We start from the raw sequence: 72,089 nt of genomic DNA, 5'->3' as shown, positions 1-72,089 counted from the left end.
AGAAGCCATCCCGATTTCTGATTTGATCCCAGAATCAACAGCTTTTCCTTTGTTGTTTAGTTGTTCAGTTATGTCCGACTCTTCGTGACCCCATGGACCAGAGCACGCCAGGCCCTCCTGTCTTCCACTGCCTCCCGCAGCTTGGTCAAACTCATGTTTGTAGCTTCGAGAACACTGCCCAAGCATCTCGTCCTCTGTCGTCCCCTTAGGATGTCCCTATTTTCATCGGAGAAATGTTGGAGGGTATTCTGCTGGACCCTTACGAGTGTGAAAAAGATGAACAATCATAACAAGATTCGGCCTGGGGCTAGTTATTAGGAAATACATTTTTAATCCGTTTTGCCATAAAACGTTCAAAAGTTCTTAAAGAACTTCTGTGTGTGCACTTGTCAATATGTTAAGTTGTCAGGAAGTTAACTGGCCATGCTGTTATCCACAGGAGTTATCCTCAGATTCCCTATTCCTGATTACAAGAAAGGTAGAATGTCCCTATTTTAAAATTAGGGGAGATTAATTGCCCACCCCCACCCCCCACCCAGTAAATACAGTAAAGATGACTTGAGGGGGAACAAGAGTTGGAGAAAAACAACTCTTTTCTCCAACTCTTGCTCCCCCTCAATTTGTTTTACTTTCAGCTATTTTGGCCTTTTAGAAAGATTAATTATAAAGCAGCTGGATACTGGAGGATATCCATACAACACTGTAAGATATGAGAGCCTTCTTGGATGGGTATCAGATATTGAACCGTTATGACATAAAAGCTCAGATGAGGCAGCTTGAGCTAGCACATTAGTTCTGTGCCTCCAGCACACTAATCAGCATGAAGCTATTAACATATTAATTTTTCTACATTACAACCATGCTGATGTTTGGATCCATTCAACTGGAAGCAAGTTAACTTGTTTCTGAATGTCTGCAGGCCTACAGAGTGATTACGTGTCTTTTGTAAAAAGCTTATCGGCAAAGTTGAAGAGGAACGGGAATGTTAATCCTAAATGGGAAGCTCAGATCTTATGTACAAAGATACTTTTTTTCATTTAAAAGCACCGAGACCTTGTTTCATGTAATTTAATGTTGTTGTTGTTGTGGTGGTGGTGGTGGTGGTGTGTTTTAGATGGTCTCACACCTTACATACCCCATTTGGTTATTGTGATCAGCAAGATAGTGCAGAACCTCCAAGTGTCCCTATTTTCCAGAGACAGTCCTGAATTTGCAGAAACCGTCTCAGTTTCTGATTTTATCCCAGAATGTCCCGCTTTTCCTTAGGACGGCCCTATTTTCATCAGAGAAGTGTTGGAGGGTATGGAATCGGACATCCTCAGGGCTTTTGCCATACTAAGAGAATGAGGGAGGTGTTCATGGCACTGAGTCACATCTCTGTTTTCATCAGAGAAATGTTGGAGGGTATAGAGTAAGATGTCCCTATTTTTATCGGAGAAATATTGGAGGGTATGTTGGTGTGGTGGAACTCCCTCATGGCAGGGCCAGCCCAAGGCATTTTGGCACCTGAGGCAAACCATAAAATGGTGCTGCCCTCTTCACCAGGGAAAAAAGAGGTGAGTGAAGCTCTACATCAAAGGGGGAAATAAATATCTACGTTGGGATATGCGGCCCCTGTGACTTCTGCTGTTTGAGGCGGTTGCCTCACCTTATCTCATGAGTGGGCTGGTACCTCCTGGTACATATCTATTGCCCTTTTAGCTCTTGTTGAAGATTTTCCTTTTTTCAACAAGCTTTTTGAAGTGAAGACTCTTGGCTAAGTCTGTCTAAAAATAAAAGTCCAGCGCTCTAATTTATCACACTGGCAAAAGATCAAAGGTGTAGCAGTTGGGTAGAATTGCTGTTGCCACAGTCCTGGCCCAGTGGCCGAAAGGCAGTACTAGGCATATTCACTGGCATCTTCCACTCTTGAAAGCTGTTGGTGGCAAGGGAGCCCCCAGGTATTGGCAACCCTGATCAAGCTTACCACAGTAGCAGAAGTTTTCTAAAAAAATTATGCCAGTTCTCCTGGACAGCACGTGGGAGAGACGTGTGTTCTGTTTGTAAATTGGTCCCTGGGAATCATAATGAAATAGGGATTATGAATAATAGATAATGGTGAATAACAGATAATGATGGAGTGTGTGTGTGTGTGTGTGACTTCGGGGCTAGAAGATTGCAGGATACCAAGTGCAAAGAAAGTGTCAAAGAGAGACTGCCTCTAAAAGCAATTGCAGAACCCCACTAAGTACAACGTCTGCCTTTATCGCAGTAGCCACTTATTTCATTTCATTTTACATTTCTTGCTAAATGCTGTGCTCAGCAGCAGTCCCCAGAAGGCCTAGAAGCAGAAGAGCAAACTGTAAGCTTTCATATTGTAAAAAGAAACCCAAGGGAGTGAACAAAATTGTACCATGCAGGGAGAGAAAATGCTCCCCCAAAAAGCTGTTGCCCACAGAATAAGCAGACAGCACCATCCACCACTACGGGGGGGGGGGGGGATTGTTATAAAAGCATTCCCCCCCCCCAGACTTACAAGGGCTACAAACAAATTAACACTCAAATTCTGCACAAGGTTAAGAGACAGTTAACCCACTGGACTCAGTAGTCAATCCTCCACAAAGAATTAGGCTGCAAAAATTACGGGGGTTGAACTAGACTCGGAGGGATTTACTTCCAAGAACTCATTTTCATGATTGAATGGTGTGTCTTCTAAAACCTTGTAAAATACCCCAAGGGTGTTCCATCGCCAAGGTTAAAAATGAGCTGGAAATGTCAATTTAAGCTCTACAATTCTATGGTTTCTACTATGATTCTGTTATTTCAATGCTCATATCGGAAATGAATTGAGCTGTGGTCAGTGACCTTATATTCAGCTATGAAAAACAAGCAGAACTGAACTGCCCTAGAGACAGCGTGGAAGTAAGGCGGAACGGAATCCCAGAGACGGCCAACATTACAGCTCTGTTCTCTTTTGGCAAAGGAGAGCAGCAGGTCCCTGACCGGTTTGTGGCTGGTGTTAAGGGCACAGAGACTTCTACTGCTGCAAAGCGTGAGGCTCTTGTGAACTGCAAGTGTGTGCCGTGTGAGAAGTCACTTGCTGCACTGAGAAAGGCAAGGAGGGATGCCCAGCAAATTTCCAGATAGTGTGCCAATAACTATCGGCTAAAGCTGGAGCAGAGCATTCAACTCGCTCCCGACATGGGCAACACTAGCAAAATGTACAAAGGCGTGAAGACAGTCTTTGGACCAACAGATTGCAGTCACTCATTGACAGGGTCTATCCTGAGTCATAATGTGGCTTCAGAGGTCAACAGTCAACATGATTTTCCAACTGCACCAGCTGCAGGAGAAATGCCGAGAGCAGAGGCACCCTTTGCGCATCGCCTTCATAGACCTGACGGAGGCCTTTGACCTAGTCAACTAAAAATGACTCTTCACACTACTCAGCTAGCTAGGATGCCGCGCTAAGCTCCTCAATATGGCCGTGTCCTTCCACGAGAACATATGTGGCACTGTGCCAGGATGCTGTCAGCGGTTCCCGGCTGGTTGTCCAGCAATGTATAAAGACACCTATTTCAATATTTACAGCGAGAGGCTATAGAACCCAGCCTCTTGGATAATGGCATTGTCCTGAGTGAATCTCCAGCCCACCCTCTGTCCCTCCCACTTCCTCATTCGTCACTTCTGCTATGTACCCTCTGTCTTTGAGCTCTTTGCTCTCCTACTTTTAAGGCTCTCTGGGTTCTGGGAGATGGAGGGTCTGGAATGCTTTCTAATGACGTGTCAGCCAGCTGCTGTTCCTGTTCTGCCTGCTCCTCCTCTCCCACTGTTCCCCAACTTTTCCTCTCATCTGTCTCTGAGCTGTGACTTCCCGCCGGCCCCTGTTGTAAATCTATACTGTCTTTCTCTGGAAGACACAAGATCTACCCACCCGGGAAGAATGGCAGATGAAGCTAATGGACTACATGGAATTGGCGGAAATGACTGGCAGAATCTGAGACCAGGGAGAAGAGCTGGTGGAAGAAGATTGGAAAAAAATTAAAGTATATTTACAGAAATACTGCAAAATTAATGAATGTTAGAAGAATGCTGGAATGAAGTTATACGGTTTTAGCAGAAATGTTATAAAGAATTAAGTAAAAACTGATTGTTAATGGGCTAAAGTGGAAAATTTAAAGTTAGATTGTGTTAAGATAAATTATAGAACAAAAAATTGAGAAAGATGGAAAGGATTTGCTGAAATAGCTAAATTGAACTAGAATACAAAAAAGGGAGGTGTGAGGAGGTCGATGAAACAAGTAAATGAAAGGTTGAGACATGGAAATATTGGATGTGTTTTTAAATGGTTTTTTTCCTTGTTGTTTCGATGTACTGGTTTTTTTCCTTTCTATTTCTGATGTATTGTTTGTTACATTTTTTATTGTTTCTTTTTCCTTTGTTCTGTAAGTATTAAACTCTAATAAATTATATTATAATATATATATATATATATATATATATATATATATATATATATACACTCTCTCTCTCTCTCTCTCTCTCTCTCTCTCTCTCACACACACACACACACACACACACACACATACTGTCTTTCTCTTCCTCCTCCCGGGAAGGTTCAGGATGGGGAGGCAGTCTCCACCTTTCCTCCTCTGCCCAGTCCCTGACGGTTCATCCTGGGACACCTTCCCTATAAAGAACAATGTGGAACGGGTGTGTTCTTGCCCCAGCTCTCTTTGGCATGTTCTTCTCCCTGTTGTTCTCAGATGTTTCCAGTTTGACTGAAGATGGTGGGTGCTTTCATTCAAGGAGCAACGGGGGGGGGTCTGTTCAACCTAGCATGTCTCCATGCCAAGACAAAAGTCTGTTGGGTTCTTATCCACAAGATGTTGTTTGGGAACGACGCAACTTTGACAGTGCACTCCGAGAAAGCTCTACAGAGACTCGCCAGCCATTTTGCCCAAGCCTACATGGAGTTTGGGGACGCGGGTGGCGCTGTGGGTAAAACCTCAGCGCCTAGGGCTTGCCGATGGCATGGTCGGCAGTTCGAATCCCCACCGCGGGGTGAGCTCCCGTCTTTCGGTCCCAGCTCCTGCCCACCTAGCAGTTCGAAAGCACCCCTAAGTGCAAGTAGATAAATAGGTATCGCTTTATAGCGGGAAGGTAAACGGCGTTTCCGTGTGCTGTGCTGGTGCTGGCTCGCCAGAGCAGCTTCGTCACGCTGGCCACGTGACCCGGAAGTGTCTGTGGACAGCGCTGGCTCCCGGCCTCTTAAGTGAGATGAGCAAGCAACCCTAGAGTCGGACACGACTGGCCCATACGGGCAGGGGTACCTTTACCTTTACATGGAGTTCGGCCTCACTATCAGCCAGACAAAGGTCAACATATTGGGCCAGGATATCGCCAGCACTCCATGCATCAGCATTGGTGACCACATGCTTGAGGTGGAAGACAATTTTGTTTACCTGGGCACCACCATAACCTTTCCATTGATGCTGAGCTGGACAAGCTTATTGGTGAGGCAGCTATGGCAGTGGCTCACCTCTCCAAAAAGATTGGGGAGAATGTGATGCTAGCAACCAATACCAAGAGGAAGTGCTCCCAGGCTTGTGTATTGAAGTGAGTCCTTATGGAAGTTGTGGGCAACTTACACCTGCCAGGTGGAATGTGTAATGCCTTCTGGGTGTGTTGCGTCAGAAATATTTTCACTGAATATCCTTTTTAAAAATATATCTATTTGACAAATTATATTCATTTTAATTATTATCAAAGCAAATAGTGGGTTAAAATCAACTGCCCAGATTATAAAATAAAATAAAAATCAAAGTTGTATCTTTTGCCAGTGTTGCTTTGTATGAATGGACAAATAAATGAATATACACAATGGAGTTATTTTAGTTCTAAGTGCCCTTTAAAGCATTCCAGATGGATGGGTTGAGAAGCCACCCCCTAGCTGTGAATTCTGTTGCGAGCTGAAATCTTGGCCTGGATCCTGTTGCACATTGTCCGTGATAATATGGAACGGCATAATGCAAACCCTACTGTCACAGATGGCGCAGCTGCCGAATGCACGGATACTCTTTAGCGCATGCTGATTTGATGCAAGTCCTCATTGCCTAAAGGGACTTGGAAGTTCACGCAGAGATAAAGCAGACACTTCTCAGTCAAATCCCTTCCATCGATCCAAATCTTCCAAGTTCTTCTGAAGACTTTTCCCTTTCATCCAGACAAATTGAAGCTTAGACCAGTCAGCAGGCAAAATAGCCTCCTGTGCGTGCTTATGATTTAACTATCAGTGGGGATGCATTTGTGACTCTTCAATCTCAGCATTCCCACTTACCCAGAGCTTTCGTTTTCAAGGGCAAGTCTTCAATGCTAAAGGTGTTTTAAATTTTACTCCGGTTTGACCACTGCTTTCCTTCGGCTGCCTAGGTTTGGTCGTAATTTTGGGTTGCAGTCAACGTGTTCCACCAGCCTCCTTGCACAGCAGAACACCCGTCTCTTCCCCACACAGGCCTCCTAAATGCACTGGAACAGATTTGGGGACAACAAAGGACACACATGGGAGTGGGGAGTTTTCTCTTCATTAGCTAGTGAGCATGAGCCGAACACTCCACCCCTCACACATTCATTGCCCACAGAGGTGGTTGTCCGTATGTGTCAGCATGCTTATGTGCAGGACTTTTCCCCTCCAGCCAGAACTCTTTTCCGGCACCTTTCAGCTGGGCGCCATTGCCCTTCTAAGAGAACAAGGGTGTTGTTCATGGTGATGTTCACCTCTTTTTTTTTCTAGAAAAAGAGCACTGTCTACTAGAATGGTATCGTTTTGGATTTCCTACTTTAAAATGTTCTGGAAAACAACATCAAGGCTAGTTCCCCTGCAGCAGCAGAAACTAAATCAGAGAAATATGTAAACAAGAAAACAGTTCCCAACAGATATTTATCTCAGTGCTTTAGACCCAATGGGCTTTTCTATCCGCTGTGGGGCTTGTCACGCTTCATCATATTATGTCAAGGCACAACCTAATGAGAGACTTTCTGTTTATCCTAACATGGTCAAAATAAATTTACCTTAATGTGAATTGATGGTTCAGATTTTAAAGTCTGATTTTGATTTTAGCATAGGACTATTGACTTTCAAGGGGACGCGGGTGGTGCTGTGGGTTAAACCACAGAGCCTAGGACTTGTCGATCAGAAGGTCGGTGGTTTGAATCCCTGCGACGGGGTGAGCTCCTGTTGCTCGGTCCCTGCTCCTGCCAATCTAGCAGTTCAAAAGCACGTCAAAGTGCAAGTAGATAAATAGGTCTACTCCGGCGGGAAGGTAAACGGCGTTTCCGTGCGCTGCTCTGGTTCGCCAGAAGCAGCTTAGTCATGCTGGCCACATGACCCGGAAGCTGTACGCCGGCTCTCTCGGCCAATAAAACGAGATGAGCTCCGCAACCCCAGAGTCGGTCACGACTGGACCTAGTGGTCAGGGGTCCCTCTACCTTTATTGACTTTCAAGTTGAACTCTGTTAACTAAGACAAAAATAAGAACATGGATTCAGTTACTCATCCTTTTGTAGTTCTAATGTTGGGTCTGTATCAGAGCTTCTAATAATTTTTCCAACTTCTTGCATCTGTATTAGACTTCCAGTGCATGCTACTGGTTAGCAACATTCATGCATCCCCCTTTCAGAAGAAAAATAAGTGTGGTGTTTAACTCAGACCATTGGTTTCTCCCACTCACCAGAGACTCACCAGGGTTTTAGCCAGGTTTCCCAACCATACCTGAAGTTGGCAGGAAATTGAACCTGAGATGTGTTTCACACAGCATGTGCTCTCTTAAATCAAACTATGGCTTAATGTGAATGAGCAGCATGCCGGTGCACCCTCCTCAAAATTCCTAGCACACTCCTCCCTCACTACTGCCGTGCTGCAGATGAAGCAAGTCAAAGCTTAGCTTGCCATGTTGTCTCAGACCGGGCTCATGGTTTGTTTTCTCCATCCAAAATGGCAAAGCAAGAACAAAACTTGGTTTCTGCTCATGGTTTGAGTGGGGGAAACAACTACAAGCCTAGGTTTGGACAACATAACAAGCCAGACTCTGGTTTGTATTATCTGTGGCACGACAGCAAAAGCAAAAGAGGAAAGCCATGGGAGCTTTTGAGCTGCGCTGCACCAGTACATTAAACCATAGTTTGTTTTAAACTATGGTTTAATGTGATGCACAAATCAGGCCACCATCTTCTGTTTGGCAGAGAAAATTTAGTAGGTCAGGGTGTGTGTGCGGGGGGATATGTATATCTAACTCATCTCTTTGATCAATGAGACCACATGACAAGTACAGGAAAGAACTGCAGCTGATTAGTGCCATGTGACATCTGTTTTGCCTACACAAACGAAATAAAAAATAAAAACACCTAACTATGTAATACTTCATTTTTGTGTCTGAGCTGCATGGAGCAAGGCTTTGCATTAAATCATGCCAACATTATCCTTTTGTGTTTGCGTTTTATGCCGTTGCCATGCTTACAGCAGATGTTAGGGCATTTGGGGTTGGTTAGCTCTACTAGGTCAGTAAAATAAGAAACAAAAGAGCATGTTTGGTTGGTTTATAAGAGCTGGAGGTTTTTTAAAACAATGTGGAGCTCATCTCTTCTAAGAGTTTTGTTATTAGGAGTTAAGTAGGTAGAATGACACGCCAATGAACTTCCTAGGAGATTGCAAGAGGCACTTTAATTAGTTGCAAACCTTTATGCTCCTTGAAAGACAATTTAAAAAAATAAATAAATCTGAAAGCCTGTGGGATCTAAAGTAATTCCAGGCTGTGTTCTGTAGTTTCAGATAATCAGACTTGGCCAAAGCTCTGAACTATCCTTCTCCGTGGGGACTCATGCACTGCTAGATATTAAAAAGGCTGATATCAGCTTTGCCGGGCATTTTCTAGCAGTAAGCATAGGCTTATATAAGGCGACAGAGCCAGGGAAAATTTGATGCTGGTGGCATTCGGGTGTGTGTGTGATTGAAATCAAATTGGAATATGATTTTTGTTTCCAAGAACAAATGCACACTAGGAAAATCTTGGTTATGCAATTATAGATCGCCATATCTTGGCTTGTTGTGAGACAACAGTATAACTTACCATAAAACTAGAAATTGATGCCCTGCAAAATGATTCCATCAAGAGCATCAAAAAGGGTTATCACAGCTCAAGAATAATTTGCTGCTATAAGACATAGTGATGGACACTAGTTTAGACGGCTTTAAAGGAAGATTAGGTGCATTCAGGGAGGAGAGCTTTGTATTAATGGCTTTTACCATGATAACTAAATTTTACACATTCAGAGGCCACAAACCTCTGAAATGGAGATTACAGGACCAATAACAGCCTCCCTATCTTCAGCCTTTCCTGGAGGCATCTAGCTGGTAAAGGTGATGGACCCCTGGATGGTTAAGTCCAGTCAAACTTAAATATGGGGTGCTACGCTCATCTCCCTTTTCAGGCCAAGGGAGCTGGCGTTTGTCCACAGACAGATTTCCAGGTCATGTGGCCAGTATGACTAAACCACTTCGGGTGCAACGGAACACCATGACGAGTGCCAGAGCGCACGGAAACATCATTTATCTTCCCGCCACAGCTGTACCTATTTATCTACTTGCACTGGTGTGCTTTCAAACTGCTAGGTTGGCAGGAGCTGGGACAGAGCAACGGGAGCTCATCCCGTTGCAGGAATTCGAACTGCTGACCTTGTGATCGGCAAGCCCAAGAGGCTCAGCAGTTTAGACCACAGCGCCACCAGCTCCCATCTCGCTTGACATTATATAGGCAGTAGAGAAGTGAGATGGCGGTAAGGTTAGTGCAGTGCAGTTGCATCAGCAGAGCCAACCCAGCACTGCTGCTAGTGCAGTAGCACCACGTCAACCTCAATGCCTTATCACCTCTCCTGCTCTACTTCCCAGTAAGCAGCAAAGATGCAACTAACTAGAACTGAAATGGACACCTTCATCTATCCCTAGCCTCCACTGACACAGCTTTTTAATATATATATATATAACACTAAAGTAAAAGTTTGCCACACTGAGCATGATCCAGATTACATGCGTTAATCCAACCCTGTATTTTCTGAGAATCCTCTGGAAAAATAATCTCTCAAAGGACCTGTTGATGGCATTTTACCATTGTACTGTTGAGAGTGTATTAACTTATGGTCTCTGTGTGTGTGGTTTGGGAGCTGCGTGGTCAGGGAAAAACCAATGCTGTCCAGGGTTGTAAAGACTGTGAAGAGAATAATTGGGTGCACTCTTCCCACCTAGGATCAAATCTACGCTTCCAGGTGTCATAAGAAAGCTGCAGAGATAGTGCAGGATAGTGCGCACCCCGGAAATGATCTCTTTTAGCTTCTGCCTTCTGGAAGAAGGTACAGGGTTATAAGGACTAGGACTAGCCGCCTGAGAAACAGTCTCTATCCAAATGTGATTTTGGTTGTATACGCAGTGTAAGTAGCCAGCTTTGTCTAATCGCTCTGCAAACAAATCAGGTCATCAGGGAACACAAGGAGCTGAATTTGGGCCCTGAGAACAGCCTAGACTACTCGGCTGTCTGTCTACCTTTTGGGGGAGCAGTGGATTTCAGCCATCCATTTGATTGCTCGAGGTATAACCTCAGCCCATACTCAACCAGGATAGTTGTAAATAAATGCGAATTTTCCATACATGCCAATAAACCTCCAGTGACTTCCTTCCAAAAGAAAACAAGTGTTGCAACCCTGGAACTTCTCGCTGCTCAGAAAAGTGGGGAGGGTGTAACAGTATCTATATTTCATCTAAAATGCAGGAAATTGTTACATGGCATTTTTGAACTAATGTGTCATTACAGTTCAGGTTTGTGACCCATGTTGGAACTTTCTCTTATTCATATCTGTTTCTTTGTTTGAAGATTTCTACCCTGCCTTTTAGGACAGATATCCTTTGAAGGCAGTATACAGAAATAAATAAACAAAGAAAAACACTCTCTGCTATCCACGTAACTTTTCTGGAGTTAAATCCATTAGCGCTGTGAATTTGAGCTTCAGGGAAGAGGCCTTGTGGCGATCAAACGTTAACACTAGTACTGGCCCAAGGTAATATAAAACGTAGTAGAGTAGTAAAAGTTCTATGTCTTTGTAAGCTGAATGCCATCACGACGATATAAACTCCAGGCTTGCCTCTAATTACTTTTTTTTATAAATAATAATAATAATAATAATATTTATTAGAGGTTTAATAGTTACAGAAAAAAGAAGAAAGAAACAATAAAAGATTTAACAGAACAAAACAATACCCTACAATACATCAAAAATGAAAAGAAAAACAAAAAACAATGCAGCAAAACAACAAGAAAAACAAAAACATTTAAAAACACATCCAATATTTCCATATCTTTACCTTTCATTTACTTGTTTCATCGACCTCCTCACACCTCCCTTTTTTGTATTCTAGTTCAATTAGCTATTTCAGCAAATCCTTTCCATCTTTCTCAATTTTTTGTTCTATAATTTAACAAAATCTGACCTTAATCTGACCTTAAATTTTCCACTTCGGCCCATTGACAATCAGTTTTTGCTTAATTCTTTATAACATTTCTGCTAAAACCATATAACTTCATTCCAGCATTCTTGTAACATTCATCAGGCTTGCCTCTAATTTCAAGCACGCTAAACAGCAGGGATATCCTCTGGGACAAAGGGATGTTTACAGACAAATAAAGAATTCCCTCAGGTGTGGTAAGCATTGACAATCTGTTAAAACCAGAGATGAAATGACAAAGCTTTTGAAGGTCATCAAAGGCTGCAGACTACTGTGCCCTAAAAGGCATAGAAATGTTTTTGGGAACTCGGGATGAAGGTATTTTTTTTAAAACAGCAACAACAAAGGTATTGATCCATGTATTATTTTATGCACTGTGACTTGCCGTTGTTTTATTGATTACAGTTTAGAAATTATTATAATTGTTAAGAGTGGATTTCTGTTTAATTTTTTATATGCTGATGTTCTATACGATTCTAATGGATAGTTGAATATTACTTTATTTGGTATAAATTGCTTATTTTAAATTTATGTTTTATTATCACATTTTTGCATTGGATGGGATTGTCATAAGGTGTACATTCTTTGCCTCTTCAGCTTGTAAACCACCTTGGGGACTGTGAAATAGAAAGACGATATACAAATTAAAAGTGATGATGATGATACAAGATAACATCAAGACCATACGTTTAAAGTTCATGGGTCCTTCCCCCCCCCCACCCCCCACCCCAAAAAAACCTTGGAAACTGTTGTTTACACCTCACATGGGTAAAATTCTGCTCACTCTAAACCAGGGGTTGTCCACCTGGTCCCTACTGCCCACTAGTGGGCTTTTCAGGATTCTAGGTGGGCGGCAGAGGGTTCTATGGCACAAGTTGAATTGTCCTTCCATCAAGCGGTAAGGAAATTTTATCATTGAGAAAGATGCACTAGTGGGCAGTAGATATAAAAAGGTTGACTACCCCTGCTCTAAACAAACTACAGTGGTACCTCTGGTTAAGAACTGAATTTGTTCTTAACCTGAAACTGTTCTTAACCTGAGGTACCACTTTAGCTAATGGGGCCTCCTGCCGCTGCTGCGCTGTCGTCATGCAATTTCTGTTCTCATCCTGAAGCAAAGTTCTTAACCCGAGGTACTATTTCTGAGTTAGCGGAGTCTGTAACCTGAAGCGTCTGCAACCTGAAGCCTTTGTAACCCGAGGTACCACTGTACAGTCCCCCTTATTATTTGGGTGAGGTTTAAATGTACGGTATATTGAGGATGTAACTACGAAGAGTCCTGGGACCTGCAGTTAGATAACAGATCTGGGAATTATAGTTATGTGAGCTCAGCACCCTTAGCAAACTGCATTCACCAAGATGCAAATACTCACTCTAATTAAAAAATACTAGATGAGTCAAGAGGTTTTAATTCGTGCAGTGCTTGGCATTACAAAAATCAGGAGTGTGCAGTGTCAAATGCACATTTCTGGAAATGCCTGGAAGAAGGCAGTTCAGTCACACAAATAAGCAGGCCCAGCTGTCTTCATTTAGTTTTTTAGAGGGTGGTTCTCCTCCTAACCCCAGTGACCCTATTACTAGACCTTGTTTGATCCTGTGAACAGCTGCATTTAAACTTTCAAATGTATGAATAACAAGGCAACCCTGGTCATGGCATGACCCCTGCAGGTAAGATGCAGTAGTAACTTGTACCAGTTAAAGGCAAGAAAAAGTCTTCTGGCACCTTAAATTTGTTACGACATAAGCTTTCTTGGGCCAGAACCGACTTCATGAGATAAGTGAAGTGCTATTGTAAGTTGCAGGTGTATACCAGTTAATGCTTTTTGAGCTGGGGTTGGGGAATTCGTTCATTTGGAACTCATAGGAACATTCGGCGTCTTGAATTGGAGACACGAGTTTACAGGAAAGTCAGGCTAACTCACATGTGTTCTCAGCCTGAGCACTCAACAATAAAACTTGGTCTTTCTATTGTATAATCAACAAACACATTTAGTAATGCTGCTTTGATCCGCCTTCCTCTCTGCAGCAAAAGCAGGAAGAGAAGGAGCCGGCTATTGAAGCCAAGCCACTCTCGGCTTTGTGCTTCACCTCTGTGCTTTTGGGACATTCGGTGGGGGGTGCGGCCCCTACCCCAAAAATATTGGGGAGGGGGCAAAAAGGCTCGGCCCCCAGGATCCAACGCTCCAACGTGGAAAATGCATAGCCAAGATAAACAAAACGAGAATTTCTCTGCTTTGTGCACCTCTCTCGTAGGAATCATTATATCAGCAAATTTAAACAAAAGTGTAACCTTACGTAGACCTTAGTCAAGCTCTTTTTGCAGAGTCTGATTGCACAATTCTCATTATTTCTGAAGGGTTGTAGACAAGCTTTCAACAAACACTCTGCTAGACCCTTCAGGAGGCCATAGAATAGTCTACGTGCACATTTTAATTGCAGTCTTTGCGCCGTTACTCAGCAGATCTGAAATGACCTTGGCTGATACTGAGGCTTCAAACAAGCATCTCCCAACCCAAATCAGTGTTTTCGAAAGCAGCCCACACGCCAAACAGGGCTCTTTTTGAAGCTTCAGAAATGATTCTGTACACTCATGACTGGCTTAAAAGCCAGCTGTTTCAATTTGGTTCAAAGCAAGTTTTTTTTTGGGGGGGGGGGGAATGCATCAAAGAGCAGTAATTCATAAGAAACAACAGGATAGGTGGACAGCTAATGTCATTTGTACACTACTTGCCCAATCAGTAGTAGGAGCCCACTGGGCACAGAACAAAAGGGAGTGTGCACACAGTTTGTTGTGTCTGAGAAAACTGAAACATCCCAGTGCTCTCTCTTATAAGTACAATGTCAGGTGACGGAAGGAAGAAGACAGCTTGCATTTTGTGATTGACAGTTCTAGATTCTAACCAGTGAATAACTTCGACTTTAACTCTCCTTTGTTACTCCAGTCACAGTGTTTTTGGGAGGGATGTAGAAGGAATTTATCAAGCACTGTCAAATGAGCAGGAAACGAAAACAAAACTTCAGACCTGTTTTCCGCTCATTGCAACATTATGGGCACCATTTTCATTCCAAAAAATGTGAGAGCCCCCCAAAATATGATGTTATTAACAACTCCTTTTTGAAAACTCAAAATGTTAAGGCTGTTTGTATGAAAACACCTGTTTGTAGGTATGAAATTGGCATCGACCCAGAAAGGCCTACTACACTTGCAAATTTTCTGTCAAAGTGTACAAAAAACAACAATGGTATAATCATTTGTGCATTTCCCCATATAGGTCAGCTTCCTGAAGCACTTAAGTGGGATTCAAACTAAATCTTGTTTTCAGTGCACATTCCCCAATAAATATAATTTAAACATGCACACACAGATGTTGCAGTTACGATAAAGTAGACTAATTTGGGGATTGTTTTCTTCTAGGAGTGTGATTGGTTTTTATTCTTAAAGCTATAATTTTGGTTTGCTCTGTTATTTGCATACCACTGCCTTTGTTTGTTTCCTCTGAGAATTAATGGTATATTCCAGACAGTGTTGCTGAATACGAAAATAGGATAAAGCAGTTTCCCAGTTCTGGTATGGATCCAGCACAGCAGAGGCAAATAAACAGATTTTTATTTTGTTTTTAACAACGTGTGTGTGTGTTCATCTAATTGAGTAGGAAAGTCTCCTACCAATTGCAGCATGACATGCCTGCTATATGAACGTTTACAGTCTACAAGCCTAATTAAATTCACTTCTGTCCTAAATAATGTTCGATGATGATGATGATGATGATGATGATAATAATAATAATAATAATAATAATAATAATAATAATTTTATATCCCGCCCATATCCCGTGGATCAGGACCTTAGAAGCTACATTACCTAGAAGAGGTGGTCATTCTTTTACAGCTATGGATTTGCTAAGAATTGAGAGAAATTAATTAAGTTGATTTGCTCTTCTGTGCAAAATACAGTGGTACCTCGGGTTACATACGCTTCAGGTTACAGACACTTCAGGTTACAGACTCCGCTAACCCAAAAATAGTACCTCGGGTTAAGAACTTTGCTTCAGGATAAGAACAGAAATCGTGCTCCAGCAGCAGCGGGAGGCCCCATTAGCTAAAGTGGTGCTTCAGGTTAAGAACAGTTTCAGGTTAAGAACGGACCTCCGGAACGAATTAAGTACTTAACCCGAGGTACCACTGTAACTGAGTTGGGTGGTGATTGGTTCCGAATGGGAAGGGTATCTTTGCTTATTCCTTTTTAAAACAACAATAGCAACACTCCGCAGAGATTATAAGGAAAGCTTGCGAGGAAATGTTTCTGTCACTAACTATTCAGGGATTGAATCCAGCAACAGCAAGCATATGGAGCATCCTATGTGAACAAATAAATGGCCAAAATGGACCTTGCTATATACATTAAGGCCATACAGCTTTGTATATTGTAAGATGGCACAGGCATTCCATGTTCTCCACTAATACTGAAAGCAGATACCTTTATGATAATAAAATACTCAGGATTAATTGTCATGTGTGCTGGCTGAAAAAAATTACCAGCTCAGTGATAGTGCACCTGCTTTTCTTATAGAAAGTCCCAGGTTCAATCCTTGGCATCTTCTGGTAGGATTGGGAATGTCTGGGAATGTCTCAAACCCTGTATAATCACTGCCAGCCAGCCAGTAGTGGCTTAGAGAAACACATTCTGTCCCCAAGGCCTGAGATTTCCACCCCTGACTACACATAGCCCTGAATTTCCTACTGGTTAGTATAGGGGAGATATACAAAATCACACTTTGCACTGGAAAATTCAAAGCCTTGGTTTTTTAAAAAAATACCTTGCTTCACTTTGTCTACCCGCTCCATCTGGTACGCAGGCTGAGACCCTATCTGTCTCGCCAGAGTGGTACATGCTCTGGTTATCTCCCACTTGGACCACTGCAAAGAGCTCTATGTGGGGCTACCTTTGAAGGTGACCCGGAAACTACAACTAATCCAGAATGCGGCAGCTAGACTGGTGACTGGGGGCAGCCACCAAGACCATATAACACTGGTCCTGAAAGACCTACATGGGCTCCCAGTACATTTCCAAGTGCATTTCAAAGTGTTGGTGCTAACCTTTAAAACCCTAAATGGCCTCAGCCCAGTATACCTGAAGGAGCGTCTCCACCCCCATCATTCAGCCCAGACACTGAGGTCCAGCTCTGAGGGTCTTCTGGCAGTTCCCATCCTGTGAAAAATGAGGTTACAGGGAACCAGACAGAGGGCCTTCTCGGTAGTGGCACCCGCCCTGTGGAAGGCCCTCCCATCAGATGTTAAGGAAATAAACAACTATGACTTTTAGAAGACATCTGAAGGCAGCCCTGTATGGGAAGTTTTTAATGTTTGATGTTTTACTGTGTTTTTAATATTCTGTTGGGAACCGCCCAGAGTGGCCAGGAAAACCCAGCCAGATGGGCAGCGTATAAATAATATATTATTATTATTATTATTATTATTATTATTATTATTACTATTACTATTACTATTACTATTACTATTACTATTACTATATTTTTTATTTATTTATTTATTTGCAAGTGAAATTAGGTTTGGTGCTTTGTTAAGGATTCCTCTATAGTTAAATTTTGTGGGGGTTTTTTGCCATGTACAGAATTCCCCCCCATCCCCCCCACTCTGCGTGAAATGAGCCTTCAAGATTTATGTGCTCCTTGAACCAATTGTCAATTGCTGTTTCCAGGAAAGGTTTTGAAAATGTCTAATAAATATTTTTGGTGACACAATATGGATTCCGAGAATTGCTTTGCAAGGCTTAGGAATGCTGTCCAAACAAGTCACGATAACTTAAAAGGGCAAAGTGGATGTGAATAAACAAAATCGTTGTACGCGTGCCCTTAAAATGGTGATCCAATCTATCAGAATAGAAAATATACAAACAAAATTGAGCATTTAATGAGAACTCTGGCAAACTCATTTCAAAGGCAAACAGTGCCCACTTGGACCAACAGACGAACTTCCATTATTAAATAGTAAGCTGTCAGAGCCGACTGGAATAAATGCTTGGTTTTCTAGATCTGCTTGCTGACATATCACAGAAAGAAAGACGCAGACACACCACTTTGGCTTTTTACCAGATTGCAAACTTAATTTCTTTCCCCACTCCATTTTGTTGTTTCTTTCATTTATACTGTAGCTTTTAAAGTTCTAAAGAAAAATAAATAAATATCTACACGATACTAAAACATAAAACAGCACTTCTGAAATGTCTTGAATAATCATGTCAACATGTCCAGACAAAACTAACCAGTGCATAACTAAAGGCCTTTACAACATATAAAATGTATAATTTACAGAATTGCACATTAATTAAAATCACGGAGAATCACAGAACGGCCATTAGCAACCATGTGTACCATTCTCCAGGTGGTAATGAAACATTGGATTAAAATGTATAATAAATTATAATTCTTGGTATTAGTAGAACAGAACTTCTTAGCTGGCAGTGCAAATTTAGCTATCCGTTGGAAGTTCAATTACCACTTTCTGAGGCGATAGGTCCAGATACGGTGGTAGAATAAATGACAATTCTGCTGCCAGCCCTAGGCTCCAAATACAAAGGACAGAACATGAGATGGTGCATAAAATCTGGTTACAACCAAGTATTACATTTCCCTTCTTTAACTGAGATTCCGAGGTATCTTCCATCCAGCTATGCTCAGGGCATTTATAAATTCGCCATGAAGTTGTGAAAAGATCAGTGTCTCGAAATAAGGGGGCCTTGAATGATTGGTCTTGATTTTGGTGGGAACCAGGTGAAAAAACTAACATCAACAATGGATGCTTTGTCTTGGTTCGAGCAGGCATAGGCAACCTCGAGCCTCCAGATATGTTTTTGGGACTACAACTCCCATGATCCCTAGCTAGCAGGACCAGTGGTCAGGGATGATGGGAATTGTAGTCCCAAAAACATCTGGAGGGCCGAGGTTGCCTATGCCTGGGTTAGAGCATTGTGATTGAAAATCCAGTTCCTAAAAGCATATGGTCTAAAACTAGCCCTTAGAAATTAAGCATTTTTCAAAACCCACTTAAGCACATAGGCCTGTAGCAGAAACGTTTGGAGTGAAAATGAAATTTAGAAAGCAGAAGAGAACCAAGGCCAATAGACCACTTAAGCACTGTGATGCCACTTCAACAAAATCATGGGAACTGTAGCTTTTTAAGCTTGCTGAGAGTTCTCAGGAGACCCCTCTTTGCTTCACAGAGCTACCATTCCAAGAATTTCCTGCGAAGAAGGATTCATTGCTAAACCACTCTGAGAACTGTGGCTCTGTGAGGGGATTAGAACTCAACACCTATAACAAACCACAGTTCCTGGGATTCTTTGCAGGAAGCCATGAATGCTATGGTGCTTTAAATGTATAGTGCGGCTGTCCCCTCTGTGACACTATGACAGCAATTCTACTCAAATGAACCACCTGTGGACAAGGAATCCCTGTTTACATGAGGTGAGGATACTGCTCGATCCAAAATGGAGACAAACAGCAGCAGGAGTACTGACACAGAGCTCTGTGTGCACACAAACAGGAGGAAGAGGCCCTCAAACTCAAAGGAAGAGAGATGAGATTGGGGAATGCAATAACAACAAAACTTGTAAATTTGTCCTTGAACATTGTTTGCAGGGGAAATGTATCAGACCCTCCAAATTGTCCAGGGACCAGTGGCATAGCGTGGGGGGTGCAGGGGGGGCCGGCCGCACTGGGCGCAACATCGGGGGGGGGGCGTGCTCGCACTCGCAGCTCTCTGCCCCTACCTGGCTCACTCACTCTCTCTCACTGCAGTGCTGGCTGTGCGAATCCGATCCGAGCCGCCGGGTGGCCGCCCACTGTGGAGGGGAGGATGCCAGGCGTGCGGTGCGGTGCGGAGAGAGAGCGAGGGACTATCTGGGGGAGGGACAGTGCAGCGGGGGGCGCAAATTACTTGCCTTGCCCCGGGTGCTGACAACCCACGCTACGCCACTGCCAGGGACATCCCTGATTTAGAGAAGCCATCCTGGTTTCTGATTTGATCCTGGAATGTCCCGCTTTTCCTTAGGATGTCCCTATTTTCATTGGAGAAATGTTGGAGGGTATGGAGTTATCCGACCCCTGAGCCGTCTGAAGGCAATCCTGTATAGGTAAGGGTTTTTTTAGGTTTAATGTTTTATTATGTTATTTATATATGTTGGATGCTGCCCAGAGTGGCTGGAGCAACCAAGTAAGATGTGTGGGGTGTAAATAGTAAAATTACCCTTATGGAATGGGATGTTCCCTTTTTTCATCAGAGAAATGTTGGAGGGTATGGCATATTAGAAACATAAAGGGCAGGCTATTTCTGAAGTCTTTCTTGACTTTGCCTTGAGAAAAACCATAATATTCTGGGGGAGGGAAACCAAATATTCTAAGTCACTGAACATTTAAAGTTTATATCATATGAAAATAGGGATGGAAAATAATTTCACCTAAACTTGAAATATGTCTGATTTTTTTGCTGTCACATATACCCAGATTCCTTTTCCATCTTTGGGTGATGCTGGATTTCCTTTTTGGCCAGGCCAGTCAGGGGAAAAAAGTAATAGTTTTGTAACTTTCGCATTTGTTTTACAATATCCTGTTTTTCACAGACTGTTTACATACAGTATTTCCTTTTATTGATGGTTTTATTGAAATCATTGGTGCATTTTCCAAAAGCAACACTTGGTGGTGCTGTTTTCGACCGCCGGATGTGCTCTCCCATACAAGCAGCCTTGTAAGTACACCAAGAAAGATCAGAACACCAGGAAGCAACTAAACTTTCCAGCTTCCAGCTGGGGGAATTCTCTACCTGGAAGGAAACTTGAATGACTACCAGAAGAATCATTATTTTATTCTGCATTAGGATGGGGAGCAGCTGATGGGGGGAGGGGAGCATATTGTCTGCCACCATTCCGCTCATGCATGGATGCAAATTATAAAATATAAAAATAAATCAAGAAAAACTTTCACATCTCTGATCATGTGCCGAGTTTTGAGTGCTTTTGCAAAGCAATAGCCTAAGAACTTCAAAACATGGAAATTACACCACCCACAACATTTGGGACCAATAAAACCGTGCAATGATGGAATAGAATAAAAGGCACTAGATGTTCGCCTTCCTGTGCACTTGCAGTGCAGCTGAGATCCAAGCAAGATTTCTACTCCCCCCCCCCAAGACAACACCCCTGCCATTGTGATTGGACTATTGGAACAGTAAAGTCATTGAAATGTTCCCCATTAGCTAGTGGTGTTGCCTGTGGTTGGACTACTCTGCCAGACAGGTTGTAATGGTCATCATCAATGCTCAGTGGTTTCAGAGGTTTCAGAAAGGCATGATGAGTGCTCTGGTCTGCCATAGCATCTGGAGGGCACACGTTGGCTACCCCTTAGCATACTATAGTATCGTGTAAAAACAGGAATCAGGCAGGTGGACAGGGACGTGGGTGGCGCTGTGGGTTAAACCACAGAGCCTAGGACTTGCCAATCAGAAGGTCAGCGGTTCGAATCCCCGCAACTGAGTGAGCTCCCGTTGCTCGGTCCCTGCTCCTGCCAACCTAGCAGTTCCAAAGCACGTCAACATGCAAGTAGATAAATAGGTTCCGCTCCGGTGGGAAGGTAAACGGCATTTCCGTGTGCTGCTCTGGTTTGCCAGAAGCGGCTTAGTCATGCTGGCCACATGACCCGGAAGCTGTACGCCGGCTCCCTCGGCCAATAAAGCGAGATGAGCGCCGCAACTCCAGAGTCGGCCACGACTGGACCTAATGGTCAGGGGTCCCTTTACCTTTTGCCAGGAACAGTCATTATTATCTAATTGCAGATGGAGCTTTCTGAGACTACTGCAAGTCTCTATGAAAACAAACTAGGGGTGGCAATGGCTGGAACCCCCTCATGGTGGTTTCCATACATGGCACATTACAACAACAATTAAGCTAAACTAACAAAATAAAATATTGGACACAGAACAAAGCAGCGGCAACAAAATAATGATGACAAGAATGTACTGGCTTTATGCAGCATAATCTGTCGAATAAGGGGGTGGATGTCTCTCATTTGGGGACTGTTTCAGCTACTGGTAACTTATTTTATGGCCATCTGGAACACAACCCATACTCATCCCAGAAGGCACTGTACACTCGGACAAGCAGCCCCTTTTAAGTTCTCACCTCTGTCTGTTTTGTTGGTTCTTATACAGATATGACTGGATTTTTCAACATCTGGAGAGATGTGCAGTGCATTGCATGCCACACCCAGCACAAAACGGGTGATGAAAAACAGCTGCTGAATTCAAGATGGAGCTGAATTAAACATCCCTACATGCAAGTGTTTGGTTCTTGCACAAATGCAACACCTTTCTGGGAGAAGCCATCAGCTATGGGCATCCAGCTGTTTACCTCTCCTGTACCAAAGTGCTTCCAGACCATTGCTATTCGGTCACGTCCCAGGAAATTCAGGTTGCGCCATTAAAGTTGATTTGCCTCCCCTCCAAAACTAGCCTTTTTCCCCATAAGGAAAGTGATGAGAAAATGCACTGGTAAGTGTGGGCTAACATTTGCTTGATACCCCAGAAACAAATCAGGATGTATTCTCTATGGACAGGTCACCTGGAAGTGAACCTAATCACTATAAGCAAAGCAAAACAAAGAAAGACTTACTGTACTACCGAAAGCTGTTCATCCTTGGACTTTGGTTAAGTTTCCAAAGTGAAGGAATTCCATTATCTCATCCAGAATGAACAATGTATGCACTGTTCATGACATGATGCCTTTCAAGTGCAAAAGCAAAAAAACCAACCCAGACTTACTGGGTTTTGATGTGCCTTGGCCGGAATATATGGCTTACAGCTCAATCCTAAACGCAAGCAGGAGGAATGAAACTACAATTCATAGAACCATAGAATTCTAGAGTTGGGGCACTGAGGGTCATCTAGTCCAGCCCCCTGAAATGCAGGACTCACAGCCAAAGAATCCCTTGCAGATGAACATCCAACATCGGTTTAAAAGCCTCCAATGAAGGAGAGTCCACTACCTTCTGATGTAGTCCGTTCGACTATCAAACAGCTCTTACCATCAGAAAGTTCTTCCTAATGTTTCCTATCTGAATCCATTGGTTCAGGTCCCACTCTCTGGAGCAACAGAAAACAAGCTTGCTCCGTCATCCATGTGACAGCCCTTCAGAGTTGTAAAAATGTCTATCGTATCACCGCTCAGAATTCTGGCTCACCGTTAAGCGTGACCCATCGCTCATGGTTTCTTTCTCTGCAAACCATGGGAAGAATTCAAACACCAATTTTCAGGATTTGGAAATGTCTTTGGAAATGTCCTCAGTAATAAACATAGTTAGACAGTTAAAAAGGATGATCACCAATAATTTATGGTGGAAGTTGCATAGCAATATTAACACTCGACAATCAGAAGAGCGAAATCGTATGCGATGCTAAAAGGAAGCACTGCTCAAGTGTAATTAAGAAAGCCAATAACAAAGGTGTGAAATAAATGACTGATTACATTAAATATTATATAATCATAGGAACATGCCATTTGATGTGTCTGCTCATAGATCCAAGTAGTTCATTTTTGTCTTCACCGACTAGAGTAGAGATTTTCCTAGCCTTGGAGAAACTGGGGATTGAACTAGAATCCTCCACATTCAAACCTTTGCTTTGCCAAACCTACCTGATGGCTGCATTTTACTTAATAAATAGTACAGGAGTTTCTGATTATGAATTTCCCATGTCACATCCAGTTTGACTCTTAAGGGTGGCATGCCAATAATTTTTTTACTCAGAGGGGCACCAAATTAATGGGCCTAATTTACCCATTAATGTTAATGGGTCTACTCTGGGTAAAATGTAGTTGAATGCCACCCTCAAAAAAAAATATCAACTTTGTATAACTTACATATCTATTGCAGAAAAATGTAGTAAGCAGTAATGGGAAAGCTCCTGCACAGTCTGCCAGAAGATCACTGGATGATTGCTTATTCTTTAATCCATGTTATCATTTGTTACGCAGTCTGTCTGCCTCCATTGCCCACATTCTTGTCTGTGCATATACTCTGGAACAACAGAAAAAGATTTGCAGCAAGGACAAGAGCTTTGCATTGATGCAAAACACCCACGCCACACAAATATCAAATATAGCCCAGTTTTTGCAATTACCACAAACACTTCCACTTAGCCACGATGTCAGTGTCAGGAAATATCACATTATTAGACAGTCCTGTTCCCCATCTCTCTTGCTCTCTTATTCATTGTTAATATGCACAGATTTTCTGTGGTGGCACCACGATTATAGAACACAGTCATAGCTGTCAACCTTCCCTTTTTTGGCGGGAAATTCCCTTATTCCAGCGCCGCTTCCCGCTCCTGTCCCAGATTGTTAGATATCCCATAGACTGTCCCTGGGACAGGTGAGGCTGCTGGTCCATTTTTTTTCGAGGTTGCTGATCCCTTATTTTCAAATCTGAAAGTTGACAGCTATGGTCCTTACAGCCAGGAACTTTGATTACGAGGATCATGCGTCAGGTACATTTTATTTTCCCAGGCATTTTTATTCAGTGTTTCATTGTCTGCTGTTTTTTAGATTTCAATCTTATACACACTTAGATGGAAGTGAGACCCTTTCAGTTCAATGAGACTTATTTCTGAGTCTTAGCAGATTTTTTTTTGGTGGGGAGGGGGTGGAATTCAACACAGCACTCAGTGCCCAATGGAACAACGCCCCCCTGTTCCTTCCTTCATGCTGTCCTGGCATTTGGGGAGCTGTGGGGGTGTATAGATGGAAGTGAGAGCTGGACCATAAAGAAGGCTGATCGCCGAAGAATTGACGCTTTTGAATTATGGTGCTGGAGGAAACTCTTGAGAGTCCCATGGACTGCAAGAAGATCAAATGCATCCATTCTTAAGGAAATCAGCCCTGAGGGCTCACTGGAAGGACAGATCGTGAAGCTGAGACTCCAATACTTTGGCCACCTCATGAGAAGAGAAGACTCCCTGGAAATGACCCTGATGTTGGGAAAGATGGAGGGCACAAGGAGAAGGGGACGACAGAGGACAAGATGGTTAGACAGTGTTCTCGAAGCTACAAACATGAATCTGACCAAACTGCGGGTGGCAGTGGAAGACAGGAGTGCCTGGCGTGCTCTGGTCCATGGGGTCACGAAGAGTCGGACACGACTGAACGACTAAACAACAACAAACAACAACGGGGGTGTATAGAGGTGGAAGGAGGAAGCCCCTGTTGTGCTAGCAAGAGTCCAATAACAGAACCAGGTTGTTGAATCTGGACCTTTATTTGCTGTTCAGCACTGTTTTTCAGATTTGTGTGGATATTAATTATTGTCTTACATCCTGCTTCTATCTATCAAGCTACCTCAAAATTCCTCAGCTGAGGCAGGGCAGAATAATATCTTAATCATGCAAAGTAATTGTATATAGCAAATAGCCTCCACTTTTACAGCCTCTGCATTTATCCCTTGGCCCTATCCCTCCCTCTTAAGGCAAAAACTTCCGACTGAAAACCTGAGAGCCCCAAAGATGAAAACAAAGGGGAAAATTGTGGGTGGTAGAAGATGACTTTCAGACTTGATGCTGAATTGAAAATTAAAAGGAGAAAGCATCCTTTTACAGTGGTACCTCGGGTTAAGTACTTAATTAGTTCCGGAGGTCCGTACTTAACCTGAAACTGTTCTTAACCTGAAGCACCACTTTAGCTAATGGGGCCTCCCGCTGCTGCCGCGCCACTGGAGCACGATTTCTGTTCTCATCCTGAAGCAAAGTTCTTAACCTGAAGCACTATTTCTGGGTTAGTGGAGTCTGTAACCTGAAGCGTATGTAACCCGAGGTACCACTGTACATGGGGGTTAAAATGAGGTGCCAGGACTCATATATTGATAGAAATGTAATAGGCAGCAAAAAGAGAGAGGCAATGGTACTCCACCACTGAATACTGTCACAAAGAAGCATTACTTTTACCCATTCTTGCAATACATCCACATTCTTTGTCTCATGTTCTGCAGTGCATTTGCAATTTCTGAATTAGCCCACTGATAAGCAAAGGAACACTTTGAAAACAGGACAGAGTTACAGAGTTGGAAACAAGAGAAGAGACAGTTGGGAATTTCTAACTAAAGTCCTTCAGATTGCTGTTATCATGCTTTCACGACACAAATGCCCCTACACACACACACACACCAGTTACGTCAGGGAATATGCCCTTCAGGAATAGAAATGACTGGGAAGAATATAGCTCAAACATACGGAGGGTTTCCCACTGCAGCCTCTGCTCTTTTTTGCCAGAGGGCAGGCTGTTGTCTGTCTGGTGCAGCTGGCTCAGAAACTAGCACTGCTCCGAATATACACAGGAGCACAGCGTAATTATGCATTGTGACGTGAGAATGCACATTGCTTGCGAGAGCAAGCGATGAGACAAGAACTTTTCAACAGTTGGTTTTTATTAAGAAAATATAACGACACGGCAATTTAATAATTAACTGCAAAGGCGACCCCCCCCCCCAACAGCAGAGAAAGGGATTAAAAGTTATGCTGCAACAAAGTTGCACGGTGTGAATTGCTTTGTGCATAAGAGCGAGTTTTACTGTTTCTTCTTTACGCAGAATTATTAGCAATGGGAAAAATCCAACATGAAGTTAAGTATAAGAGCCTCTCATGAGTGACATAGGGGGCGCCACCCCCTAGATACCAAACTGCCTGCTGGCCATATACACAAACACACCATCAGTTTCATTCTGAAGGCAGCGCTGCAAAGGTGTAAAACTTACAGCGGTCATTCAGTGAAAGGTTGCATTATAGGGACCTGTCCTAAGTACCTGTCCTTCCAGGGGAGCGGGTGGCACTGTGGTCTAAACCACCGAGCCTCTTGGGCTTGCTGATTGGAAGGTCGGCAGTCTGAATCCCTGGGAAGCTGTGAGCTCCCATTGTTCTGTCCCAGCTCCTGTCAACCTAGCTGTTTGAAAGCATACCAGTGCAAGTAGATCAATAGGTACCACTGTGACTGTAAGGTCAACGGCGTTTCTGTGCGCTCTGGCTTCCATCACGGTGTCCCGTTGTGCCAGTAGCAGTTTAGTCATGCTGGCCACATGATCCAGAAAGCTGTCTGTGGACAAACGCCAGCTCTCTTGGCCTGAAAGCTAGAGGAGCGCCGCAACCCCATAGTCGCCTTTGACTGGACTTAACCGTCCAGGGGTCTTTGGCCTTTTACTTGTGCTCCCAGAAGGGCAGCTGCTAGTAAATCAGAAGCAAATGAAGTAACTGATGTTGAAGTCAGGAAGGAAGGATTGCACAAAAGCTTTACCAGGAAAGACAGAATGTGTGTAATTTCAAACAAGGTAGTGTTTTTCAAACTGGTGTGGGAAATCACGGATTCTTGCAAGCTGAAAACCTGTAATAGTAAACAAATCTCCCGAAAGGACAACTTCCCGTCACTACTGGTCTTCTTCCGCAACACAAAGCTGCAGGGTGAGTGTTTGAGGGCGTATTATCAGCCCACCACTGGTTTGGCTGGTGTCCCATGTGAACTATTGCCTACAACCATACCCAGAACCTGGTGCAATGCTCAGGGGTTTGCAGCAGATATGAGATTCCCCTGCAGGGAAGAATGATGTAGAAAGGACTTCATGGAATCAGAGTTTTGCAAAGCACTGTCTTAAGACAGCAAATGCCTGAAGTGGTCAAGACGACCTTGAGTTGATGATACCATCATCTTTTTGTGATTTGGCATCTAGGAATCGTTACTGAAATAAGTATGTTGTCCTACCTCCCATCATATTAACTCAAGCAATTCCTGCTAATTTAACATACTGGATGTAGAGAGGTGCCAGTCTGGTACAGTGGTTAGAGCAAGGTGGTCCATCCCAAGGGCCACATGTGGCCCTTGAGGCCATTTGTGGTGGCCCTCAACAACATTCCTCATGCTTCCTTTCCCAAGCTGGGTAAGCAAGGCCCTGGGCTTTGGGAAGGAGACACAAAGACTCTGTCAGGGTCTTGGGATCCTAGAGTCCTCTCTCCTTCTTCACAAAGCTTAGTCAACACCACCCTAGCATTGGGAAGGAGGTGGGAGGGCTGTAGGACCCTAGTGACCAGATCCTCATCTATACAACTATACCATACCCTCCAACATATTTCCGATGAGAATAGGGACATCCCAGCATTTCTCCGATGAAAAGAGGGATGTCTTACCATACTCCCCAACATTTCTCCAATAATAGGGACATCCTTAGGAAAAGCGGGACATTCCAGGATCAAATCAGAAACTGGGACACCTTCTGAAAATCTGGGAACACCCCTGGAAAATAGGGACACGTGGAGGATCTGCTATACAACCTTTAGAAGACATTTGAAAGCAGCCCTGTATAAGGAAGTTTTTTGGGGGGGTTTAAATGTTTAATCATAGAATTGTTGAGTTGGAAGGGACCCTGAGGGTCATCTAGTCCAACGTCCCTACAATGCAGGAATCTCAGCCAAAGAATCCATGACAGATGGCCACCCAACCTGTTTAAAAACCTCCACCAACTTTTCTAAGGCACCCTGCTCTGCTGTCAAAACAGCTCTTCCTTTTATTATGTTTTTTATGTATGCTGGAAGCTGCCCAGTGGCAGGGGCAACACAGTCTGATAGGCAGGGTATTAAAACAAAACAAAACAAAACAAAACAAAAATGGAATAGGACATCCCTATTTTCATCAGAGAAATGCTGGAGGGTATGGAGTTATATAACCCCCAAGCCATCTGAAGGCAGAAAATTTGCATAACGAAACCAACTGCCTCTATCCACTCCTTTTATATATATGTGTTGTGTGTGTGTGTATTATTAATTTTCAGCAATCATTTAACACATTTTCGTATCTTATACAATTTTTGACTTCCATCAATCACATCTGAAAATTTCCCAATCTTTTTCACTTAATTTACATTTCTTAATTTCACTATATTAATTTTCTTAACTAATAACTCTCTTCATAATCTCCCTTGCAATATTTAATATATCCCTCCTTACTAAACTTCTTGTAATCCTACAACTGTTGATTACAATTGCTTTTCAGATAGTTCACATATTTATTCCAGTCCTCTGAGAATCTCTGGTCCTGCAGGTTTCGAATCCTTCCTGTCATCTTATCTAATTCTGCATAGCCCAGCCTCTATCCACTCCTAATACTGAAATAAGTATGTTGTCAGCGAACCCTCGAGGCAGGGGAAAAAAATCACAATATCTCCCCTCTTCCCACGCATGCGCAGTGAGCCAGCGTGACCTCACGCCCTCCCACCTGCGCGTCATCTCCTTCCCCTTCCGTCGCCTGGAAATAGCGGGCCGAGCCCGGCGAGGAAGGAAAGGAAGAGCCGCTTTGCCCGTGTGCGCATGCGCGTCGTCGTCGCGGCCGGGAATTGGCTCTCCTCCGTCGTCAGCGGCTGCTGCTGCCGCCGCTGCTGGTGGCGCGGCGCTCTGGGGACGCCGGCGTCGTGTTTTTGGCATATGCTCGGCGGCGCCTGAGCTACGTCCGCTGCGCCCCGGGCCTCCCTGTGCCGCCGCCGCCGCCCGCCCCGCCCGCCCCGCCGGGGATGCTGAGCAAAGGGGCGCTGCAGCGCGTGCTCTCCGCCGTCAACAGGAGGAGGAGGATGAAGCTGCTCATGGGGCTCGCCCTGGTCGCCTACGTCGCCTGTAAGTGCCCGGGCAGGGTGGGTGGGGGCTCCCATTCATTCGCCTCTTCCCAAAATGGAGGGGGGTCACCGCGCGCTTTCCCTCGGTTTTTCATTTTTGCAAATTGCCTGCAGCCGAGGGTTTGCACCAAACGCTGGAAGGGAGGGAAGGAGGGAGGAGAGCGACGTGGTGGGGAGACAGATGTGACATAGCAATTCCTCCTCCCTCTTCTTTTGCAAAAGGTTCTGGGGGGAGTCAAGAGTTTCTGGTGGAAGTTTGCAAAGTCCCCGTCGCTTCTTGACGTATTTGTTTTTCAGCGGCAGCCGGCAGGAGGGAAACCTCTTGATGGAGCTTTCTGCCCCTTTGGGTGACTGGGGGGGGGAGGGGGGTGTCGTCCAAACTTTGTTGTTTAGTCGTGTCCGACTCTTCGTGACCCCATGGACCAGAGCACGCCAGGCACTCCTGTCTTCCACTGCCTCCTGCCTTCCACTGCCTCCTGCAGTTTGGTCAAACTCATGCTGGTAGCTTTGAGAACACTATACAACCATCTTGTCCTCTGTCGTCCCCTTCTCCTTGTGCCCTCCATCTTTCCCAACATCAGGGTCTTGTCCAGGGAGTCTTCTCTTCTCTTGAGGTGGCCAAAGTATTGGCGGCTCAGCTTCAGGATCTGTCCTTCCAGTGAGCACTCAGGGCTGATTTCCTTCAGAATCGATAGGTTTGATCTTCTTGCAGTCCATGGGACTCTCAAGAGTCTTCTCCAGCACCATAATTCAAAAGCGTCCAAACTTAAGCAAAGTCTAAAAGCAAAATGCTCCAAACCTCCGACCGTGAATGTGCCTCCAGGTTAGGCCCCAAGTCCGTATTTGAACACTGACCAGAGTATGCTTTGAGATTTTGTGGCATGTATTTGGCAGTGGAGGAGAGAAGCTTCTCTGTGTTCTCAGGTGATGGCAGTGTAATAGTTATGTCTACACAGGAGTAAGCCCTGCTAAATTAAAAAAAGGTAAGTGGAATCAGCATCGCAGGCTGAATCAAACAGAAGGATAGTTGTGTCCTGTGCTTACGATTTGTATTTACCACAGCTGTGTCTCTTTTTGGTTGGGAAACCTAATAAAAACATTCGGCAGCTGGGTCTCTGAATTAAACTAATGGCTTGTTCACAGGACCTGTTTCCAGTGTCCAGGCTTATATTCTCTCTCTTTCTCTTTTCACCTGCCCCCCTCCCCCCTGCCAGGGTTGCATTGTGGCAAATGTCCATCTCACCACCATAAGCAGGGTTAGCCTTTTCACATCCATTAGAAGGTATCGGTCAGTTTGAGGATATTTCCGGAAACATGCTGGAAACTGAATTGCGCGCATAAGGAGGCTCCTTCTAGACTAAGGCCTGCTTGTGGGCTTTTCCCACAGGGTGTCTGTGTGCACAAATGTCACGACAGTAGATCCTGATGTTTTGTACCATTGCAAATATCGGGTTTGACTGGTAGTGAAGTATTTGGCATTGTATGTGCAAAAGAAGAATCAGATGACCTGTCAGCAGTAAGCACAGTACAACCTGTAAGCACAGTGCCAATCTGTAGAAAAAGTTGTCCGTGTTTGTCTTGGCGTCACATAGGCTGAGGAGAACCCTGTATGCCATCCTGACGCCATAGAGGCAGGGCACTATAAAAAGTGTAATAAAGAGAAATGGCAATTTCTCGCATCCCACAAATAGTTCACAGCCTGAACTAATTAAGTAATAACTTGTACTTTAATTGACCTTGCTGTGGCTAACCTCTTCAACTCTGCTACTGCCTGAAGAGGTTTTCCACAGAGGTTTGCGCAGAACAAACGCACAGAGGTTTTGCGCATTGGAAACATACTGGACAGGCGGATATTCCACACGTTTTGTAACATGAAGGCTGCAGCAGCGAGGAAGTTGAACATATATCCTGGGAGAACCCTCTTGTCCAGCGTTCCCCAACCAAGCCCCCTTCAGGTGTCGTTGGACTAGAACTCCCATCATCCCTCACCATTCACCACAGTGGCTGGGGCTGATGGGAATTATAGTCAAAAATATTGGAGGAACAACAGATTGGAGAAGATGGATATAACCAGGGCTTTTTTCCCCAGCAGGAACTCAGTTCTGGTACCTCTCAGGTGGGTGCCATTGTCTTTATAAGACAACAAGGGAGGCATTCATGGTGGGCACCTCTTTCTAGAAAGACAGCACAGGGCTAGATCAGGCAGGTGCCTTCCCCATGGTCTGCTACTGAAGTGATCAAAGATCAAACCTAAGACTTTCTGTATGCAGATCATCTGCTTTCCCACTCAGCTGTAGTTTAACGTGGGCCTTGCTTTAGAGTCTGCACACTGACATGGCTCTGTTGTTTTTGCTGCAGAAGGAAGGCAAGAGTCCATTTCTGCTTTAGGTAACAGTGGTCAAATCCCTGAATGTGGTGGCAGTGGAAGGAAGTAGTACAATAAAATACAATATAGTATTTAAAAGCAACAAAAATACAATTAAAAATTAATATAAATATTTAATTTGATGTGCTGTTCTTTTTTTCTTCGACCATTAATCCACAGACACCATGCGGACCACCTGAATGACGCTTGTGGAATAATGATGGTCCAAACCATGGGCCACAGTTCGGAAACCTATGGTTTAGGGCTTTTTGTACATTCAGGCGTACACATTTCAGGGTTGCAATACAGGCACGTCTGATGCACTATCTTGTTGCACTGATAAGGAGCGAGGAGAAAATCCCCAGAATTTTCCTGGTGGCTCATAGCAGGTTTCCACTCCGCTTAAAAGGAGAAACAAACAACAGTCCAGATAGAGCAGTAGGCAAACTAAGGGCACGCTCTTCCTTGCGTAATACAATGTCTCCAGGGTTTCCTTATTTAGGGGCATTGTAGTCATTTAATGTAAGGACAAGCCCTAGGGCTTCAGCTTATTGCTTTAACCGGTGAAGTAATGCTTACATTCTAAAGTATGTTGTAGACATAGCCTCTTGTCTTGGGTGGTCCAGAAAGGGCTAGAAATACTTGAGTAAGTAAGTGGGCAATGAAAGAAAGTATTTGAGTGTGTTTGTTGAAAGTGTGCCTCAGGTTTATTTCAGCTACTTAACTGGCTTAGCCTATGTGTGTAGCGGAATAGGCTTGTAATCTTCAGCAAGGTGTGTGAGTTGTTACAGTTGCTGCACATTCGAAAACTCCTAGTATTATTATTACTAATAATAGTAATTAAGAATAGAAATGTTTCACAAACTAGTACATATAAGCAAGAGGGGGGAGATGTGGAGGAGGGACTTGTATTTCTTGTCCCTAGTTATGGTGCAAACAATATCCACTTGGGTGCCTAAGATGCTGACTAGCTTTGTGACACCACTCCCATCCAGCCCGCCACACAAGTGTTCAATTTTAACAGTGGGGGGTTTTTTTGATGGACATTCTATAATTTGTGTAAATTGCTTAGAGGTTGCGGGTGGTTAAGCAGTATGTAAATTCCCATGTGTAAATAATATTCCCCATAGCAGTCACAATAGTATGCTAGCTAGGCAAAAAGCGTTGCACTTTCAAAGGCACAAAATATTTCACTTCTGAGTGCTCAGAAATTGCTAATCGGCAATAAAAGCATTTATTTTACAGAAATAACGCAACAAATTTCTGTTGGTAGCACAGAATCCGAAAGGCCATTGAGGTGAACTTTTAAGTTCCTCTGGAATGGTAGCAGTCTCAGTAGCTTAACTCGAGGTAGTAAATTATGTGTTACTAAGCGGGTGGCGCTGTGGTATAAACCGCCGAGCCTTGGGCTTGCTGATCGGAAGGTCGGCGGTTCGAATCCCTGCAACGGGGTGAGCTCCCGTTGCTTGGTCCCTGCTCCTGCCAACCTAGCAGTTCGGAAGCATGTCAAAGTGCAAGTAGATAAATAGGTACCGCTCCAGCGGGAAGGTAAACGGTGTTTCCGTGAGATGCTCTGGTTCGCCAGAAGCGGCTTAGTCATGCTGGCCACATGACCCGGAAAACTGTCTGCGGACAAACAGCTCCCTTAGCCAGTAAAGCAAGATAAGTGCCGCAACCCCAGAGTCGTTCGTGACTGGAGTTAAATGTCAGGCGTCCTTTACCTTTTTAAGGGAGGTATGATCATCGCTGACTGATGTTCTATATATTGTGGTGTTTTTCTTTGTATGTTTGCTTGTGAGAGATTGGCCCCGGAGCAACAAATGAAGTATTTTATGAAAGGGTGATACGTTTTGTTGTTGCTGATTTTCTTCAGTTCCCTGTAGAAGTCAGATAACGCTTAAGTGCAGTAGCTTTTAATAGCTGAGAAGATCGATCCAATTCTGCAGGTCGATGCGCTGGCAATAGCTGTCTTGGTGCTTCCTTGAAAAATGATTAAGTGGTTTTGTGGCAATGGCCTATCTCCACCCCCTTATTTCAGCATTGCCATTACAGGAGTAGTTCTGTGGGTGATTCATATTTGGAATATGGTGAAACATTAGCAGTGACATACTGAAACAAAAAACTAGGTGCAGTTCATCCAAAACAAAGGCATTATTTAGATTCTAAGGAACATGTACTTGTGGCTGAATGTTTTTCAGAGCCACCAAGGTAGCTTCTGTACCAGAGCAAGGCTGAAATCCAGGTTCAGAAGTGTCCAGTTAATACGATAAAAAGGTAAAGGTACCCCTGCCAGTACGGGCCAGTCTTGACAGACTCTAGGGTTGTGCGCCCATCTCACTCAAGAGGCTGGGGGCCAGCGCTGTCCGGAGACACTTCTGGGTCACGTGGCCAGCGTGACATCGCTGCTCTGGCGAGCCAGAGCCGCACACGGAAACGCCGTTTACCTTCCCGCTAGTAAGCGGTCCCTATTTATCTACTTGCACCCGGGAGTGCTTTTGAACTGCTAGGTTGGCAGGCGCTGGGACCGAACAGCGGGAGCGCACCCCGCCACGGGGATTCGAACCGCCGACCTTTCGATCGGCAAGCCCTAGGCGCTGAGGCTTTTACCCACAGCGCCACCCGCGTCCAAGTTAATACGATACAGTGGGTGAAATAATGCCTGCCAAGTCAAAGAGACAGAGGGTGGGATTCAACTAAATGCGTCCCATCAGCTCAAGGATTTCTGATTGTGCAGTGGGACTTTTACCTTTCTCCCCTGACTGCATGTCCCCACACCTGCCCCAAATGTGCTCCAGGGGGGTTGGAGTGAATCCCTAGAACAGATTTTGGGGGGTCTGGATTGGGGAAGAGAGAGATAATGTTCCGAGGTGCAAGCAGAAATCATCGCACTGACAGAACAATCACCCAGCGCTAAGGTGGATGCAACCCACTGTCATCAACTTTAAAGCGAATTCTTGCTTGCTGAACCTTGGAGCATAAAATCAAACTTAATCTTGGCCTTCATGGAAAGTATATCATTTTTTGACACGTCTGCTCTCAAAGATAGGTGCACCATGACTTAGTCTGGTGTGGGTAAAGGGCCTAAAATTGTAATGTGTCTAATTAACTCTTATGGTTCTGTAATTAAATCGCGACAGGAACAATTGGCTCATTGTCCGCTGTAGTTAATGGTAAAATGCAGCTAATGGATTCACAAGCAGGGCTTTTAGGGCGGGTTGGTGGCTTTGAAGTTTCTTGAAGTTAATAAAAGAATTGCCTTTCTGTTTATGCAACCCGATAGGGTCTTGTGACTAAATATCAGCTCGATCAGAGGAACTGTTGCCACAGCATTTGTTTGAGCTTTTGTTTCCAGTGTTTTCCGTCAAACAATGCACACCCGTTTGGCCAGAATGGAGTCGCTTAGAACTATGCAGCAAGGCAGTTTCTAAAGTAGAAAAAATAAATAAATAAATAACTACCTCTCCCCACCCACCTCCAATACATGGTATGCTTTCCTGCTTTCCCAGTTATTGCCCATTAAAGGTAAAGGTAAAGGGACCCCTGACCATTAGGTCCAGTCATGGCCAACTCTGGGGTTGCGGCGCTCATCTCGCTTTAATGGCCGAGGGAGCCGGCGTACAGCTTCCGGGTCATGTGGCCAGCATGACTAAGCCGCTTCTGGCGAACCAGAGCAGTGCACGGAAACACCATTTACCTTCCCGCCGGAGCGGTACCTATTTATCTACTTGCACTTTGACATGCTTTCGAACTGCTAGGTTGGCAGGAGCTGGGACCGAGCAACGGGAGTTCACCCCGTCGCGGGGATTCGAACCGCCGACCTTCTGATCGGCAAGTCCTAGGCTCTGTGGTTTAACCCACAGCGCCACCTGTGTCCCATTACTTACTTACTTACCCACTACTTACTCGCTATTGATCACCCGTTTCCTCTTTTCAGACTTCTAAATTGCTACGTTTCTCATTAGCTGGCTTTTCTCACCTACATCAAGAGTGTTTTTAGGAGCTGCCGTTGGTTGCATCCAGAAGGTGTGGCGTCCGTTGTAAGGTCCTACTGTTTTGGTGCTGTTGGTGGGACACGTTTAAACATTTTCAACGTTGCCTATGCCCGATTCTCATGAGCACTTGTGCATGATCTGCTCGCAGGCATACTGTTGGCTCTCTTTTAGCTTCTGTTCGCAGTGCATCATCCCCTTCTTAATTCACACGATGAACAATGAGCATCCTAAAAAGTGTGCGTGGTCCAGAGGCAATCCTTACCCAGGGTTTTAGTTCATTTCAGTTACATTCACTATATCTGTGCCTCCTTTGAAACGAAGTGCTCACTCATCTTGGCTTGGAGGCTTCTAGCATTAGCAGATAAAAAAAATACCTGTCCTTGGTGTCTCTTTCCAAGGGTCTCCAGTGTATAGCATTTCTCCCCATCTTTGGCTTCCATGCCCCCACCCTTGAGTCCACCCTTTGGACAACCATAGACATTTTTGCCACCAGTTCTTGAGAATGATTCATCCCTAAGTAGACAGCTCACCATCTTCTGTTGCCTCCCTCCTCCCCAGCCCAAGGATCAGTTTAAAAGCTGTTCTATCACCTTCTTCATTTTAAGCACCCATCAGCCATAGAAAATACAATACTCTCCCATGTATCAGACTCTGTTTTTTTCCTTTAAAAATCATGCTAAAAAGTGGGGGTTGTCTTATACATGGGTAGTGCATAGGGTGGACGTTTGATTGGTTGCTGCCGCGTCTGTCAGCAGCTATTGCGCTTGTGATTGGTTGCTGTGTCAATGGGTGGTGTTGATTGGCTGACGCTCAGGCAGCTGGGCTGGCAATTGGCAGCTTCTGCCGGCGATGGGACAGACGGGAGGTGGATTTTGCGATGCATATGGGTGAGCGATTTTTGGCAACCACCCTAAAAAAAAAAGCTCAACCCTGAGTAATCCCCCCCAAAAAAGTTCAACAACCCTGTGCCATCTTCCTCCATTTTCTTAAATTTGAGTTCCTAAAAATAGGAATGTCTTATACATGGGGGCATCTTATAGCTGAAAAAGTACGGTACTTTGATTCTGCGAAGGATGCACATTATTAGGAAGGCATGCTTAAAATCTGGGGCAGGTTTGTTGATTTGTTTCCATGGCTCTTGACAACCCGGCTGGCTAGCAACCAGTCCATTAAGTGTGTCTTGTGTAGTGAATGGGCCTTGGAAGTGTGTGGACATGCCCTTAAGGCAAATTAAGGTCACTGAATAAATGCTTTGTGGTGTGTGGGTGTTTGCGTTCTGTGCACTCCTCGGGGCAACTTGCAACAATTTTAAATTACAAGGCCATAGAACATACTAAAATTCACACACACACACACACACACACACACACACACTGTTCAAATAAGCCTAATCAGGACCCAAAGAATTTGAATGTTTACTGTGTCTAAAGAGAAGGTTGGAATTTTTGCTTTCTTTCGCACATAATGGTCAGCTTGTTAAAATTATAAAACCATCATCGAAAGAATAAAATCACACTTTACTGAAGATGATTATTTCAGTTTTCTCCCATATTTTCTTAATAGTTTTAAAGTAATTAAGTGTTTCTGGGTGCTCTTACTGTGATCAGTAGCTTAAAACAACAAAGGATTTTTAAAATGCAAAAACACTAATTAAAATGCATTTGATACTATTTTGTCTGTAGACAAATAAGAAACAGGTAGCATTCTGTTTTCAGTCACGTTCAGAGCCAGGAAGTGTTTGGAAGCTTGCTTGCATTTCTTGTATATCTTTAACCCACTCATCCATAGTAGAACTTAATGATAAATCATCACGCGGTGTAATATGCCACGTGCTGTTATTCATCTGAGGTTGCATTTACCTAATTTTAAGACCTGCTAAGGAACAGATGATTCTGTCCTGATATGTAAAACCATAGAATTCAAAGAAGGCAAACCCCCACCCCAGTGACTGTATATCTGAGTTTCTAACACAGCCAGGCAGAGACATACCTTTCCACCCAGAACTGCAATAGTACGGAAAAACCAACTCCCCATTCCCCAGATGGTTGGTAGAGGAGCAGGGGTGGGGTGCTCTGAATCTATGGGAAGCGGATGGCGTTGTGGTCTAAACCACTGAGCCTCTTGGGCTTGCCGATCAGAAGGTCGGCGGTTCGAATCCCTGTGACGGAGTGAGCTCCCGTTGCTCTGTTTCAGCTTCTGCCAACCTAGCAATTTGAAAGCATGCCAGTGCAAGTGGATAAATAGGTATCACTGCAGCAGGAAGGTAAACAGTGTTTCTGTGTGCTCTGGTTTCTGTCACGGTATTCCGATGCCCCAGAAGCAGTTTAGTCATGCTGGCCACGTGACCCAGAAAGCTCTCTGTGGACAAACACCGGCTTCCTCGGCCTGAAAGCAAGATGAGTGCCGCAACCCCATAGTCGCCTTTGATTGGACTTAACCATCCTGAGGTCCTGTACCTTTTTTTTGCTCTGTGTCTTCACGTCTGTGCTCTGCACTCATGTCTGCATGCACAAGAGAGAATGTGGGGTAGCTGCTCCCACTTCTGCTTTGGCCATGCTGGGTCATGGGAAGCATTGGCCAACAGTGAACGTAACCGTCAGCCGGAGAAAGGAGTTGGCCACTCTTAACGATATGTAGAATATTTCCATGTGAAACCACTAAACGAGAAAGCACCCAGGGAGCAAGACAAGTGCTTCACAAACATCCATTCCTCACGAATGGATGAATGGTCCCCCCGCCCTCAGTAGCCGTTGACGGTCAAAATTTCAATACAGTACTGCCTAAAATAGGCACAGCCCAGATGCGAAAGGACGCGGGTGGCGCTGTGGGTTAAACCACAGAGCCTAGGGCTTACCGATCAGAAGGTCGGTGGTTCGAATCCCCACGACGGGGTGAGCTCCCCTTGCTCAGTCCCTGCTCCTGCCAACCTAGCACTTCAAAAGCACGTCAAAGTGCAAGTAGATAAATAGGTACCGCTCCGGTGGGAAGGTAAACGCTGTTTCTGTGCGCTGCTCTGGTTCGCCAGAAGTGGCTTAGTCATGCTGGCCACATGACCCGGAAGCTGTATGCTGGCTCCCTCGGCTAATGAAGCGAGATGAGTGCCGCAACCCCAGAGTCAGTCATGACTGGACCTAATGGTCAGGGGTTCCTTTACCTTTACCTTTACCAGATGCGAAAATGAGACCCAGGCCCAACTCTCAGGTTTTGTAAACTGAAGAGGCAATCTGCACAAGGGAGGTGCAGAGGAGAAAAAACACAGAGAAGAGAAATGCCTTTGACAATGCCAGAATAAATTAGGGAACTGTAAGCAGGCATTTGTATCTATCTGACATTCTTCCTTGACTACAATGGTGTGAGTTCCTGAGGGGGATGAAGGTGACTTTGGTCTTCTGGCCAGCAGCAGAAGCCGAAGCTGCTTCACACCTTGCAATTCTTGGAGCAGCTGGGGTTCTTTGTGGACAAGGAACCCAATGTCTGGGGCCAGGCTGGCATTTCTTTTACCTCATGAGTTCTTCCTCCCAGGGGTCCTTGTTCTTCTGGACCAGGAGCAGGGGACACCTGGCGGCAAGGATTGAATGCGCTGTGTCCCTGCGGCTGCCTGTGGGAAGTTTCACAGAACAGTCTAGTATGATTGTTGTATGTGATGATAATATACGTCTTGTACGTTATTTCCTACTTGGAAACCTTCTGTGAAGTAATTTGTTTGTGAAGGAGAAGTATATTAAGCACATCCAGATTTGGGCTACCTGAAGCTTGTTGCAGCTTGAGATGCTGAATGTTTTCCTGACTGTGACAATTAACATTCAGTACTTTGGGAGGGCTAATTATTTTGCGATATTTCAGCATCCCAATAGTCCTATAATCATTTGATATATACAATATGACTTGTTTTCTGGAATACCTGCTCTTACCCTAATGAAGCTCACCTCCTTAATACCTGAAATGAATGTCTTCTGAATTGATTTAAAATATTTTCAAGCAACACTAATTCATTCTTCTCCTTCTTTTCCCACAGCTGTATGGGGAAATGTACTCAACATGAGGTAACAATGAGTGCTTCTTTTTTCCCTTTTGTATGTCTGTGAAGTAGAATTATTCTTTCTGTCAGAACAACAACAACAAAAAGTATCTTTTCCCCCAACCTTCCTTTCCTTCTTCCATGGAATGGAAGATAACGGGAAACATTCAGTTTCTCTGATTAAAAATGTTGTCGTCAGCCACAAATTTTTGGCATGAGAAGAAAAAAAGTGGCATTTGAAAATGGGTAGGCCCATCCACAAGTGTGGGACAAGGCCCTATAATTGTTCTGCCCCCCCCCCCCCAATTTACTGTCTCTTCCCCTTTCTCCTTCCTGGGGTGCAAACTCGGGAACAACAGTGGTAGACTTGTCATTAGTGAAGGCACTGCATGCGTCCTACAGGAGCATTTTTTATGCTGGAGATAATATACGAGTGGCGTGCTGCTGTTTTTGAAAGGAGCGTGCCTCTTTGAGCAATATCTCTGTTGGGATTAGCCATGCAAATGTCCTTCAGAAGTTTATCGGAGTGGGGAAGAGATTGCGGCTGTCGTCTTTGCAAAAACTATGGGCCTTGTCCAATGTTAACCATTCCATTCACCCTATAGACTTCTGCTTGTCTAATGAAACTTCTTTCTCTTCTTCCTTTGCACCCTCAAAAATCTGCTCCGGGGGATTGTCTGGAGCAGAATTTGTGGGCGTGCAGGAAGAGGAGAGGGAGGATACATCCTGTCTGTTTGCACAGTATTAGATACAACTCTATCCTTGACTCCCAAGCCCCAATTCTTTTGTGTGTGCTTTGCAGTCCGTGTTCCAAAAAGCTTTATCAATTATTACGAGATTGCATTCAGCAGAACTGTGTTTCCGAAAATAACTGTATGCTCCTTCCAAAGAAAGAAAGAAAAAGGCCACTCCTGCTTCCCGTTGTAAGTGGAGAGTCAGATTGGATTACTCCATTGGTAAAAATAAACATTTACTGGTGCTAATCCTGTGGCTGAAAGTGAGCTGGGTTCTTTGCTGTAGAAAACCCATATAACTGTGTGGGTTTCATAGGCTCTGATTGTGTTATCAGCACTTGAAACCCACAAGATTAAACAAGTTCAGCTGTGGATATGGTTTCACCCAGTGAACCTTTTCTACAAACGACTCTTAAGGTAACAAAACAGTTTTAACTCTGGAGTAGCTAACCTCTGGCCCTTCAGAAGTTGCTGGACTCTTGACTCCCAGTATCCCCTGCCAGCATGGTCAGCAACTGGGGATGATGGGCGGTTGCAGACAACCACTGAGGGCCAGAGGTTAATCACTCCTCTTACTCCAATTCTCTTACTCCAGAACAAGGGCATATATAGCCACAGGTTTCTGGTGTATGAAAGGGCACAGGATTGACTTATCACTTTCAGGGGCTTCCCACACTTTTTATAGAGCATCATATCTGGGATAGCATTTATGCAAAGGTGTGCATGACCTAAGCTTCAGATCACACACAGCATTCTATGCGCAGGAGCTGGGTCTGCACGAACCCAGGAGTTTTTCTTTGTGTGCATCCTACATGCTATGCAGCTGTGTCAATGCGTTTCCCCAAACTTGGGTCTCCCAACTGTTGTTGGACTACAACTCCCATCATCCCTGGCTAGCAGGACTGGTGGCCAGGGATGATGGGAGTTGTAGTCCAACAAACAACAAGTTTGAGGGAAAACTGACCTATGTTGTGAAACAATCCTTACAGTTTGCAAACATAGCAATACTTGTGGAGGGTTTTCCCCCTTTGGTGATTCTATCCATGTAGGGTTTCCCAACTAAGTTTTGTACTCTTTAGGTGTGGCAGAAGGAATTGGAAGTTGTTGTTGGATTCTGCCTCGCATCATCCCTGACAATTGGCTATGCTAGCTAAGGCTGATGGGAGTTGGAGTCCAACAACATCAGGAGGGCCAGATTAGGTTCCCCAATTTCCACAGTAAGTCTGCAACTTACTCTCATTTAACTTGTGCGCATTCAGTTTTACATGCTTGGCATTGTTTTTTTAAAACAAGATTTAAAAGGGGAGCAAGCTTCTTGTGGGGGGGAGACTTTGGCAATCCCACCCACCATTGCACCAAATGACTATGCCCATTTTTGGGGCTTTAGGTGCGATTCCCGTAAAGTCATCCCCATGGAAATTGAGGGCTTACTCTATCTAGCTGAACTTCTATTGCTGGATTTGATGGATCCTTGGCCATTTTTAAAGTTTTCCTTATGGTTTTCTTCCTAACAGGTCTATCCAGGATAATAGTGATCAGAAAGTAGAAAATAAGATTGAAGAGGTCAGTATGCTAGATATCCAGTATTATAATCCTTGCTTTCCCCACAGTCAGCATTTTGCAGACTTCCACTGTTTTCCTTTCGGTGTCGGCCTTCTTTCCTTTCAATTCTGTCCCCTCGGTGGAGCTGCCAGTTTTGTTTTTCTTCTCTTCAAATGTTGCCAAAGCTCACAATCATTCAGCTCCACACCAATGTGTTGCTTTTTAGATGTCTTCCTTTAACATTCATACTTTGAGATCCTACTTGTTAGCTGTAAATAATAATATATATAAAACAACTTCCGTTTGCCCCCACCATGTCCTCAGCCTTTGTGGGTGGGTAGTAACACATTCACCAGTGTTCGTAAAATATATAAACGCAGTAATAATGCAACCAAAATAATGCAACCTCCTTCTCTTTGCACACCAAATGTCTGCTCCCAGTGTATGTCAGGAAATGGGTCATGGGAGTAAAATGCTGGTTTCCTGTTGGCATTCTTTATCTTAGTTTCAGTGGTGCTAATATGCAGCTGACTGCAGCACCCACCCCTCAATTCTTTATGGCTGTGTCATCTTGTAAAGCTAATCTAAACCATGGCTTAATGTAACAATGGAAGAATGGTTGTCAAAATTAATGGACTTAGCTGAGATAGCAAAATTGACATGTTTAATCAGGGGAAAGTCAGTGTTAACATTTACTACAGATTGGTTTTAAATTATTGTACCCCACCTTACATGTGCTGGTCTATAAGGATTTGATTATGACTAAAGATTGGAAACCTCTCATAGACTTTTGTGTGAAAAAAGGAAATAATGACGCTTGGATTTGGGGATTGAAGATAAAGTTTGTTCATAGAAAGTGGTTTTGTTGGGTGTTATATTGGGGTGGATGAAGTGAATATTGTTTATATATAGCAGATGAAGAATTGGAAGTTCTTTAGTTTCCGAACTTTATCTTTTCTATTTTCTCCTAAGAATTTTTCTCTTTCTTATTATTGTTGGCTATTTGCAGTTTAGTAGCGCTGCAGAGAGCTTGCTGGGGAGACCATGCATTAAAAAGGGACTCAAAAATAACTTAAACAAGGTTTTAACAACAAAAACAAAAACTCCTTTTACACTAAATACATTAACAACAACAAATATGACCCAACCACCAACCCATCCCCCAGGGTAATGGGAGAGCTAGGTGCTGCTCGTTATACACTACACCCAAATGCTGACACAGCTTAATCAATGCAACTGAGCAGCACCTGCTATGTTTCACAGCTGTAAAGCTGGGTCTCGTTATTTTGCTCTGGCCCCTTAAAGACATACACATCGGGTGGAACAATGATGAACCTTTACATTTAAAGAAACCATTCAGCAATTATCTCCCTCTTCATTCCCCCCCCCCTTTTCACTATGTCTTTATCTTATTTTGATTAATGTTGAATAAGAAATATATTTGATAGTAAGTTTTGTATTTTTCTCAATGAACATTTTTATTTTAAATTACAAACTGTGGCTTAACGTGAAAGTGCTGGTTCCCAAGGAGGAGATAGCATCTACATTGCTTTTCCCTTGTGCTTTAGCTCAGTGTGGCAACTAAGAAAGAGTTTGGCGTGGGGTATTGTCTGAACCCAGGATCACAGTGAAAGCTCTCTCTCTCCTCTTTTAATTATGATCTGTAGTTTAAAAACAAATCTTGATTTGTTGTTCTTACGGGGAAATATATTGATGCAAGGAAACCACACTGGGTGTTAACTGTCGCTTTTGCCTTTAGGTTGTCGCGCCTTTAAGAGAGAAGATCCGAGAACTGGAGAAAAGGTATCTTCTAAAAGCCACGGCGACTGAAATGGCTTCAGATAGATGTTACATAGGGCACTGGGGACACAGTGAAACCTTGCTTGACCCCACAGCACAGCAGCAGTGGAGCAGACCATAGCTCGCTTAATGCAACTCTTTGGAAATGGTTTTGCAGGTAGTGACAGATCAAGGAGAATTAACTAGGGCACACTCCCCTGTGTGTCTCTCAGTGCTGGAGCAACCAAAGCTGTGTCGGTGCTGAAACCAGGTTGAAATGAATGAATGCAAATTTTCTTGATCTAAGTGTGACTATGGTTCTATGGCTACAACCTTCTCGAGTACCTTTCCCGAATAAAGGATATGTTAATGACTGGGAGGTAGCTGTTTAAATCCTCAACAGTCTAGGGAGTTTTAAATTATTATTTTTTAAAGTCACCGTGACCTAATTAGATATTTAGAATTGTCACCACCTTCTCTCCCCGCCTCCCTTTCATTGCATGTTTATATTTAAAAGTAGCCTAAAATAGAATGTACTATTGCAGACTGGTGGTACATCTGGCATCCAACACTGTGTACCAGTGGAGCATTTTGTATTCCTGTTTTCATCCAGGAAGATAAGTGAGAGAAGCTGCAGATCAGTTCACAGTGTGAACAAAGAACTCGTGCTTTATGCCACGGCATTCGATATTAGTGACTTCTAAGGCGGCTATAATGTTTGATCACCTAAGTCAAATGTTGGATACAACTCCGTACAGTAGCACCTCGGGTTACGTTACCCTTGGGTAATGTAAACTTCAGGTTGCAAAAGCGGCAAACCCGGAAGTGTTTCGCCACACACACATGTGCAGAAGCGGTCTACTGCTTCTCCTCGGGTTGCAAAAACCTCGGGATCCGGCCAGACCTCTGGAATGGATCCCGTTCGCAACCGGAGGTACCACTGTACAAATTCATATGTATTGGCTTCCAGGAGTTAATGGTCTGTGATTCTGTTATGTAATGTTTACTAGGCATCGTAGGATAAACACAAGTGCCAGGGATAAGTCTTCCAGCTTCAATAAGGTTTGAAATTTCTCATTCTTCAATTTTGAAATGTTTCATAGTTTTACTCAGAAGTACCCGCCAGTGAAGTTCCTATCCGAAAAGGATCGTAAAAGAATTTTGGTAAGTTGGCAACTTGCTCAGAACTAATCAGTGACCTAAATTTGTGCATAGGTTTATTGAGAAGAAACGACAAGCTGGCCGTTCTCTTTATGGCATGGCACACATTGAAAAGAAAATTCAGTGTACTTGTGTTAGCTTTTTAGCTCTTCCTAATGTAATTTTAAATTTTGGACATAGTCCTAAGGATGGCATCATTAAGAAGCGATAATCAATATTTGAGTACCCAATTCTGGACTGAGCACACAGACACTGTGGTATTGTTGCAGCTAAGTGGGAATGGATTGTGTGCTAAGAGAAGCCAAAGGAAACCTCAAAAGGGAGAGAAAAATAAAAGAACACAAATGAGGAGGATAAAGTTTGTTAGAAAGAACATAGTTTCCTGTATTAAAACGCAAAATACAGGCAATAGACTTCAACTCAGAATTTGAGGGAGTGATTCTTACTGGCATAATTTTTCAAAACATGTTCTTCATGCTGGTCCTTGCTTTGACTTATTTCAGCAGTCTTGCTTTTCCAGTGTGGTTTTTTCATTTGATAACAATATTTATATGCTGGCCCATAGTGGAAGTTTTGGGTGACTAACAGTAAATGTAAAACAAAACCATAAAATAAAAAATCATAATGAAGACAGCAGCAGAGGCTAAAACCAATGTGCTCTCAGAAGCACCAGAAAATTGAAACTCTGAACATCTCCAGTAATTTCAGATTTTTGGAATGTTGAGATTAAAAGATTAAAACACCTGAGATTAAAAGATTAAAACACCTGAAGAAGTATCAAGGTCTTCAACTGGTGCTCAAAGGAGTGTAAGTAGGCACCAGGCGAGGCTCCTTGGGGATGACATTTTTTAATGGGGTGCCACCACAGAAAAGGCCCCCTCCCCTCCACAATAACCGTAAATGAATAGAAATTCAGCAGTGAGGCACCCTGGAAAAGCTGGTAGCTGTTTGAAAATGCACAAATGTTGGCAAAATATACTCTCAAGGTATATTGAATTACCGTATTTTTTGCTCTATAAGACTCACTTTTCCCCTCCTAAAAAGTAAGGGGAAATGTGTGTGCGTCTTATGGAGCGAATGCAGGCTGCACAGCTATCAAAGAAGCCAGAACAGCAAGAGGGATCGCTGCTTTCACTGCGCAGCGATCCCTCTTGCTGTTATGGCTTCTGAGATTCAGAATTTTTTTTTTTCTTGTTTTCCTCCTCTAAAAACTAGGTGCGTCTTGTGGTCTGGTGCGTCTTATAGAGCGAAAAATACGGTAGTTGCCAGAGTTTGCGGTGGCAGCTTGGATGGTTTCTAAAAGGCTTAGACAAATCTGTGAGTGCTGTTAGCTGTGACATTGGAGGCAGAGTAGCTGTGGTTGCTAAGTGCTGGAGGCAACCTACTTCAGCCGTCCAGCCGTCTAGTTCAGGATGAAATTGCAAGGCAGAATTGCTTGCGTGAAAGGGACTTCATGCCAGAAGCAATTTGAATCCTATGCGTAATACAGCCGTACCTTGGAAGTCTAATGCTTTGCCAGTCGAACGTTTTGGCTCCCGAACTCCACAAACCTGGAGGTGACTGTTCTGGTTTGCGAACTACTTTTGGAAGCCGAACATCCGACAGGACTTCCGATTGGCTGCAGGAGCTTACTGCAGCCAATCAGAAGCTGCGCTTTGGTTTCCGAACGTTTTGGAAGTCAGATGGACTTCCAGAACAGATTCCAAGGTACAACTGTACATGCCTGTCTGCGTGTATATAGTCTTTATGCACACTACCTGCACATTCTTAGAAATAGCCACATGTGCATATATCACATGGGAAACTGCTACCACATGATGAAATTATTTTCTACATATAATAATATAATGATGATGATGTAGTTTTCCTTAAAGGTGAAATTGAGCAGCTGATAACGGCAGAATTGCTCAGTGTCAAACTTCTAGAAAACCTTTGGGAAAGTGAGCCAAATGAACAGTTGACACCAGGAGAAGAACGTTGGCTGTCCTGAATCTCTAAATCAGGGTTTCCCAAACTTGGGTCTCCAGCTGTTTTTGGACTACAACTCCCATCATCCCTAGCTAGCAGGACCAGTGGTCAAGGACGATGGGAATTGTAGTCCAAAAACAGCTGGAGACCCAAGTTTGGGAAACCCTGCACTAAATAATGTGTAGGAGCTGCAGGCCTAAAATATTCCTGGTAATTAAATGACATGGAAACTAATTGACTCTTAGCTAATAGCAATGTGTCGGTCATGAACTTTCTGTTAAAGCTGTGAATCAGAAATTCTGTTGATGTTACTGTGAGCACAGCATTGGACTCTGATTAAAGATTTGGTGGTCCTTTGTCCTTTTGATAAGCACCCTGTTGTTTGATAGAACTGGAGCTTTGTAGTTTTGGTGGAGTAAACCTAATACGTAGCAACCCAGGATTTTTGTGAGGCTTTAAGAATGCTTTGACACCCTGATTCTAAACCCATTTACTTACAAGAAGACCCATTGATCTGTCACCTCTCCCGGATGTGCTTGTGTTCAGCCCTTAAATGCAGTCTGGGGAGAAGTGCAGGACTGTAAGTGCAGGATTGCTCAACCTAAGAGGCTGATCTTAAGCAGTGAGCGTTTGATGTGAGACAGCCGGGGAGCCCATATGTACTGTATGCTAAACTGAAGAAGAGAACGGTAACCCCCAGAAGGTTATTTTTATCAGGATGAAGATACATATCACACAGTTGCCTAGATTTCCTGAATGACCGTGCTAACCTTTAACAGGTTGTGTCAGTCAGAATGAGTAGCTTGTGCAGTATGTGTTCATCAGGAATGGTTTTTCAGGAGGTGCGGGGAAGCAGAAAATGGGATTCGGACGAAATCAGGAGCCCTTCTACTCATACAAGCAAGCACTTGGGTTGCAATCCAATTGCTGTGGTGTTGTTCAAGAAAGACACTTTCTTTTCATGAAGGTCACGTCTATGGATGGGAAGAACCACATTGTCAAGTAATTCAGTCAGTATAGGCAGCTCTGTGACTACTATTTGTAGCCTCTGGTCTGGTATTGAGTGCAAATCTCTTGGGTTCTGATTAACTAGCTGTTGGATCCATGACTGGCCTCTGTGAAGAAGCATTGCCTTCCTCCAGGCTGATCCAGCAAATTTTCACTCTGACCCAGCAAAGCTGCTCTTAATTTACTGGGAAGGGTGTAGTGCAGGCTTCCTTAACCTCGGCCCTCCAGATGTTTTTGGCCTACAACTCCCATGATCCCTAGCTAGCAGGACCAGTGGTCAGGGATGATGGGAATTGTAGTCTCAAAACATCTGGAAGAGGAAGTTGAGGAAGCGTGGTGTAGTGGTTGCCTCACAACACTTCTAGAATGGTTGGGCTTACTGACTTGGCTTTGAGTGCGAATTCATGAATGATCCTAGTGATGAGGTCAATGGGAGGCAGTTTCTTCCTTGAACACCACCCCAGCAAGGCATGTGTAAAGGAACATTTGTTTAGTTGTGTCCGACTCTTCGTGACCCCATGGACCAGAGCACGCCAGGCACTCCTGTCTTCCACTGCCTCCCGCAGTTTGGTCAAACTCATGTTAGAACAGGTGGGACCAATGCCATAATAGGTTGCTTGGACACTTTAGGGTATTGCTTTCTTTATGGCTGCAATAATTTGCAAAGTGATACATGGATTGAAGTATAACCCATTCAATATTGTGAATGTAAAATCCAACCTTCTGAGATGTTGGTGAGCTTAAAAGTGGGTGAAAGATTTCTCAGTCTTTATTAAATGGCTGGAGGTGTATAGAGTCTCTTGCACACAAATCTCTTACTGATAACATTGTTGTCAGACATTTGAATCAAATAAGGGGAAAGTTAGATTTTAAATTGTTTGGCCTGTGAGGCAAGTTTAAAAAAAAGTTCTTGGTGTGTGTTTAAAAAATATATGAATTCAGCAAATTTAATTCCCCCATTATGAAGTAAGAATCACTTTTGCGAATATATTAATTAACAAGTAAATAGCCAAGTTAGTGCATCGTTCGGTAGCTGTAAGAGTCTTCCACTGTTAATTGTTCAAAGCATTAGTAATCACTTGTAATCTCACAGCTGCTATTTGGATTGCCTTAGCGGAGTACCGAAATTGGCTGTTATGTAATTGACCCTTACGAAGTTGCCACATCAGACTGAAGCTCATTTGTTTTCTTCAGCGGTTCAATAGTGCTCGGTTATTTTCTACGCCCTTTGGAATGTTGTGTGAAATGAGCGAACTTTTAAGTGGCACCAGCTATGGACCGAGTGACCTATAGTTCAGGCTCGCTGTCTGTGCACTAAGTTGATGAGAGACGCTTGCAGGAAAGATTGCAGCACAGGGAAAATAAGCATTTGCTTAAAAAATGCATTCCTTCTGGATGCATTATGTTTCTCAAGGTCCTAACCCGCATTGTGAAAATGAGGGTGTACCAACGTTAAACTTATTCTGTTCTACTTTGGCATTTTCCATAGATTTGCCCAAATCGTGCTTCAGTCTGGTGATAACTGTGTCTGTGAAAACCTCCCTACCGCTATGGAAAACACTCCCTTGCATGGAAAGCTAGGCTGTCAGAAAGATGTCCAGATCAACACTTTTCTCCCTTGATATATCTCCCCAGATGTATGAAAGTTTTCCAGATGCAGAGAGGAGATGTGGTTGTTGTTGTTTTTTTAAAAAAACAAAACCATGGGAGTAAGTCAAATTGGCAATCCCATCATCGCAACCACCTGCAGTCAGACTTCCATTGATATTTCTGGACATCTGCACCTGCCCTCTGAGTTAATCCACACCAGGAGTAGCCAGCCTGGTGCCTTGCAGATGTTGATGAACTGCAGCTCCCATCATCCCTATCCAATGACTTTGCTGACTGCGACTGATGAGAATTGTAGTTCATCTGGAGGGGAACCACGTGGACTATACCTGGCCCAGACAGATCTGATTTAAGTAGAATGGGATGCAAACCACACTGCACTGCAGGAATGCTTGCTGTTTTCTCACCCGTTATTGGAGGGAAGGGATTGTGAAAAGAAGCAAGCATTTTGCATGATGGTCCTTGGTGAAAATCCTGTGTGGATCTTCCCTAGTTTTCCTTATTTCCATTTATTCTGGTGAATTTAGGGTGGCGTGGGATAAACCTCTATTCCTTGAGTTTGGAACATGCTGTTTTACCTACCTAACAGGAGGCATCATCCTTAACTTTTGACCTCCCAGGAACAACTTTGAGTCTCACAAATTCTGTGGTTGCATGAAGCGAGGAGTGAGATGTATCTATTACTACTCTGAAGCTGAATTTAAAACAAAAACAAAATGGAGTTATTTTTTCCCCCTCCCCTGCCTCTATCAAGATGTACAAAAACAAACTCTGAAAGCTGCTGTTGATTTCATTTCATGTTTGTGGACTTTTTGTCTGGTGTTTTCCTTTTAAAAGAGAAGAAACATTTATATGCAAACTGTCCTAATGCAGATAACTGGAGGAGCAGGGTTTGTGGGTTCTCATCTTACTGACAAACTAATGATGGATGGCCATGAAGTTACAGTTGTGGACAACTTCTTTACGGGCAGGAAAAGAAACGTGGAACACTGGATTGGCCACGAGAACTTTGAACTGATTAATCATGATGTCGTAGAGCCCCTCTACATTGAAGGTGAGTGCCCTGAGAGGACACAAGCTGGGCTGCTTCATGCATGAACATTAGGGACCTGTTTCTGTCGTCTCGTAAATGGCCACCTCTGTGTGGCTGGCAAATTCTGCCGTTTTCCTTAAGTCCACATGCAGTTGCTTCTGGGAGCATGGAAAGTACCACTGTCCTCACGGGAATTGGGCAGCTGAAGATACCATACCCACAAAGTTAGCCAAGAGGGGAGGACCATGGGCGATGTCACAGTGTTGTACCACACAAAGTTTGCCTGTGAGCACAAGGGCTTCTGCTTCTGCCACAGAACTCAGGGGACCCCTTTCCCTTCCCCATGGGCCTCCCGTAGCCCCCCCACCCCACCTCACCCTCAGTCTGATGGGAGATTGTGAGGAATCCCCACATTAGATTTGGACAACATGGGGAGGGGAAGTTCTGTTGCACAAATGAGATTCCTTGCACAACCGGAACAACTTAGTTTGAGATACCCTGTGATACCAGGGGCACGTTGAGGCTAGACATCTTACTTTTTTTGAATCTGATTAATTTCAGGCACTTTCTAAGTTTAATCCAATTTAAAATTGGGTGGGAACAGCGGGGAAGGGCTATTTCCCAACCACCACCACACCCCAAAATTCATTCACCTGCATCTTGACATCACAAGTACATAATACTGTGCTTCCTCAGTGAATTCATTGAAGTCACACTGGAATAAAATTGCTTGTGGATGTACTAGAGTTCTCGAATCTGCTCATTACAAAGCAAGTGGCCTTAGGAAACATGAGAACTGGTTCCGATTCTGTAACAGCCTCATGGTCAAGCAATTACAGAGGTTGAGCTGTTTAGTTCTCTGCTGCCTTCCCTTCCCTTTTAACTCTTCACCCATGCTGTTTTCACACTGTGACAATATGGGTGAAATTAAAAAACAACAACAGAAAACGGTGCCTATAATACTAAACTAAGCCATTACTTGGTGTGAATGACTTAATCTGTGGGCTCCTAGTGAAAAGATCACAACTGCTTACCTCCTTCTCTAGACCTGTTGCTGTGAGCTAAGCATGGTTTGACTTAGTGTTATGTCTGAACCCATGCTTGTGCCCCAAGCAGACCATGAGTAGTAACCCAGATTATGAATTTTCTCAACTAAGAAATGAGCCTCGGTTCTGACATAACACTAAGCCAAAACATGGCTTCGTTCACAGCTGTTCAGTAACGTAACATCAGGAGTGGAAGAGAAGCAAAACACACCCAATCTTTTCACTGGAAAGCCCACACATTTGATTGGTCATGCTATAAACTATGGTTTGGCTCAGTGGTACATACAAACCAGCATGTGAGCATTGGAATTATGCTATATATATTGCCTTTTGAGGTTACACATGCCACATATGTAATTGTCGATATTGTCGAGCGAAAAATACATGAGATAAGTGCTTTTTAGAAGCTGGAGTTATTTCTTTAAGAAAGACTACAGAACTTCATGAATCTTTATCTAAATATACAGGAGGCACACACTGTCTTGAGAAGCGGGGGGAAACATTTGCCATGTTTGCAAGACTATAATATAAACGGGGGTTAATAAGATTCTCCACCTATCCCAGACTCCAGTTTAATTAGATCCCCTAACGACTTCGTTTCTGGATCATGGGGGTGTAGCTGTGCAGTTGGAATTTGCTAATGGTCTACAACACCTCCCTCGTACAATCAAATGCTTTTGGTTAAATAATACCGGTGGGACGCTATTAAACTGGCAGCCTGTTTTTAGCACGCAATTTCAGCCTTGGCTGGGTATGAATTATATAGTTTCTTTTTGTTGAGTATAATGAAAGGCAATTCCGGTGTGACTCTCTCTCAACAAGAAGATACTTCACAGTTCAAAGTGCTTGCTGTGTGTCTTTGACAAGGAAAAAAATTCCACAGAATGCGGAAATCACATAAGCCTGTTTAAATGGCACCCTTAGAACTGACTAGCCAAACTCTATAAACAAAGATTTCTCTGTAAAATTGTTTTGAAAGTCAGCTTTCATCCCAAAATGTTAAAAAGAAACCAGCGATAACCCATAAGGATTAAGTTAGTACTAGAAAAGTTTTTCAATAATTTTCAGTATAATTGGATGAGAATTTGTCTAGGGGAACAATTCAAACCTAAATCGTTTGTATGTGAAATGGGATTTCGAATAAATATTTAATTGGTTGTACGTTCCGTGTGGAGTGGTGTTTTTCTCCTCTTAAACTAAGAAAATGATATTATAAGTTTATATTCTCATCCCATTTATACCCATCTTCCTAGTTCTGCACCCATAGGAACATGCTCATTGCATGCTTCACCTCTTTAACATATTCTTTGCTGAGTTTGAGATTTGACTAGCGTGAGGAAGGACAAGTGGGACAAGCCTGCAAGTTGTAGGTCTCTGGGCTCTTCCAGATGACAAGAGAGATGTATCATACAGTAGCTTCTGGTTCTCTTGTAGAGAAGAGCCAAAGAACATCGTCCTTTTGCCCTTTTAACGCAGCCTTCCAGCCATGCTTTTGTCTTGCCTCGCTTGTGAGTAGACCCTTGCAAGTAGGCTCTTGCTCATGAGAGTTAGAAGAAGTGATTGTCTCCAAATCTGGGCTGCTATTCACTCTTGGACCCTTGCCTTCCATTTTCTTCTGTCAGTTCAGTTCTCTCATTGGCTCTGTTCCCACATCCAAGAGATCTGGCATGGTGGAAGTGTCCCTGAATACCTACAACTCCTTCCCCCTTTTTAAATCTCCCAACTAAGTGGGTGTAAAATAAACACTCTTCTCTTTTTTTGTCATTGTTTCACAGTGGACCAAATTTACCACCTGGCCTCTCCAGCTTCCCCTCCAAATTACATGTATAATCCCATCAAGACGCTAAAGACCAACACCATAGGGACGCTGAACATGTTGGGTGAGTCGGTGAATGGATTATGTGAAATAAGCAGCATGACGTTCATTGAGATGGTACGGTGCATCGCTACTGACTTTTACTGGAGAAAAGTGCAGCATCCTGATTCCAGATGTTTGCACCTGTATGTCTGTTTGTAAATGACTTAAATATTCTTTAGAAACCCCAGCAGGGCATTCCTTTTTGTTTCAAGTTGGTATCCCTACTTGAAGCTAAGTACTTGCATGCCAAAACAGCAAGCCTTAGGGCAGGGGTGAGGAACCTGTGACCTTCTGGAGTTTGTTGGGCTCCAGTTCCCATCTACCTTAGCCAACATGGCCAGGGAATAATAGGATTTGTAGTCCAGCCATCATGGCCAATGGCCAGGGATGGTGGGATTTTGTAGTCCAGCCATCATGGCCAATGGCCAGGGATGATGGGATTTGTATTCCAGCAGCATCTGGATCTACACAGTTTCCTTATCCCTAATTTTAAGGGAAGTCAAACAGTATATTTTTGCCATCCTTCAGTCCCAGGGTAGCCACTTTCATGAACAAGTGTGATGGGGTGAACCAGGGATATGCCCAGTGATGCGGACTGATGTCATTACAAAGAAGATCTTCTTGGCACTTGAGGATAGTGCAGGATATTTGCCACAAATAAATTCCTATACCATCTCAAGTCACTTTTCATGCTATTCAGCGAGTTCTAAGAGCGGGCCAAAGATGTATTCTCTTGACTTCCTTTTGCAGAAATTTGGGGTTCTTGGTAGTATCCTTACCTTATTATATAGACGCGGACAGGCCATTAACTGTTTTGGATGCTTGTAGTCTTATACCAAGCAGCAGGGAATTTCTTGAAGCATTCAGAAAATCCTTAACTATGCTTTCATGCCTGTTGTGCTAGACTTCCAAATGGGCAGGATGAGAGTAAGCATTTTTGGGTATTTCATTTTGCATTTCTGTCCCATCTTTTGTTCCAAGGAGCTCAAGGTGTGGCATACATGGCTCTCCCATTCCCCATTAATCCCCGCAACAACCCTGTGAAGTAGTTTAGGTTGACAGAGGCAGGGTCTAATCCCCAAAAGCCACATGTGAAGTCCCTCTTGGCAAAAACAACAAAGACGGCACCCATTGAGACGAACTCTTGCTAAAGCTTGTGCTGCAATAATGAACCTCCTTATGATGCCACAAGGCTCTCCACATCAGTTCTGCAAAATTACAGGAGGTCTGCACTGCTGGAGTAATGCAGAGCCACTTTAAAGCATAGTTTTTAAGGGTGTTTTTTGGGGTGAGAAGTTAAATTTTGGTCTGAAAGCTTTTACAACAAAGCCTGCTACTGAATGGAATGTGGAACTCCTGGTTGCTTAGCCCCCTTTGGTCAAAATTAAATTAAGATAAGCGTGAGTTCGTTCATTTTCACTAAAGTTCACCCTCTTTTTTTTCTTTTAAGGGTTAGCAAAACGTGTTGGAGCTCGGCTTCTTCTTGCATCTACCTCTGAAGTATATGGAGGTAAGAAGTGGACGTGGCAGTGGCTGATTTGGGAGCTAGTCTTTTACTGAAGGGAGGAGGCCTCCAAGCATAGTTTTAAGCAAGGCGGGGAGAGCTGGCAAGGCTTTTTCTCCATCTGCTACGTTTTCCTTCACATTTGACCCCCTGCCCTGCAGTCAATGGATCTTACTATGCTTTTGATGAAGATATTATTTTGAAATGTTCCTTTTTGCTCACCTACACAAACAAAAAGCTTGATCTTCATTTTAAAATCTAGGGGGCATTAATTTCCATGGATAACTGGGCTTGATAGTGTGACTTTTAACTCAGTACTCCAGGATCAATCCCTCCTCTACCTTTTCAATATACTGCTATCATTTTCATTCTTTGGTCCCTATAATACTTTTACTGCATTCAACATTTTACTGCATTACACCAGTGCATGGCGTAATATGGCTTAGTTGACGCTGCCCCATAAAGCCTTGATTTGGGAGTTTCCGACGTGTATCCTTAAGTCATCACTGAAGTATGTTTAGATGCCACCTGCTTGGGGACTATTGCATTTGCCTTAGTTTTTTCCTGTTGTGAAGGTCCTGCAAATTAAGCAGAATGTTCAACTTGCGTAATATGTGATTATTGTACCACTGTGCTAATGGGACATCAGTAGGGTATGTGTCTTCCTGTGAGTTACTCTGGCCCAGCAGTAAGCAAACCTCTGGTCATTTTTAAGAAGTCCCACCCACCTGTCCTACATCTGATGTCATATATGACATCACGTGTGGGGCAAGGAATGATTGGGGGGGGGCAAAAGGGCGGTTTGCGGGCACATTCATAGCCCCATGCTTTTTGCAAGCTGATCTTTGGTGCTTGGATGGGAATCATGCTGAATTCATTTTCCTACCCCAGTTTAGCCTTTCTCTAGCCATAAGTCCTTGGGAAAGCATTTTAGAAGCTGAGTGTGTTTCCGTTAAATCTTTTCAGACCGAATAAAAATGGCCAGGCCAGCTGGTTCTGAATAACTTCTTATGTGACAGACTATAGGAAGCATTGACGTTACTCTGAATGGGCTTCATTTGCCCCTCGTGGAGCTGGTGAATGCCCAAGCTTTGCTCTGTAGTGTCTTCACATTGCATCCCATATGTGGTCCTTGATTGGCTGGGATCACTCAGGGAGTAATGCAATGGGGGAAATGGCATCAGAGCAACAGCAGTGGACCAAACAGTATATGAAAACAGCCCCAGCAGTAGGAACAAGGCTTTATAGAGGTGGAGAGTGTCACTTCCTTGAAATTGATATTGTGGCAAACAGAACCCTAAGACTCAACCCTGGTACTCACTACTCTGTAGAGCATGGGTAGGCAAACTAAGGCCCAGGGGCCGGATCTAGCCCAATTGCCTTCTAAATCCAGCCCGTGTACGGTCAGGGAATCAGCTTGTGTTTACATGAGTAGAATGTGTCCTTTTATTTAAAATGCATCTCTGGGTTATTTGTGGGGCATAGGAATCCGTTCATTTCCCCCTCTTTAAAATATAGTCCGGCTCCCCACAAGGTCTGAGGGACAGTGGACCGGCCCCCTTCTGAAAAGGTGTGCTGACCCCTGCTGTAGAGAGTACCTTAATAGTAACCCTTTCTGTGCTGCTGAATAGTGAAACTCATTCTCGCTTTCTCCCTCTCTCTTTCTCCCTCCCCCCACTCTCAAGATCCTGAAGTTCACCCACAAAACGAAGATTACTGGGGTCACGTGAATCCCATAGGACCTAGAGCATGTTACGACGAAGGAAAGAGGGTTGCCGAAACAATGTGCTATGCCTATATGAAGCAGGTAATGGTTGTGACATTTGGCCGGCAGAATCAAAAACGTTCAGAACTTGAGAGCTGCAACACACGATCTAGAAATACAAGGTCACTTAGGTGGTGTGAGTGAATGATTCTGGTGAAAATCCAACATTCTCTCGCATGAAAGGATGCTGTACAATTGGTATAGACTGCCTCCTATTCCTGGTAGTGCTTGGGTTCCAAACATGGTTTGCTTAGAGGCCAAACTCTGCAATATTAGTTTTGTTGGTTTGCTTGAAGTGTTTCATGCACCTGACAGTCTAGTACATGGGTAGGCAAACTAAGTCCCAGGGGCTGGATCCGGCCCAGTCGCCTTCTAAATCCGGTCCGCGGACGGTCTGGGAATCAGTGTGTTTTTACATGAGTAGAATGTGTGCTTTTATTTAAAATGCACCTCTGGGTTATTTGTGGGTCATAGGAATTCGTTCATTTTTTAAAATATATATATAGTCCGGACCCCCCACAAGGTCTGAGGGACAGTGGACCGGCCCCCTGCTGAAAAAGTTTGCTGACCCCTGGTCTAGTAGATGAAAAATAAATAATTAGGAACCCATTTGGTTGAAACTAGGACCTCCTTGGTAAAGACTGATGTCTGAGAAACAGTTCCAAGAACAGCAATATTATGTAGGTAGTATTGAATATGCTAAAACCACGTTAAGTGATTTGGGTATGTTTTTGTCTTATTCTGGCATAGAGGCATGAAAATCGTAAGATAACACGGCAATGTGGGATTCTTCTCCCCCTTTTCATAAGCAAATGCAGAAGCTGGCTTTGTGTGTCTTGTTAACTGTCATCTTCTGTCTGGGGTAGGGTAGCAATAGAGAATTAAAAAAATAAATTAGTGCATTTTTAAAAAACAAAAAGCTTTTTTCTTATTCTTCCAGGAGGGCGTAGAAGTAAGAGTGGCAAGAATATTCAATACTTTTGGCCCTCGGATGCACATGAATGATGGCAGAGTTGTCAGTAACTTCATCCTGCAGGCTCTTCAGGGAGAACCCTTAACTGTATGTATTTACCATCCTGTCCTCTGAACTCAATTGCTGTTCATTGGATTTATGCGGAAGACCCAAGTAAAATAAATTGTCGCTTTGTGAAATGTCATTTGTATGAATTGTGTAGGTTTAAGAACCTGAACCCTGAACTTGAACGGTCCTGTATGTTCACTAAAATGTCTTAAAATGGTGCAGAACTTAAAGTTCTCCGGATAAAGAATTTGCGCTGAACCACATAATCAAAATAGGGACGCAGGTGGCGCTGTGGGTTAAAGCCTCAGCGCCTAGGACTTGCCGATCGCATGGTTGGCGGTTCAAATCCCCGCGGCGGGGTGCGCCCCCGTCGTTCGGTCCCAGCGCCTGCCAACCTAGCAGTTCGAAAGCACCTCTGGGTGCAAGTAGATAAATAGGGACCGCTTACCAGCGGGAAGGTAAACAGCGTTCCGTGTGCTGTGCTGGCTCGCCAGATGCAGCTTGTCACGCTGGCCACGTGACCCGGAAGTGTCTGCGGACAGTGCTGGCTCCTGGCCTATAGAGTGAGATGAGCGCACAACCCTAGAGTCTGGCAAGACTGGCCCGAACAGGCAGGGGTACCTTTACCTTTACCTTTACATAATCAAACTCTTGTGACGGACAGTCGTTTGATTCAGGTCTTCAGTTACTGTTATAGTGCAGTCTCACTGTGTTCAATAGGACTTGATCTCAAGTAAGTGTGCATAGGATTGCAGTCTTAGTAAATATACTAAAAGACAGCTATCCATACAAATCCGTTTTTATGTCCAGTTGTATTCTGCTTGGAAAAAACCCCGTAACATCAGCTAATTTATTTGGCTATCAACAGGAGTTAAAATAGAGCTTCAGTATAATTATTTGTTTTCCACACAGGACTTGTTCAAACATGCATGTACACTGTTGTTGGTTTTTTACCAAAATGAAATACCTCTTTGCTAAACGTATGAACTGTCCCAATTGAAAAGGACCTTGAGTTGATATTGGGTAACCCGGCAGTTGTAACTGTGGTCATTTATCTGTGACAGCTATTCATGCATCCAGCCATCCCTTAATGCTACAGTCAAGAAATGGCAAGGATGTATGTGTTAATCATGTCTAGTGTTATGAGATAGCATCTGGTAGTTGGGTGCTTGAGTTACTGTTTTTGTATCCAGTGGTGGCTCTGCTGCTGAGAGGCATCCATCAATACAATATGAAAGGGGACAACCTTTGAAGATTTTCCTCCCTAAATCTGTTCAGGGCTCCCTGGATGCTTAGAGCAGATTAAAGGGAGGAACTAGGGGGAATTGGTCTCCCACAGACAGATGCTTTCTGTCCGTCAAGTTGACACTATTGGGTAAGGTAAAGGGACCCCTGACCACTAGGTCCATTCGTGGCAGACTCTGGTGTTGCGGCACTCACCTCGCGTTATTGGCTGAGGGAGCCAGCATACAGCTTCAAGGTCATGTGGCCAGCATGACTAGAGCAGAGCAGCGCACGGAAACTCCATTTACCTTCCCGCCAGAGTGGTACCTATTTATCTACTTGCACTTTGACGTGCTTTCGAACTGCTAGGTTGGCAGGAGCAGAGACCGAGCAAAAGGAGCTCATCCCATCGCGGGGATTCGAACTACCAACCTTCTGATTGGCAAGTCCTAGGCTCTGTGGTTTAACCCACAGCACCACCCGCGTCCGTACAACACTATTGGGTACCACCCAGTAAAAATAAGAAAATGAAACTTCCTATTAAGTTGTTTTTTTTAACTTAGTGACCATAGTGGATTAGTTTCATGACCAGTTGTTACATTAATACTTTATATTAGTAGGACAGAGCTGGAATGTGTTGTAAAGTCAATAACAAACTTTTTTTCAGGAGGGCTCTGCTGCAAAGATATTTTGATGTGCATTTTGAAGAGCAGTAAAATCTCATGAGATTCACTCCAGACAACTGCTAAAGATTGACACGCTTTGCTTTCTGGCAAACAACAGTGTACAAGCAGCGCTCTTGTAGCCTGTGTGTGTTTTCAGAAGACTGTTGCTAGGGCACAAACTGATGTTACCAGTCGCTCAGCTAGCCCCAGGAAAAGAAAAAGGGTGCGAATTCTTCCAACTCTGCAAACCGTCAGCAAAGGCGCAGGGAATGACTTCAAATCTTGTTTCCTTTTGTCAACCCGTATACAAAGATCTGTTCCCTTCCACTTGACAAAACAAAAATAAAATTCATTCCATATGAACTGGAATATACTCTTCCTTTTCTTAAAACAACAACAATGTTGTTTTGTAAGTCGAACATTAAAGATGGTGGAGAAAAACTTGGTGCAGCGATGCTATGAAAAGGAAAGGGAAAAGGGAAAGGGAAATAAAATCTGTAGCTAGATCAGTCTGCTTGGTGAGACTCATTTATGCCACCCTATGACTATCAATGGGGGATGCGAGTGGCGCTGTGGGTTAAACCACAGAGCCTACGACTTGCAGATCAGAAGGTCGGTGGTTCGAATCCCTGCGACGGGGTGAGCTCCCGTTGCTCTCCCAGCTCCTGCCAACCTAGCAGTTCGAAAGCACATCAAAGTGCAAGTAGATAAATAGGTACCTCTCTGGCGGGAAGGTAAACGGCGTTTCTGTGCGCTGCTCTGGTTTGCCAGAAGCGGCTTAGTCATGCTGGCCACATGACCTGGAAGCTGTCTGCGGACAAATGCTGGCTCCCTCTGCCAATAAAGCGAGATGAGCGCCGCAACACCAGAGTCTGCCACGAATGGACCTAATTGTCAGGGGTCCCTTTACCTATGACTATAAAAATGTTTGTGAGGTGTATATGAGCTAGTTTAACCTGTGCATCTAGCCATAGATAATCAAATTATAGATCAGACCAGGACAGATTTTGCATTCAACACACTTGTCACAAACGAATTGGAGAGGAGTTATGTGTTTATCAGTAAAAGTGATGGACATATTGATACTTCTTATCAGTAATACTCATTTTATTTTATTTCCCCCTAGGTATATGGGCCTGGGACTCAAACCAGAGCATTTCAGTATGTCAGGTACGTTTGTTTCACCTTCCTTGTTTCAGTATACCTGAGGAAGGGACACTGAACAAAAAAAGAAGAAGAATGAATGTGGAGTGCTGGGGAAGAGAAAAGCGTATTTCAACATTAGTCATGCAGTGATGTCAGAATGTTTACTTTTTGCTATTTCCTCTGCATTGTTAACTATCCCAAGTCTACAGATCAGTATTTCTCAGCCCTTACAGCTTGCAGCCCATTATCCCAATGTGTGATTTCTTCTATCTTAAAAACCAGAACATAAAGGGTAGCAGTCTGTGACCTTTCAAACCCAATGCCTCTTTCTTGCATTGAAAGCTTGGAAAAGGTAGAATAATTTGAATCCATAGTTAAGCCCCTGCTTAAACTTTTAGTGTGCGTCACAAAACAGCTGCTGTCCAGTGGATTCTGAGACTGGATTGTGCAAAAGCACTACTTATGTGAAAAGCACTACTCGCGTGGGAGTAGTGAATTCTTTTTTGTTTCATGAATGGGACCGTGCAATGTTACACTGAGTTTATTTCTCCATCCCATAACAAAGGTTGACTCCTTGTGTGAGCAGGCCTTTTTCTCTGCACAATTCAGTTCGAAATAGAGCCTCCTTAAGAGCTCTGTGGGTTTCCTGTGTTTCACCTGCTTTCTGATTTAACTTGGACAAGCTCTTCAGTTACTTTTGTAATTGGCACGTGCACAGGGTTGCTGTTGTTTTTTAATGCGGTATTCAGTTCATGCCTTCCTCTGCACCCCCCTCTTTCTCATTAGCTTCTGATGCATGCAAATACTTGTATGTATTCGATTAGATCGGCATGCAAAAAGGGAATCTTGATGTAACTGCATGATCAATCGCGATTCCATTTTTTCTGCTGCCATTTTATCAATGGGCACATAGGTAGTTCTGAATGAAAGAAAAAGACATTGACTTGAAAACAGCATAGGTACAGCAGTGTAAATGTTGATTAAAAAATGATGCAGCATCATCATCACTTGTTGCCTGATGACTCCCACAAAATTATGCCCAGAACAACATTAATACCTTGGTCCTGGCCTTAAAAAACAATGCGTTTAGAACCATAAACCGTTGGGAGAAATTTGGAATTGGAGTTCCTTCTAGCTCTGCCTGCCTCTTGACAACTGGACATATGATAGCCTTTGTCCCACTGAGGCTAACGTCAGAAAAGGGGCTGCGGACAACACTGGAAACAGTAGTCCTGTTTCAGCAAACGTCCTTTTGCCTCGTTGAGTTTTAAGAAGCTGCAATCGTTCCACCTCTCTATTATCTAATCTGACTGACTGCGGGGTCTTGGGCAAAAGTCTCTCACATCACCCCAAAGATCCTTTTTAGCAAGATAAGCCATGGTTTGAACCCAGGATCCCCTGCAATGCAGAGCATACTCTGGCAGAACTTCTGTCCACATAAGGTGACACAGATAGATGCATATCCCAGCTTTGTAAGCTTTAAAATGCACCCGGAGAAAGGCAGGATACAAATAAAATCCCAATTACATTATTTACGCAGATTAGGATTCCTACTGATGGTTACAATAAAAACCCAGCACTATCCTATTCCTTCCAGTATCTTCTGCTTTTCCAGTGTCTTGAATGCCACTGTGGTGCTAAATAAACGTCAAATTTTGTTAAAAACAGAATAGCAGACACTAAAGTAGGAAATAGCTGCCTTAGCAGTCTGAAATCCGAAGTGCGGGTTTTCAGAAGACAGTAGCTTATATTTCTGAGTTGAAAAATGATCGTGTTAGAGGACTCGGTCCATTGCTGCCATCTTGTGTTTGCACAATGGATATGCAATTTGTATTTAGAAACCAGTGATTTGAGCCAGCGGGGCTTTTAAGATGATGGTGCACTGACAATGGTGGTAGGCTCTAGTCTACAAAAGGCACAGTAGATTACTTAACCTTTAAAGTGCTGCTATAGTCCCCTATTTTCTCCTCCCTCCCTTTTCTATCTTGCTGTATATATATATAAAAAAACTTTAATAATAATAAAATTCTGCTACAGTCAAATATGACTTTTCCGGAGGTTTTAAATAATTTAGTTGATTATTGTTATTCAGCGGCAGCTTGATTAATTTGGAAACTGAGGTGGAGGAGAGGGCAGTCAGATTTCCCTAGGTTTGTAGCTGAGTAGCAGTATTTGTCCCATCCTGCACATGCCCAAATTTAGTGCGACAAAGACATGAAAGCGCAGTTTTCTTAAAAAACAACAAATCAGTACTACTGGAATTCTCTGCCCAGATTAATGAACACTGCATACTTAAGTAGAGGGCAGACACCGATTGTGTTTGTGGTCAAGTAAATCAGTTTTTCTAGGGACGCGGGTGGCGCTGTGGGTTAAAGCCTCAGTGCCTAGGGCTTGCCGATCGAAAGGTCGGCGGTTCGAATCCCCGTGGCGGGGTGCACTCCCGCTGTTCGGTCCCAGTGCCTGCCAACCTAGCAGTTCGAAAGCACTCCCGGGTGCAAGTAGATAAATAGGGACCGCTTACTAGCGGGAAGGTAAACTGCGTTTCCGTGTGCGGCTCTGGCTCGCCAGAGCAGCGATGTCACGCTGGCCACGTGACCCGGAAGTGTCTTCGGACAGCGCTGGCCCCCGGCCTCTTGAGTGAGATGGGCTCACAACCCTAGAGTCTGTCAAGACTGGCCTGTACGGGCAGGGGTACCTTTACCTTTACCTTTTTTAAATCAGTTTTTAGTACTTTTAAATTGGATGTGAACTGTTCACATGGTTCCTTCAATGCGCTCCTTGAATGCATCTTGTTTTCGCCTGCTGCTTGGTACTGTATGGAAATGGATAAGGCAGAAATTCATTGCTCCAGTGCATAATGTGCTCTGCTAGAAGCCCACCTAAGGCTGTTAAAGTTGCTGCCGCACAGTTCCCCCCCCCCCCCAATCAGCATTTTGGACAGTCAGGCTGTAAAACACGTGAGGAAGTAAGTCTGCTCAAGCTGTGTTGTCATGTATTGTTTTTCCAGCGACCTTGTGAATGGGCTGGTGGCCTTAATGAACAGCAATGTCAGCAGTCCTGTTAACTTGGTAAGCACGTGGTTTTCTTCTTTCCTTTTTTCTCATTGATCTAAGTCTAAGACCCTGTGTTGGAATTACGTGCCCATTCTCTTAATCCGTTGAATCTAGTCATGTGAGAAGCGTTTGGCATTATGAAGTTCTGAGAATAATGGTAGCGATGTACCCTCCCTCCCTTTGCCACAAACATGCTCAGCACACTGAGAACAATCGGCATTGTGAATTTACCGGCATTCTTCCTCCTCTTCAGATACTATCGGCTTTTGATCGTGAGCGAAGCCTTTGCAAGCCAGAATTTATAAGTTCAGTTCTGCGTTGCAGCGTGTTGACGTCGGCATATGTAATGCTAGAGACTGAGCTAGATTCAGCTAACCCAATGCACTAGCAGAAACAGCCACAAGGACACATGCTGGCACAATGAGGCTTCCCCCACCTCGTGTGACCCATGCACCCCCCCCCCAAGTCCACTCTTAGGGGTCAGGAGAACCCCCAGGACAGTATGTGGGGTGAAGAGAGCAGAGATTGTTCCATCCAGCAAGCAGAATGGCTTGCACTGGTGGAAAGATCTTAATGCATTGTCAGATTCCACGCTGCGACTTTCCCCACCTGAGTTTCCTCTCCCGGGATTGTATTACGGAAACAGAAATTGCCTTAAGCAGTTTAGGCTCGTGTTTGTAAATGTTACCTGTGGGCTTTTACTCCTGCTTTGAAATGTGGTAACAACTAGTGACATCATTTTTGGTCGAAGGTTGCTGGTGTGTGGTGGGTTCTTCCATTTGCGTAAGGAGTGGGGAATCACGGGCGTCTAGCTATTCCTCCTCCCCGTTGAGTATCACCTCACACAATTGCCATTCTGTTTGTGAGGGTTTGTTCACTCCCACTCTCAAGACAGCTCTTCACAGGAGGCTGCAGAGAGGGGGGGGCAGGAAACCACATCCTGTTCACTACACAAAAGTTAGGATCTAGTCCAGGCATAGGCAAACTTGGCCCTCCAGATGTTTTGGGACTACAGTTCCCATCATCCCTGACCACTGGTCCTGTTAGGGACCATGGGAGTTGTAGTCCCAAAACAGCTGGAGGGCCGAGTTTGCCTGTGCCTGATCTAGTCCTTTTATTTGCTAGTTACCTTATTTCAAAATAAAGCTCTTTTTTTGGGGGTAAAATGTCATTTTAATAGTGCTTCTTATATCCTTAGGGGAATCCAGAAGAACACTCTATTTTAGAGTTTGCCCAGTTAATTAAGAAACTCGTTGGTAAGTATGACATATAATTGCCCTGAACAAACTTGGAACGGCTTGCATACTTGTACCCGTTGGGGTTTATCCAGTAGAACGGCATGAGTGGAGAAGAGGTTCACCTGGTGGGTGGAGCTGCAACTCTAACTTCCCAACAGTGCTGCTTAACCAAAAGGTAGCGCCCGCGAAGTTGGCGCACCAGTAAGCAGCAGCAACCCTGCTGCCAGGAAGCCACTTCTGCTTGGTTGCAGACTTTGGGCTGGAGTCATAATGAGGGAAATTATAAGAGAGACATGCCTGGTGCCAGCTTTTTATCTTTTTAAGGTATCAGGCGAAACCTTCCCATTTTACCTGGGCTTTTGGCCTGTAATTTGAAAGGTTTCGGGGATTTGAGGCCTCTCTTAGTTCTGTAAGGCCTAATTTCATAGTAGTTTTTTTATTGGTTGGTTGGTATACTTTTAAGTTGCTTTGGGTCACTTTTGTGAGGAAAGCAACTAATAAATATTAATGGTAAATAATGCTATTGCCCTATTAGGGTGTTTTGATTCCCCACACTATTGGAATCACACGAGGTACGAGTGAGAAAACGCATACTTGCTTCCTCCACAGCACTTTTTACATGCCTGAGGCAAATGGCTGAACAGGGGCAGCTGTTAACACCTTGTGCGATTCAGAATACAGTTCTGGTTACATATGCTTCAGGTTACAGACTCCGCTAACCCAGAAATATTATTTTGGGTTAAGAACTTTGCTTCAGGATGAGAACAGAAATCGTGTAGCGGCGGCGGCAGGAGGCCCCATTAGCTAAAGTAGTGCTTCAGGATAAGAACAGTTTCAGGTTAAGAACAGACCTCCAGAACGAATTAAGTTCTTAACCCGAGGTACCACTGTATTACAGTATGCAAATAGTATACTTTCTGCTTCAGTTGTTATCTTTCCAGCTTTATGAAGGGTAGCAGGAATTCCTGGGGACATGGAGCAACTCCAGCCCTCTCATCAATTCCCTTACCTCAGCAGATGAGAAATTAGAACAGCTGGATGGGACTTAGGATAAAAGGAAGGAAGGAGAAGTATTTACATGGGCAGAAGAGATTGTGTGCCCACAGAACACTGGCTTGCAGCCAGCTAAGCTTCCATGATGGTGTACCCCTGTACCTCAGCCCAGCCCACTTACTTAGCAGGGTACCCCAAACCTCAGTGGAACATTTTTAGGGGTGCATCAGGAGGAGCGGACAAGGAAGCTACTTTCTGCCTGAACTGTTACTTGCGCTTAATGCTAGGTTGGACTTGCTGGGTTTCCAACTGCAAGGATGATGGGGCTGCATTATAACTGCACTGGACCTGTGTGGTCTCTTGACTTTGTACACCATACTTTAGGGGAGTTGTAGGTGTGTGAAGCCTTTGTTTCAGCCTGTGTTGGAAAACACGTGCTGTATAGGGGGACATTTGAAAACTACCTGTTTTGATTTGTTTCAGACTTCTGAAACGGTTAGTCGATCACCAGAAACCAATGTAGCTTTGTAATATTTGCGAGTTTGGTGTTGCTGTTTTTTGGCAGGCAGCGGAAGTGAAATCCAGTTTCTGTCAGAAGCTCAAGATGACCCTCAGAAAAGGAAGCCTGACATCAAGAAAGCCAAGTTACTACTTGGTTGGGAACCTGTGGTATGTAATTCTAGAGTTGACAGTGTTGTGTGCAAATATATTTGAAAGGCAACACCATCAAGAAATGAGTAATGCTCTGTGTTCCTTGCTGCGCAGGGCAAATCTAATGAAATTCCTTCCATGATGTGCTACCTCCTTTTGGGAAGAGTTCTTCTCCACCCCCACCCAAAAAAAATCAATATTGCTGCTGCTCCTTGATAGATAATAGCCACACTTCTGGTATTCATCTTTAAAACAAACAGCTAAGCTAGTTAAATCTAGAGCAAATAAGCAGGGGCCCTTGAGAGCGAAAGTGATTTTAACAAAGGCAGTGAAGGAAAATGTGTGTTTGTGGATCTGACTCTGCTCCCACTGAAACAAGTTTTATTGAACAGTAGGTCATTATAGAGTGGTAATGATCAATTGTGCTTTCTACCTTTCGGACGGAGATGCCTTGAGAATCCTTAACATCCATTTTCTTAGCAGTAGCACTGCTAGTAGGAAAGCAGAATGCTTTTTGTGTGTGTGTCTGCATGCAGGTTGGGTGTAGGTTTGAAATTAAGCCTGTGTGAAGCTCTGCTATTCCCCCCCGCCCCCAGAAGCTAGTATAGTTTTGTTCAGTGGGGAGTAAACGCTAGAAGTATGCAACAAATATCTGTCTGCCTTAGTTCAGACACATTCTTACATGTATAATTTATCATCGTTGTGGTTTTGATTTTTTCAGAGAGCTTCCTTAGGTTGTACCCCACTCTGGTGTTGATTTAATGAAGAGCAGGTTATAAATTACCTAAATAAAATAATAAAAGGGCGGTAGTTCAGTGGTGTGCATTCTGTACACAAATAACGCCCGTTGAGGTTTACTTCTGAGTTTTGGCTTGCAGCTAACTTGTTTCTAGGCTGCATATTTTGTAAGTAGGCAGAAGAAAGAGAAAAGTATTGGAGCAAGAGACTGAGAATTCCTTACTCAGAATAGATAATTGCTGCAATCCTAGCTCCAGTTTATTCAAGTGAGTAACAGTCCAAAAATTCTGAGGGAGCTTGATTATTCATTTTGCCAGTCACATTTTTCATTATCTGTGAGCAAGTGCCCCTGCAACATAGGAAATGGCAGGAAGTAAACTGGATCTGCTGAAAGAGGTAGGTATGGCAAAGTTGGGCATTCCACTTATTATGCCCTCAAAACTCACCAGTCCTCCTCAGGGAGAACTTTGGGAACCCAACTTACCATCTTCCAGGTAGCTTTACAAATTCCTATAGGAACTCTTCATTCCTGCCTTAAGCTATTGGAAGAGGTGGTGCCTGGAGATTGTGATACTTCCAGCACACTCCACAGTTTTGCAACTTTTATCGCTTTGATGAATGCAGTACTTTAGTCTATGGTTACTGCCAGATTTTACTGCGGACACAAGTTGAAGAGGTCCCAAACTCATGCCATAGCAGTTGTTTCTTCTTCTTTTTCCCCGTGGCCAGGGATGATGGGAGTTGTAGTCCAGTAAAAGCGGAAGAAATAGAAGAGGGAGGTGTACCTCTCTCCACCTCCGTATTTTGCTAATAATGTAGAGGAGGAATAAGTCAGAAGGGCCAATTGAGACTGTTGTACTTAAGGATTGCCAGTTACCTACCTCCAGTGCTCCCCCCCCCCCCAGTCCCAAAGGTGTGGGAATGCACCTCTCTGAGAAGACCCATCCCAGAGCCCATCTTTGGGCTGGGGTGTGTGTGTCTCCTCGAGAGCCAGGCTCTATCATGCTCTGTTTGCAGTGCTGCCTCAGCCGGCTTTGCATGGTCTGTCTTCCTCTTTTCCCCAGGAGGCAACTGTGGTGGAGGCAGGGGAGATTGCGGGGGTGATGGAAATGTTCCTTTGCCCGCATGCCACTCATACAATCTCAGGCTCTGTAGTGCTTGCCTGAGCCTTTCCTCTTGATGCATATGGTCTCCCTAAGAGGAAAGGTGCAGCGAACCTGCTCAGGAGAAGGCAGGCAACTGCCATCCAGCCCAGACACGTGCGGGCGAAGGAGCAGGCTGCTCCCCAACCCCATGAACTCTCTCCATACCGTGGAGATCACATGGGGTGGAAGGGATTGAGTTTGGGCTACTCCTTCACTCATGATCTCCACCCCATTGATCAGGAAAAGAGGCGGCCTGCCCCACATTCTCAGGCCAGGGAGGCAGATGGTAGAGTATCTTCACAGGCTTCCCCTGCCTGCCTGTTTTGCTGAAAATCCTCAGCAAAGCCCTGCTGCACCTCCAACTGAAAGGTGCCAGGACACCATTCAAGGTGGGGGGAAAAACCCCTTCCTACTTCACAGATTTTAAGGTATGAACAGGCCAATTGACAGAGCTACTAAGTTTTCGCAGGAATTGCCACTGGATGCAAATGCTGCCTTAAGTTATTTGGTGAACTATCTGTAAATGCACCACCTAGAGCTCCTTGGAGGAACGGTGGGATATACCGTATTTTTCGCTCTATAGGACACGCTTTTTCCCCTCCAAAAATTAAGGGGAAATGTGTGTGCGTCCTATAGAGCGAATGCAGGCTGCGCCGCTAAGCAGAAAGGCAGAACAGGGAGACGGAGCGCTGCGGAGGGCTCCATCTTGTTGTTCTAGCTTGGGGACGGCTGGGCGCAAAGCCTCTCCAGGGCAGCGGGGTGCATTCACCCCGCTCTCCTGCAGAGGCCAGCAAGGCTGTTCCCAAGCCAGAACAGCGAGACGGAGGGCTCCGTCTCGCTCTTCTAGCTTGGGGACGGCTGCGCGCAAAGCCTCTGCAGGGCAGCAGGGCGCTGCGCTCCAAAGGCTTCGGGGATCTTTGAGGCTGGGGGTGGGAAGCAGCGCTTCCCCCCACCGCCAGCTCCACACGCTCGGGTGAATGCACCTTGAACACACCTTGTTTTAGAGGGGGAGAACAAGGAAAAAAATATTTTTTCCCTGTTCTCCCCCTCCTATGGTCCGGTGCGTCCTATGGTCTGGTGCGTCCAATAGAGCGAAAAATACGGTAAATGCATTAAGCAAATTAAATACCGTATTTTTCGCACCATTGGGCACACCGGACCATAGGGCGCACCCAGTTTTAAGGGGGGGGGATCAAGAAAAAATACCCCCCCCCAGCCCCAAAGAGCAGCGTACAGGCTGCACACAACCTCTCCCTGCCAGAGGGGGTGGCGCGCAGCTATGGAACAAGCCAAGGCAGCGAGCAAGATGGATCCCGCTCGCTGTTTTGGCTTCCCCCTTAGCCCCGTGCAGCCTCTCCTTGCTGGAGGGGTTGCGCGCAGCTATGGAAGAAGGCAAGGCAGCGAGTGGGATGGATCCTGCTCGCTGTTTTGGCTTCCCCCTTAGCCCCGTGCAGCCTCTCCTTGCTGGAGGGGTTGCGCGCAGCTATGGAAGAAGGCAAGGCAGCGAGTGGGATGGATCCTGCTCGCTGTTTTGGCTTCCCCTTTAGCCCCGTGCAGCCTCTCCTTGCCGGAGGGGTTGCGCGCAGCTATGGAAGAAGGCAAGGCAGCGAGTGGGATGGATCCCGCTCTCTGTTTTGCCTTCCCCTTTAGCCCCGTGCAGCCTCTCCTTGCCGGGAAACGCTGCGCAGGGCTAAAGAAGCCATAGCCTCGTGCAGCCTCTCCCTGCCGGAGGGGTTGCACGCGGCTATGGCACAAGCCTGCATTCGCTCCATAGGACGCACACACATTTCCCCTCAATTTTTGGAGGGGAAAAACTGCGTCCAATAGAGCGAAAAATACGGTAAATAACCCTGTTTGACATACGTATGACAATCACAATGAGCAAATAAGCACTTTTATAACTTGACTTATTCGGCTGTGTCTCTCTTTGGTAACAGGTCCCGTTGGAAGAAGGCTTAAATAAAGCAATTCATTACTTCCGCAAAGAATTGGAATATCAAGCAAATAATCAATATATTCCTAAACCAAAACCTGCCAGGATAAAAAAAGGAAGAACCAGACATAACTAAAAACTCTTTAAGTCGGAAAGGAATTGAAAACCTTTCCTTGTGTTTGAAAGGTATAATTTGTCTTTTGTTAAAAAGACTTCCGAAACAGGTATCATGAAGAAAAACTGGAAATTTCACTCTGAAGCTTGCTTTAAAGAAGTGGATGTGCCTAAATAAGAAAACTGCAATCTTTGCCTTGCACTTTTTAAATCTGTCTTTTTATGTAAAATAGGATAGAAGCATCCTTTTTTTAGTATCTTCAAGTTTTTATATCTTGCTGTGAGATCATTTTGTTGTGACTGTCCTTGACAGTTTTATTTACTGGTTTCTTTGTGAAGCTGCAGATGGGATGGGGAAATGCCAATTTATTTATAAAAAGTGGGTACTTTAAATGAGAGATACTATGCATAAAGAAAAAAAAGAGCAAGCAGTATTGTCAGATGATTGAAAACACTGGCATCTAGTATTATAGGATTATAATAAAAAGAATTCTGTATGAGAGCTTTATGTATTCTTTTGAAATTGGGTTTTCTCCCCCCAAATGTTTAGTTCTAGTTGCACACTTGAATTTGAAAATATTTTCACTGACTTTCATGGATAAATGCTATTTTAAATCACTACTGTGTTGTGCACAATCTGGGGGAAAGTTAATGTATTATTGGTTACCAGTGGTTGAATATGCTATTTTAATAAAATATTGAAACTTACAAATATCAGTTTTTCATGTAAGAACGCTGCAACCGTGTGTTGTGCCTTCATGCATATTTACAGAGTTACAGAAAACTTACATTGGTGGTCTCTCTTTCTTTCAGTAACTGGTCCTCTTGAGTAGTAACAGTGTATAAGGTTGTAAGCAATTCTTTTCATAAAGTACAACCTAGTCAAAGATAATTTCATGATTTTAAATGAGTTAAGTAGGCACTTACGGTTTATATAGCCTAGTCCATTTTTTTCTGCACTATAGCAAACAGAGGAAACTACATTGCTATTTGCAGTACTAATTAACACATTCATATTCCCCTAATTTAGTTATAATGCAAAATCCCTACACAAAAAGTATTGTACTGTTTTATTTAAAGTAGTAGAACATTATTATAACAGTATAACTTGGTGCTAACGTGTAGGATTAAAGACAAACTATTTTGAGGGCCAAGGGACACAGGTGGCGCTGTGGGTTAAACCACAGAGCCTAGGACCTGCCGATCAGAAGGTCGGCGGTTTGAATCCCCGTGACGGGGTGCGCTCCCGTTGCTCGGTCCCTGCTCCTGCCCACCTAGCAGTTCGAAAGCACATCAAAGTGCAAGTAGATAAATAGGTACCGCTCCGGCGGGAAGGTAAATGGCGTTTCCATGCGCTGCTCTGGTTCGCCAGAAGCAGCTTAAGTCATGCTGGCCACATGACCCGGAAGCTGTACGCCGGCTCCCTCGGCCAATAAAGCGAGATGAGCACCGCAACCCCAGAGTCGGCCACGACTGGACCTAATGGTCAGGGGTCCCTTTACCTTTACTATTTTGAGGGCCACCAACTTGGACATCTTTAAAAATAGGATTTGACAAATTC

At 44.1% G+C, this 72,089-nt stretch overlaps 1 protein-coding gene across 2 annotated transcripts; it reads left to right on the top strand.

Moving 5' to 3' along the window:
• Positions 1–28,882: 28,882 nt before the first annotated feature.
• On the top strand, positions 28,883–71,240 carry UXS1 (UDP-glucuronate decarboxylase 1). Of its 2 annotated transcripts, none has more exons than XM_083437971.1 (15): positions 28,883–29,227; positions 39,599–39,626; positions 41,850–41,898; positions 43,637–43,680; positions 44,760–44,820; positions 50,275–50,455; positions 53,256–53,360; positions 54,789–54,848; positions 56,528–56,649; positions 57,548–57,667; positions 60,644–60,687; positions 63,671–63,731; positions 64,915–64,976; positions 66,517–66,616; positions 70,419–71,240. In XM_083437971.1, the coding sequence occupies exons 1-15, from the start codon at positions 29,128–29,130 to the stop codon at positions 70,548–70,550; spliced, it is 1,269 nt and encodes a 422-aa protein (XP_083294097.1). In that variant the 5' UTR covers positions 28,883–29,127; the 3' UTR covers positions 70,551–71,240. The 2 variants fall into 2 exon arrangements, with proteins under 2 accessions (XP_083294097.1, XP_083294096.1); XM_083437970.1 differs by having other exon boundaries at positions 28,901–29,227; positions 64,915–64,972; positions 66,513–66,616.
• The last annotated feature ends 849 nt before the right edge of the window (positions 71,241–72,089 follow it).

Source organism: Podarcis tiliguerta (genome assembly GCF_965153285.1).
Source record: "Podarcis tiliguerta genome assembly, chromosome: 4".
NCBI lineage: Eukaryota > Metazoa > Chordata > Lepidosauria > Squamata > Lacertidae > Podarcis > Podarcis tiliguerta.
Note: the sequence above shows the minus strand (reverse complement) of the source record. Positions and strands in the feature narration are given on the sequence as shown.

Excerpts from the sequence above, each read along its gene's own strand:
- UXS1 (XM_083437971.1), top strand. The coding sequence starts at position 29,128 with ATGCTGAGCAAAGGGGCGCTGCAGCGCGTGCTCTCCGCCGTCAACAGG. Across the intron at positions 29,228-39,598 it reads CCTGGTCGCCTACGTCGCCT|CTGTATGGGGAAATGTACTC; the intron begins GTAAGTGCCCGG and ends CTTTTCCCACAG. Across the intron at positions 57,668-60,643 it reads TTCAGGGAGAACCCTTAACT|GTATATGGGCCTGGGACTCA; the intron begins GTATGTATTTAC and ends ATTTCCCCCTAG.